The sequence below is a fragment of the Meles meles genome, chromosome 9 (assembly GCF_922984935.1).
Source record: "Meles meles chromosome 9, mMelMel3.1 paternal haplotype, whole genome shotgun sequence".
Classification (NCBI taxonomy): Eukaryota; Metazoa; Chordata; class Mammalia; order Carnivora; family Mustelidae; genus Meles; species Meles meles.
Window position 1 is genome coordinate 110,178,671 of NC_060074.1, and position 72,089 is coordinate 110,250,759.

Below are 72,089 nucleotides of genomic sequence, written 5' to 3' on the forward strand. Positions count from 1 at the left end.
TTCCAATTGTGATGCTTTTAAATTTTGAATTTTCTTAGTCACTTTAGTCTAGAATCAATACAGCCTTAATCTTGTATATCAGCCAACATGGAGTGACTCCCATAGCATGCATAAATATTTATTCAACAGCTATTTCTTGAGCTCCTTACTATGTATTTATCATTTGGTAGAATACACTGTCCTCACGGCAGTGGTTGGAAGACACACATGAGAAGTTGAGAAACATAAACAATTTATCAGAAGTCAGAGTATGATTTTTTCAGCAAATTTAGTGTAGTGGAAAAGGCAATACAGAGCTTGAGGGAAATAAGTATCAGCAAAGGATTATTAAATGTATCTACTGTATATTTTGAGTTCAGGCAAAGTTGCATACAACTCACAGTCCTAGAATCACAGAACTATGGGGCCAAAGAAGGCTTTAAAATTTCTTCATTGCCTCAGTTCCCTATACATTGAATTTATGCAACAGATCACTAATCTGACTTCACAGATTGTTGGCAGGTGTAAAGGATAAGAGAGACACTGTGAATATAGTGTATATTAAATATCAGATACCCAAATGTAACTTTGGTGATAAATATGTGACTTCATTAACATGAATACTAAAAAAGAAATGTAGTAAAAAAGAAAGTTAATAGTGTATTTGTACAGTCAAATGATCACCCATGAAATAGATGGACCTCACTTTGGTCTTGAGAGGGCAGACTGGTTAGTGAAATAAAGGTGAGTATGCCCAAGGGAGATGAAAAATCATAAGCGAAGGGTGGGAAGTAAGACAGAGTATAGTGTATGGGGGATCAAGTGTGAATGAGTTCATTGGAGATACCTGGTTATATGATAGAGTGGATTTATTCTAATAATGTCAGCTATCCCAAAATGAGGGGGGGTTCACTCAGTTTTACAGGTTGCCATTTTTTAAATTTGGACTCAGAACATGCTGGTGTATCAGCAGGTTTCAGATGAATTACAAACCCTTAGTTGCTAACAGTTAATATGCTGACATTTTTGATAATCCAGTTAAAAATGAGAGAATTAGGATCAAGACATAGGATTTTGTCATATAATCCTACTAAATTACCATTGGAATTATAGCAGAGGCAGCAAAAAGGAAGAAACCAGTAACAGGTATCTGAATGAAGTTGAATTTAGACACAGAGATTGGGAACATGGAGGTCTGGGAATAGGACAACTATCTTTTATTGTTAAATATTATGTTTCATTTGAATACCAGATGAATATACCATTTTTATAAAAAATTAACTAACAAAATAAGTTTTCTTCATAATAATATTAGATAGACTTTTCTTGAGGAAAAGTTATAGCCAGTTATGAAATGTAATGAGTAAGCCTGAATATGTTCATAGAAGAGGGTCTCATGATTGCCTATCTTTCTTTAAGTGTCACCAAAAAAAAAAGTTAAGACTTCGGTTTATAGAAACATCCCATACAGTCAGCATATATGCTGAAAGCATGAAAATGCTTTTTCTTCAATATACAAAGATATTTCCACTATAGTCATGAAGAGCATTATGTAATGATATTTTTGCTAGGGAAATTTCTAGACTTCATGGTTTCATCTTGCTTCTTAAGAACAGAATCATTTTCATGTCACTATTCTTAGGTTCTTACAAGATATTTTCCTTTCATATTCTTCTATATCCACAGCATGATATTAGGGAATATTGACACACACACAAACACACACACACACATACACATGCACATCATACACCCACACATATAGACGCACAGCTCTATTTTAAAGGGAAACCTAAACCTAAGTCCCTAAAATTATAGAGCTGTCTTTACTATTTTACCATACATTTTAGGCTATGGCTTCCCAAACCGTATAGCAATAATATCTGGTTCTTTATTAAACTAGTGAACCAATAAGCATGCCAAAAAATTTTAAGCAACTGCCTAAATGTGCAACAATTTTACCGTGTTTCTCATCTCTCTGAACAGATATGGTTGATAACTGACCATTAAGAACATTTCATAGTTCACAATCCAACCAAGATTATTTAGGGAACCATCATTATATTAACACACAAAAGTTAGTCTTTCCCTCCTTCCTAAATACCACTGACTATGTGCTGGTGTCCTAAATCTGACTCGGTCTCAGTCTATTCAAATTCATCCCTAAGCACAAAGCTTCTTACATGAAAATTTGGTCAGTTCCCTGCTCAAAACCATTTAATTGCTCAGAGTTCTTAGTTGCATGAATCTGTCTTGCTTAACTAACAAATAATTGTGTATAAGTATTAGATGAATAACAGAATAAGGCGAGGAGACTGAAAAAAGTTCGATAGGATAATAGGTGTGAGCCAAAGTAATTCTGTTCTGTAGACAGTGTTATATATACTTTTTTTTAAAGGTATGAAAATCTATATTCATGACATTGGCACGTATATTCCCCTGTCCCCTGCTGCAAATGGAGTAGAAGTGGTGAAAGTGCCACTTAGACCCCAGGCCTTCTGAGTTACAGCCCAGTTCTAGAGGGCACAGCCTTCCTGCCTGGTCTGTCGGTGGCAAAGTAACTCACCTATCCAACCTTTTCCCACCTATGGCCAAGGGGAGACATCCATCCTCCCAGGATGATTTGGGATACATGAGATAGACATGGTCATAGTAGATCCCTCAATAGAGATACTGGTATCTAAGAATTCCAGGATGATATTCCAAAAGCCGTAAATCAAATGCCTGTTGATGAGGGGTTACAGTAGAGATTCCAGAACTAGATTCCAGCTCAGCCAACATTTGTCCACTCCAGGGATTTCTACTATAAAATCTAGTAGGACTTCCATCAGGCTCTGCAAAGACTATTTCTCAGCAGCCACATTATGTTCTTTAGTCCATTCAGACTGTGGATACTCAGGCAAAATTCAACCATACCAGACAGACTCCTGAAGAAGCCAGAGGTACTGTACTCTAGACATGTTAGATCAGCTACTTAAACTTCTAGCCTCCTCTGAACTAGGGTACCAAAAATAAGATGAAAAACTTTCTGCATGTTTACCATACATAGTCATCTCCTCTATTAGCTGCAAAAGGAGCAGATCCTAGGTTATGTTAGCTAAATCTATCTCTGTGCCTGATCATCACTGCTGAGTTCTTGTGCTGATATAGCAGCATCTGACAAGTGGCCATCCACACATCCTTTGGGAATTCATTCAGGATGTTTTTTGATTTTTCTTCCTGGATGCATTTCTAGTAGCTAGTATGTTAGTATTCTAACTAGTATATATCATCACGGCTATTGTACTAACCAGCAGTCACCAACATTAGTAATACGGTGGCTGTGAATCCCAAACACCCCAAAATCTTTATGCTGTTATATTGACAATCAAAACCCCAGTTTGGTGGGTCCATTTGGTCAAGCCAAAAGGGATCTATCTCTCTCTTTATGCTGTTATATTGACAATCAAAACCCCAGTTTGGTGGGTCCATTTGGTCAAGCCAAAAGGGATCTCTCTACATGCATTGCTTCTATTGCATGACACGGGCAGTAGCTTCCTTCAATACTATACTATGCATAATGGAAAAGAGGTCCCCCAGGAGGAGGAGCAGCTAGATGATAGAAACCGGAATGCGTTAGTGAATCAATGAATTCTTTGACTCCAATGTTTCACTGCTATTTAAAAAAAAAAAAAAACGATTTCCTGACTCTCCAGTGCTTTCACAAAAAGGTGAAAACCCTTTGCCTAGACTTTAGGGCTCTTCCTACTATACGGGTTGCTTATCTCTCCAATCTGAAGGGCATTTGAACCACTAGATTCTTGGCATTTACCATTAGACTATAGAACTGCTTATATTTTTAAAATAATGTATTTGGTGAAAATTATTTGTCAGTGATGTGATGTATTTTTCAGCTTCAGACAATGTCTTTAATATTTTCCTGCTCATATCACTTAAGTTCCCTTTTAAGAATATTAGTTAACTCTCCATATGTGAGAAATTGGTAAACAGTTTAATACACATAAAACCAGGAAAAATGGAGATTTTTTCCAAAGTAGTAAGATGACTAGTAACAGCAGACAGAGATTCCTTACCGCGCAAAAAGTGCAGTGCAGTATGAGCATGATAAGGTCAAAGTGAAAGCGAAGACCTCATTAGCCTGGGAAAAAAGGTAAGGACAAAATAGACATGTAGGAAAGCTTGAGGACTAACATTCAATTCTTAATTGACTCTCAGTAAGATTAATTCAAAGAAGTTTTAGTAGGTAGAATGAGTCTTGACTGCTTAGGGTGATATTTTTAGTTCCACGGAAACATTTCAAGTTTGGAGCTAAATGAACAAAGATATTTAGAATGGGAATCAATTTCCTAATCCTTATTACTATATTCTTAGCTATTTCATTTCCAACCTCAAGTAAAGGGCTTTGAGAAGTTCTGGTGTTTGCGACCTAAACTTTCCGAGATTCACTAACATTTAAAAAAAAAAAATGTCTTCTGAGAAAGAGGTATCCATTCTTCTGTCATCTCAAAATTTCCTGTGTTCCTCTATTATCAAGCTATTTTATTCTGCTTTGTAGCATAGTTGTTAAAATTCTGACCCAGCCATATTTTCCAGCATTTTTTCCTCAATTAAAAGTAGATAGCAATCCTGATTTAATAGAGTTTTTGTGAGATCAATTTTGGAGATCTATGTAAAGTACCCAACACATGGCCTTGCACAAAGTAGAGGCCAATGATTTTATTTCCATTTGCTTCCTACTTTATTCTTTTTTAAAGATATTCTCTTAATGGAAGATACAAAATCATATGCTATACTTTGTCCACTGTATTAGTTGAAATAGTGTTTTGCTGATTGGAGGAATTCTAACATGTATGAATGTCGGAATTTGTTAAACAAGGAATTTGAGGCCCAAAGTAATAAACAAGCTGGCCTAAAATGTCTTGACAAACCAATGGCAGAACCAAATTCTGATTATGTTTTTTTCTGGCATCCAAGTAATTGTTTTTGTTAATGAATTAATTTATTAAAAATATTAATAACTGCTATTACAGTATCTCTTTTCTTTATTATCTTAAAAACATCTTGTAGGCATAGGAGTATTCTAGTTCCTTATCAAGAATTATTAGTTACTGGGGCGCCTGGGTGGCTCAGTGGGTTAAAGCCTCTGCCTTCAGCTCAGGTCATGATCTCAGGGTCCTGGGATCGAGCACCACATTGGGCTCTCTGCTCCACAGGGAGCATCTCTCTGCCTGCATCTCTGCCTAGTTGTGATTTCTCTCTGCCAAATACATAAAATATTTTAAAAAATAAAATTAAAAAGATTTAAAAAAAAAGAATTATTAGTTACTTTAGTAATACTCATAGGTCCTAGCATGTGCTGGAGTTCTCTTCCTGATTTCCACTGGTTGACTAGTGTAATGGTTATTTCTGTGATTTATAGCTAGTTAACCACAATAATATTCAAAGTAATGAGTAATTGTTGGTATTTAGTAGGAAAGCACAAAATTATCTAGTTCTGACATTGTTGCACAATTAGATATCAGTGTTTGTCTTGACACTTTCCAACTAATACCAAAAGCCGTATTTATATAATTATTTTTACCTGCCTTGGACAAGATTCATTTAAATATCTTGGTGTTTCAGTCTCTTCATCCGCACCCGAAAAACGGACATGATTCCATCATATAGTTGAAAGAAAAATTGTTAAATCATGTGTTTTACAACCCTACTACTGGTTAGAGAGCACTGTACATGGTCAGTGATGGTCATGCCCTTCTTCTTCCCAAATAAGCTTCATTAAGCTAGAGAGGTTTCCTGTCACTACAGAAAGGTTGGAGGAGTTAAGAGGTGAGCTTCAAAGTAATTGCAACTTGCGGATCCATTGCCTAAATGTCACAAAATCAAAATAAGTACTTTTCCGACTCGGTATTATCTGTAGCATATCTGCACACCTGATATAAACTAACGTCCTAGGGCACATGTGTGCTTCTTTTGTTCTCTCCTCAATGGTGCCACCACTGTTGTGTCAAAATAGATAGGTACAATAAATCTTTCTGGATGCAATTTCATCATAGATATTTTTCCTTGTCCATTATCAAAAAGAAAAGAAAAAAAAAAAGAATCACCATTAACTTTAGATTAATGTGTTAACTTTATAAAGCCAGGGAAAAAGTTTATTTAAATGATAAATGAATGAAGGGTGTGTAGAGAAAATCACAGGACTGAGATCAAAGGAGTAGAAAATCTCTTTATCTTAGGGTGGTCTTTCTCAATTCCACAGATAAGTCTCATGAACTGGCTTTGAAAGAGGGACAGACAGATGGGGTGCCTGACTCAGTCGGTTAAGCATCTAACTTCAGCTCAAGTCATGACGTCAAGGTCCTGGGGTCTTGGGATCCAGCCCTACATCAGGCTCCATGCTCAATAGGGAGTCTGCTTTTCTCTCTCCCCCTCTGCCCCCACTCATTCTCTATCTCTCTCAAATAAATAATAAAAATCTTTTTAAAAGATCAATAGGCAGATGAGTGAATAAAGATGATTCATTCTATTATTCATATATATGAATATATATATGAATACACATACATATGAATATATATGAATAATGTAATGAATATATATATATATGAATAATGGAATATTATTCAGCCATAAAGAAGATGAGATCTTGCCATTGGCAACAAATAGATGGAACTAGAGGCTATAATGCAAAGTGAAATAAATCAGTCAATGACAAACACTGTATGATTTCATTCATATGTGGAATTTAAGGAATATAACAAAGAACAAAGAAAAAAAGAGATAAACCAAAAAACAGACTTTTTACTACAGAGAACAACCTCTGATGGTTGCCAGAGGGGTGGTGGGTGAGGGGATGAGTAAAATAGATTATGGGAATTGAGGAGTACACTTGTGATGAGCACTGGGTAGAATTATTATGTCAATGTATTATATGCCCCTAACTAATATAGCACTCTATGTTAAATATAGTGGAATAATAATAAAAATTATAGAGCCCTGACTGAAACCATGCAATAACTTAATACTTCCATATTTACGTATAAAAGAATTCCATCTCGCAAAATAAAATGCCAAACATGCATCAGTGTCTGTTTCATGAATTAACATGGATTATCACTGAACTTGAAAGGTAAATGTGTCACAAACCTGTCTTGGATATCATACTGAAGTGTAACTTGACGTGGTCTGTAGGTTTGGCCAGTAGAGAATGATGATGAAATGTCTATAATATATTACACCCTGTAAAGACTCTCTGGTTACTCCTGAGGGACTTGGAGGTAAACAGGCTCATCTTTTACAACTGAGAGTCAAAGTAGAGCTACCCAATTTCTGCAACTTATTTATGAACCTCATGGTTTACTTGTAAAGGTAAAACTTATTATCACTTTTATTATTATTATTACTTTTTTTAAGATAAAAAGAATATGATCAGGGAGGGGCAGAGGTAGAGGGTGAGGGAGAGAGAAGTTTAAGCAGGCTCCATGCCCCAGCATGGAGCCCTATGTGGGGCTCAATCTCATGACCTTGGGATCATGACTTGAGCCAAAATCAAGAGTCAGAAGATGAACTGAGTGAGTCACCCAGGTGCCCCAAGACTGACCTTACTAATCTATGGGTTTATTTTCTCCACAAAGTGTTATTTTACCCTGCCAAATAATTAAAAGACATAATTATTTTTATAAGGTGTACATTGAAATATTGTGAAATAATTTAAATATCTTACAAAGATATGACAACTAACTAAAATGATGGCATGCCCACTTCAAGGATATTATAAACCACTGGAAAAGAGTTACATAAAGATAACAGCCTGCCATTACTAAGTGATTTTTTTGTATGCTAAATAAATGAATAAAGTTGTACATGAAAAAACTAATAAATTCATAGTAGCAACAAAAACTTTTTGAAATATATTTTCTTTATTCAAATTCTTCTTAAACATATTTTTCATATACGTGTGTATTTATTATATTAGAATTGAGAAATTATTGAGGTGCCTGGTTTGGCTCAGTGGGTTAAGCTTCTGAATCTTGGTTTCAGCTCAGGTCATGATCTCAGAGCCATGAGATGAGCCCCATGTTGGGGCTCTCTCTCTGCCCTTCCCCTACTCATCCGCTCTCTCTCTTTCTCTCTCTTTCTAAAATAAATAAAATATTTTAAAAATGTATAGAATTGAGAAATTTTTTATTTTTATCCAAAACATTGAAAGCATGGCTCTGAATTTTTAAAGAGAATCTACAATTAATTGTCCTTATAACTTACCCCACCTAATTCTTGAGTTCAAATTTCTTTATGTTTTTGAAAATTGTTTTTATTTTTTTTTATTTTTTTAGTTTGGTGTCCTTTTTAATTTTTTTTTTCTCTTCAGGTGTAGTTTTTTTTATTGTTTTGAGGTCAGGTGATGTAATTCATAATCACTGACTTCCATACATCACCAAGTAGTTCTTTTTTTCTTTTTTAAGGAATTTATTTATTTATTTATTTATTTGAGAGAGAGATAGAGCACAAGCAGGCAGAGTGGCAGGCAGAAGAAGGAGAAGCAGGCTCTCCATAGAGTAGAGAGCCCAACATGGGGCTTGATCCTGGAGCTCGATCCCAGGACCCCGGGATTGTGAACTGAGCTGAATGTAAATGCTTAATGGACTGAATAACCCAGGCTTCCCCCAAATGCTTCTTATGAGAAAGAATTTTAAGTTGCTTCTGAACATATTTAGATGTAAAATGAAGCTTTACCTATGATTGCCATACTGAAATTTCAATTTGAGTAACACTGATCCTAATTACATTTCTTCTTAGGCAACATCATTCTCTATGCAGCTCCCTAAATTTCCCTGCTTTTTTTTTTCCTCCTTAGTATAAAGCCATAATAACCCTCTGACATTTTAAATATTTATTTAATTTTTCTTTTTTACAACATAAATGACATAAGAGCAGCATGTTTTTTCTTTTTCTTGTTGTACCTCCTGTGCCTCGCATATAATTTACATACAATAAATGATTGGATGGCTGAATGAAGAGGAATGGAAGGAGAACAAAATAGTTAATTAGGAACAGGAAAATGAGGCATTAATGTCTATCTGCACACCTACTTGAAATTTCCAGAAGTGAGGTCAGAGACACATAGTTGGAGTTGTCTCTCAAGGTTTCTATGTTGTTTACCAGGTTTGCTGCTTGGATAAAAGAGAAAATTACACTTTTCCTTCAAATTAGGTATGATCATGGGACTCCATGGCTCAGAAGAAATGCATGGATGTGATATATATACCAATATTAAAGTGACACTTTGATAATGCATAGCTACCACACTCCCTTTCTCTTGTCTAAGCTGTCATGGAAACACAGAGATGGATAACCATCATCCAGGGCCCTAAGTGAAGATAACATAGAGCAGAGTCTACCCTGTTGACTTGAGATGGACATGTTACATGAATCTGACATAAAACTTCATGGCTTCATGCTCATTTGTTATAGGATCTGTACCTCAATCCAATCTTCACCATGGTCTGCATCTTCCATAACTAGAACCTATCATATAACAAACACAAAATAAGCATTCTTTGAATGAGAAAGAAGGATAGAAGAACGGAAGGGAGGAAAAAAGAAGGGGGGAAGGAAAGAAATAAAGATAGAAGTTGGAGCAAAAGAAAAGGATGAGTGAAATGTTTGACCCACATCAAGTTAATCCCTTGAAATTTTCCAGAGCAAAAGAAGTCAGAGGCACAATGCTTAGTATCATATATGTGACTCAGAACAAAGGTTGAAATTAAATGATGTATGTCCAATGGTGGATCTTAACTATCTTAGTTAAGAATGAAATACTTGATGGGGTGCCTGGGTGGCTCAGTGGGTTAAGGCCTCTGCCTTCGGCACAGGTCATGGTCTCAGGGTCCTGGGATCCAGTCCCACGTTGGACTCTCTGCTCAGCAGGGAGTCTGCTTCCCCTCTCTCTGTCTGCTTCTCTGCCTACTTGTGATCTCTCTCTCTCTCAAATAAATAAATAAAATCTTAAAAAAAAAAGAATGAAATACTTGTTAATTAACATAACTATATACTACTATGCACTGGGAACTATTCTGGGTTCTCTAAACAAATACATGTTACTTAATTTATTAATTTTTCTATGTAACTTTTTTATATTTAATTACTAAAACAGTACTTATAATATTTTATTAATTAATTTAAATAATTGAAATATTATTTTATTTAAATTTATTTTATTTAGATTCTCTGTCATGGATGAAATAGACTACAGAGGGGTAATGGCAGAATCTGAAACACCAGTGGCAACTGCTCGAGCTAAATAAAAATAAACGTGCTTCCTAAGAGAAGAAAACATAATAAATAAAATCTTTAAAAAAAAGTGGGGCACCTGGGTGGCTCATGGGGTTGAAGCCTCTTCCTTCGGCTCAGGTCATAATCCCAGGGTCCTGGGATTGAGCCCCACATTGGACTCTCTGCTCAGCAGGGAGCCTGCTTCCCCTTCTCTCTCTGCCTGCCTCTCTGCCTACTTGTAATCTCTGTCTGTCAAATAAATAAATAAAATCTCTAAGAGAAGAAAACATGGACTTCAGTCTAAGCTCTGTTACTTATAAGTTCTATACTTTAGGGGACATTGTTTGATTTAGGTGAGCTTTATTGATTCAATTAGAATAATAATTATTCCTATTTTATAGTTTTAATGACCCAAATCAATACGTCTATATGGACCTTAGTCAAAAGTTTAGCAGTTTTCATAGATGTTCTCTCCTTTGTTTTTGCTTTGTTTTATTTTTGTTTATTTTTACTTCTGGGGCCATCAAATTAAAACTATAAAGTGGTCACTTTCAGTTACTCCCTTACACTTATGTAAGGGAGTAACTGAAGCTTTGATAAACCATGTAACTTGCTCAAGGGGAAAAGGAAAGAGACGAAGCTGTGATAGATACTGGAAGCACAAGTTTTGCTCACTGTGATAAGCACTCCTGGATGCTCTCACATAAATCAATGAAGCAATAAATATTGGGAATGCATGCTTTCTGACATCACTATGTTAGAGATTCTATGACACGGTCCATGCAGGAGAGTACCCATCACATCATCTAGATACATGTGGAAGCACAGACAATGAGAACTAAGCCATGCAACTAGCACACAATTAATAAGCACAGAGATGGGCAAGTCACCTCAGAGACAAAATATTCCCTGGGTGCACAGTTGGGTGAACAAGACCATAGTCATCTTAGGAAAGGCTGTGCCAGTCATAAAGACTGTTCAGCAATAGAGATTTCTGAAAGAAGCAGAGAGACAAGTATCAACACTTTCTATCCAGAAATTTCCAGGAATCTTGGTCTTTCGACTAAAGCTCCATTCCTTCCAAGCCTTACAGCAACACATGAAGAGATAGAAATGGCAGGCTGACAGGTGTGCCAGGGCCTTCAGGGAGAAAAGGCTCTAGATCCTGCCCCAAGCTGTCTAGTTCACATACCTGACAGTTTTCATTACAACTTACAATTTATTTTACATTTAGATTTATATCCTATGTGCTTCTTTCACATGAGACAGCCTTCAAATTCCCTCCATTTTAAGACACTTATGAATCAAGTTCCTACACCTGCAAGGCAAAGGGCCAGACAGCTTCTCTGTGATACATAGTGGTGCTTGACCAACCAGCATGTTCCTAGTGACATTCTTCATTTGTTGAGAGTTTACTGCAAACTTTTTGGACTAGTAGCTAGACCTATTATCTGATGCTGTTCCTATCAGTGCAGTTAAAAAGTCCTGCAGTTAAGGAAGCATATATTTATATAAGCACAATTTTATGTTATATATTGCATAAATAGGTACATATATAATTATGGCGGTGTATCATCCACACACACGTATGCACATCTATATGAAGATGTGTATGTGCACATTTATGTATATATATGTGTGCATATACACATGTGTATATGTATTTAGTTTTTGTTTTTATTAATTACCTATTACTGCCTAACAGATCAAAAACTTAATGGCTTAAAACAGCACACATTCATCTTCTCACAGTTGTTTTCAGGTTCACTTTTCTGGTCATGGCTTAACTGGGTCCTCTACTTCAGGGTTACACAGTCAAGGTATCAGGGATATTATCTCAACTGGCAAAGGATCTCTTTTAAGTTCATTCACAGAGTCGTTGGCAAAACTCAATTTCTTGCAAGGTGTTGGACTGTAGACCTCAGGTGCCTGCTGGCTATTGGCTGAAAGCCATACTTCCTGCTTTCCCTACGTGACACTCTCCAACAGGACAGTCTACTTTTTCAAAGCTAACAACAGAAGGAAAGTTAGCTGGTGGGTAGATACAGTCTTGTTTAACCTAATCACAAAATAATCATTCTATTACTCTTTTTTCATATTCTATTAGCTGGACACAAGTTATTCAACACAAGGGTATTTTATATGTCTGTGAATACCATGACAATGGGAATGTTAGTGGGGGTATTTAGAAGTCTTCTCACTACAGGATATTCCTTCCATATCCATTATTTTATTATTTATATGTTTCTCATAATAACACTCTGAATCAATTACCATTACCCCTGTTTGCAAGATGGAGAAGGATAAGGTCTTTAGACTTAAGTGATTTATCCAGAGTCAGGTCACCAAATCAAACAAACAAACAAGCAAACAAAAAACAGAATTGGGCTTAGCCTTGAAAGCCTAGTTCAATTTCCTCTGCAAATATGCCTCATTTTCTGCGGTGGGTTGGGTGACTCTCTAAGAAACACTATCTGTTTAAGGGCCTTAACGAATACAGGCAAGTTTTTTTAAACTAAAGCTTGATCTGTGATATCCTTGGGTTTTTCTCCTTTTGATCTTTAAATGCCTTCAACTTTTCTTATTGGGGAATTAATGGAAGAAAGAGCCCTGGATAATTGAAAATGGTTCACTTCCACAGACATTATGGGTTACCAGAAAATAGATACTAAGAATACTTAGCAATGGTTATTTCAGCGTGTTTGACTGAAGGGTTATAAGCCAAAAAGAACTTATCATCTGGTCAGTGGAAATAAATTGTGAGGCATTCATAGATCTTCCTTGGACCTAATTAAAGAAGTCAATTCCACTAAGTTGAATCATAATTCACTCAGATACACTTTTTGCCAGGCACTATGGTGAGCACTAATAACACAAAATGAGTGAGAAAAATCAAATCTTATCTCTGAAATCAACATTATAGAGAAGAGTGTAAGGAAATTGGCTTGGTCATTCCTGAAGCAGTTCTCTGTGAATATCTGACTTTTCCCTAGGCAAACACTTGCCACTGGAAGCAGAAGTCTAGGAAAAAAATCTTATCTGTATGTTTGTGGCCCTTCTGAACAGATTTCAGAAGGTTCTGCTTAGGTCCTTCCAATCTACCTTCTTCCTCCCATTTCATCTTAGGGAGCAATTTACATTCTAGCCTTTCTTTGCACCCAAGTTCATAATGAGTATAGTGAAGAAATTTTAGCCCTTGCTTTGCCAAAGGCTTCTCAAAGAGATTAAAAAAAAAAAAAAAAAGTCCAATAAAACTTCTACAGAAACCCCAATGTTACATTCAAGGTTTCATATACTGGGCATTATTAAACCTCTTCTAACATGATTGTGGCATTATTGAATTGGATATGTTTGATGAAGGCCATTTTTTAATTGCAACTATTTATTTTAAGAAAAAAAATAAAAGACCATTTAGGTTGTTGCTGTAAACATGCTCTTATATAAACTGTATTTTTATTATATGTGAAATATATATAATGTTTATCATCTGAATTAGAAAATATAAAGACAGATAAATATAAGAAAATAAATAATTTAAAATATCACTGATTCAAAGACTTTTGAAGGTGAGTTGTGTCTTTTGATCTAAAAAAAAAAAAAAAACTTCCACAAATGACATATTTTTTTATAAAGGCACCCCTAATAGGGCATAAAAAGTTAATTTAATAATATTCAATGTCATTACACTGAGATGCCAAGATTAATTAGAAAAGGTGTTTGATCACAAAAACACTATGAACTTTCTCCCCCTTTTCCATGATGAATTTAAATATGCACTTGATAAAGGACAGCAAAGAGGGAGAAGAAAATTATGCATGCCACTTTTTGAGAGTGTTATAATGACAAGCATAATTAACTGCATATTTATTAAGAAATCCTTTATATTTTCTTATTTCTTCTTACGACCAATATGACTTTGTGTTTGTAAAACAAAGTCATTGTTAAATTTACATAATTGAGCAAGAGCATGTAATTCTATTTATTAAATTAAACAAGAAAGTTTATTCACCTTTTGATAGTTGCCTGTATCTAAATCCCACAATGTATAACCCAAAGTATATTAGTTTGGTCTGGGGAGAGATAGAGGTTTATGGGAAAAATGTATGAATATTGATATACACTACAAAGTCATCCATGCAGCCATCATCCACTGCAGAATTTTCAGTAGTCACTTCATCTGCTCTGATAGCTCCCAAGCACCGAACAAAATCCAAATAGTTCAACTGCACATACGTTTGGTGGAGATGATCTCGGTGCAGTCCTGCTACTATGTATTATGTGTTATCTGTCTATGGTGAGGTCATTCGTTGCCTACCATTGCCAAATTTCTGCCTTTGTCTCAAACAACTCAGACTGGCTTTGCCTAAGGCAGTGGCACCCTCTATCTTAGGGAAGGCAGGTGCTTATCCTAAACCCAGAAACATTACAGAACTATTACAGAACCATGAAAATTCCATTGCATTTTGATACCAGTTGATTTAGGAAGCTGCATGTAAGTCCTTCTGGGCAATAAATGTAAGTTAAAATCTTTGGATTGGGGGGCGTGGTGGGAAAAGTTCTGGGAAATATTTTCCTCTCAGGGAAAAACAAAACAAAACAAAACAAACAAAGAAACAAACAAACAAAAACCCTGAAGTCTTATAAAGAGAAAATCTACTGCTATTTTTCTTTTTGCCTCAAATTGGTATTGGTGTGGGAAGATGTTGCCTGGAGCATAGCAGACATATTATGACTAAGAGGTGACAAGTTAAAAGATTACGAATGGGAGGATAATAAAATAGAGACAATTGCTACACCAAACCTGGATCTTACATTCAGACTTTTATTTGAGATCTTCTAATTTTAAATCTACTATAGAATTTGTTGTAGGAGCCTACATCCTCTACACAATCAGAGAACAGAGAACAGAGATAATCGCATTGGAAGCCTCCACAGCTGGTCGGATCTCGTCTCAGCCACCAACCAGATGCAGCCACCTGGATCTTGAACCTGGAGTTGGCCCAAAAAAGCAGGGAGGGAAAATTTGTGGGTCTTTGGTGCTGGCAGCAGCTGTGTGTCCGTTTGGGAGCCCTGCCAGTTGCCAGCCGGATTCCCTGCTGCTGCCCTGGTTACCTTTCTGCTTTGCGTCATTGCATGCTTCCCAGATTGGGTTCTTCAGCAATCTAAGAGCGTCCCTGTATGTTTTCAACACTTTCCTTTTGCTAAAGTCAGCCCACGTCAGTTTGGGATGTCAATCACTTGGAATGAAGAACCATTGTTGATTCACAAATATTCTTATACTCAGCTCAAGAAGGTTTAGGGTAGAATTTAGGAACTTGTACTCTGAAAAACTCCCCTGGTGGTTTAGATTATCAGCTAAATTTGAATATTACTGGACAGATGACCCTTCATGTGATTTTTTTTTTCATTATTTTTCAGCATTGGAATTGTTTCAGTGTCTGTTTCCTGTTTCTTAGATGCGCTTTTTAAGCTCCTTATAAGCAGAATTACCCTTTGATGAAACTTTCCAGTTAGTTAAATTTCCTTTAAGAATCCCTTTATTCCACCTGCCTCTCATCCCATCCTCAGCTCCAGCTCACCAGCATCCTGCTTTCTCCCAGTACACAGAGGCACCCACTCTCCCTCCCTTACTAGAAACTTTCCTTAGGACAGATGGATCTGATAGCATTCATTCCTTTTTTCATGTGAATGCAAACCATTTTTCTTCTCTCAAAATTATTTACATTTTTCCTTCTGTCTCAATGTGGAAAAATATTTTCTCTAGAATATGAACATTATAAACATAATATCAGTGCCTTTTACTTATTAATATAAAGTTTCATTCAAGAATCCAGAAAGATAGGAAGACGCTTACTTACCCTACACATATACTTTTTTTTGACTCAAACAAAAAATAATGAAAACAGCTTTTGCTGAACGTTTCTACATGTGACACCAATAAATGTAAATATTCAGAGAAACCTGTGTTTCTCTTAACCACAAGATCTCATACTTGGAACTGGGCTGATATGTTCCACAGATTACCCTCTCACTTACTTAGATTTCCTTTTGTTTGTTTGGTTGTTTGTTTTTGATATGAAGAAGCTGCCAACTAGTGAATCTGGACTCTGCATATACAGTGCACACTTTATTATTTTACGCTGTCAAAATAATCTTGTGAAGTAAGTGGTAGCTATACATTCCTCAAATGAGAGCCTCATGGTTCAGAGAGTTTAATTAGTTTATGATTATACAACTTGTAGGTATCAGAGCTGGAATTCAAACCCATGCCCTGGAACCAAGTACTTCCTACTACCCACTGCAGTCACATTTTAAAAGCAGAAATGTCCAGGAGGCACCCATGGGAATGAGTTTCACAGAATAATAGATCGCATGTAGAGGCCCGTTTGTTTGTTTGTTTTTCCCTTATATTTAATGATCTATTTTCCTGCTGAGAAATTCATTATGTTCCTTGAGGACCAGGACTATGACTGCACTTTGTGAAGACACCCTGGTACTTGAGGCAGAGCCTTGGGAGATCCCCAGGTGCAAATAATATGTCCCTTGCTTCTTGCCTGGGATGAGCATGTAGAGGGATTTAGGATAAGACTGTGCATTAACATTCATTTGTCTCCCAACATAGAGTACATTGTCTGATCACAAGACACTGCTCGGTAAATATTTGTGGAGACTCTCATAGCCAAAGGCAGTGTTCCAAATAAGTAAGAAATATATATATGGTGATATCTTCCTGTTCTGTGCTTTTCCAGATCTGAAAGAATTTACATTAGCATGGATCTTTCATTTGCAGAATTTCCACCATGCTATATTTTCTAGTTCAACCTTTGGAGATCAGCAGAATTTTGCAGAAGGAGCACTACTTAAATAAAGCTGGAAATTAGGAGGAAATCATCTCATTCCCTTTACCCAGAACAGTAAGCTGACAATCCTTGAAGAGTTGAGATAGGCTTGAAACTCAATATACTGAAGTGAGATATTAGGAAATTATTCTACCTGGAATCCTTCTTAACTTAATGAACAATTAAATTTCATTCTTACTTTGAAATTGCAGAGGTAAGTGAGCCCAAGTGCTCTGAGCTTCCTTCTATAGAATATTTTCTAAAAGCAATAATTTAGTAGAAAACTGATTGCATCTTATTGTTGGAGAAATTCAGCCATTGTGGATTATCAGTATGTTTAGTGGAACACTAACCACTGAAGACAATAAAGGACATTTTGTGAAGACAATAAAGGTCATTTATAAAATGATTTCCCTCAAGAAATTAATAGAGTGAATTCAGGCTTTGCAGAGAAGTAAGGCTTGGTTCAAATCTTGTGTTGACACTTACAGGAGGGTTGTTCTTTTGGGGCAATTTCATCTTTCTGCTTTTTATATTCTGTTTCCGCAAAGCTACAAGGATGACGTTCATATCACCAGTAGGCTACAAAGATTAAATGAGATTATGCACATGTATAGCTGCTAGCATAATTCATAAGACATATGCAATGTTTGGCCAATGTTGCTTCTTCACATTGCTAAGTAAAATAATATCAGTTTCTTGATGCTACTTTTTGGTTAGATAGAGTAAGATGACTTGAAAGAAAGGGTGCAGACTGTACTGTGTGACCTTGAGAAGTTCATTGGTCTCTTAGAAACTCTAGTTTCTCATATGTTAATGACCAGAATAGCTACAAATTTTAATGGTTATCAGTAAAATAAAGTCGGTATGTATCATTAACACAGAACTTGATACACAGTAGGCATGTAAGGCAGACCTGCTCTTAGCTAAGTATTATTGTCAAAGACATCACTGGTGACATTGAGAAGCTCACTTTGATATGCATCACATGTTTCTGAGAAACCAGACTTGGTCTAACAGAAAGGTTCCTGGTCAGGAAGCCATCTTTTTTCCTAGTCATTTTGACACTGTTTCTTACTGGAGTTTTTGTGATCTGCCTGCATAGTCATTTTAGTCATTATGGTCATTTCACCACTCTTAGGTTTATGTGGCAAGGCTTACTAAAAATTTTAAAAGTGGACATTTGTCCCCCTTGGAAAAATAAAAATCTGAGTTTGTTTCACTGGTTATCTTGTGTCACATCCGGCCATCTGTGAAGGTAATGAATTAAGGAACTCTTCTTATTGCATAAATAAATACCCATTTTAATAATTACTGCAAAGGCAAATAGTATAGAAGGTGTGCTGAGTGGTGGCTGCACTATAATTCTCTACATTAAGAATGGGGAGTTGGGTTAAATGCCCTTCTTAAGGTAACATCTGCGTGAACTTCTACCATCTTTTTTTCAAGGTAGATAGAGTTTGCATTTAAGCATCTTGACCATAATTAATAGTCCCAAAGGATTATCATGAAACAAATATCTAATTTAAAAGTGTTGGGAGTTTATAAAAACAGTCACATAGAGCCTCGGTATTTTATAAATATAAAAATAAACGTGTCATAATTTGTGTTTTTAAGACTTGAAGAACTTTTTCAAAAGGCAATATGGTACCCCAAGCAAGCATTTTATCCTTCTAAACTCCCCAGTCCAGACAGACAGGTTTTTGTTGTTATTGTTGTTGCTGTTGTTTTTTTGTTTGTTTTTGTCTGTAAGGCTTTATCATGTTCTGATCTAACCATATCCTTAGCTCTGGAAGAGAAGCAGGAAGCATGGCAGTTGCAAGCCTAGGTTTTAGAGTCAAACAGATACACTCTGAAATCTTGATCTAACACCTGGAAATTAGGTAACCTTGAGCAAATTACTTACCCTTTGGGGCTTCAGTTTCTCTCTTCATAAAATCGTAACAACAGTGTTTATCGAAAAAGACTTCTGTGTGGATCAAATGAGATAATATATTTAATATTTCAGGGTCAGTGTGAGAATGTAATAACTGCCAAACAATTGTATTAAAAGTGTTGTTGTTGTTGTTACTATTATTATTATAATTATGAAGTAGGAATTGATAGGGAAGAAAAAGAAAAAGGAAGATAAGTATATAGGTAACCTCCCCAATCTATAGGTCATTCAATCTTCCAAAACAAATGTTAGTACCCGTAAAAGGTATATTAGGACACGGCCCCCTAAGGCGTTATGTAAATGAGACCCTATTGGCACTGTAACAGACAAACACAAATGGGCCAATTCCACTTAATCTGTGAAATGTAACCTGTGATAAGCATTTGGGAGGAAGCTACAGTTTACATTTCTACTGTGCAGCTATATTTCAGAACTGGTCATTCTGGCACTGATCTATTATATGCCCTGAAAGGAATCAGGGCTTTGGAGTCAAAACATTTTTTTGTAATCCAGTTTTTTCTTCATGTTAAGAAAGTTCTCATTTTCTGGGTGCCTGGGTGGCTCAGTGGGTTAAAGCCTCTGCCTTCGGCTCAGGTCATGATCCCAGGGTCCTGGGATTGAGCCCCACATTGGGCTCTCTGCTCAGCAGGGAGTCTGCTTCCCTTCTCTCTCTGCCTGCCTCTCTGCCCACCTGTGATCTCTGTCTGTAAAATAAATAAATAACATCTTTAAAAAAATGTTTGCAGTTTCTTCTCAAATATTTGATTCTTGTTGGTATTACCAACATCAGGAAACAATTGACAAGTGCATCTAAATGAACTTTGTAGAATAACTCCTCCTTCAAAGCTTCATTGTCATGCTCAAGAAAGGACTCTCTTCTCAGAATGTGGACTGCTGCACCAATCACAGGTGGGGATGCCTTGGGACACCATGTCCCACCTGCCTTGCTAAAATGAATAAACTCTTGAGCAAACTTTAAGAGAACAGATATATCCTCAACTTAAAAACAAAACAAAGCAAAACAAAACAGAAGAAAGAAAAATGTTTGAAGAGCTTGGGCTTAGCAAAATATAATTACTCAAGTTGGAAAAGGGTCAAACTGTCAAGTTTAATAATCATGACTGAAAAAGCTGTAAATGTCTTGGGACATTTTTTGCAGCATATTAACATCCACTTTCAATTCCCAAGCCCCCAAGGTGGGAAGCACTACATAGAAAGGGTACTTCCAACATCTTTTGGTGGGATCAGTAGCAAAACTTGCAGGTGGTTGAAATATTTCAAGGACAGAGATGCTATGTGTCCAAGGACCATGGTATCTGTAAGAAAGTGAAATCTCTAATCTCAGAGATGAGATAAGTTTCCTTCTGGAAACTTATTCTCAAGTGTCCAAAAATGTTATTGGCTATTTTCATCACCACAAATGTGTCCAGGCAAGATGATGTCTGATGTCTCCTTTGTGCCTCCCCTGGGCTGGACTGACTAGGGGAGGATGTTGAGGAAGAGTCAGTCTGTCAGGCTCTGCTGTGCATTCATGCAGATCCAGAGTGACCTCCCTACTGCACCCTGTCACCTTGTCATGGAGGTCATATAATGAGACTTTAAAAGGCCACCTTGAAGAATAAGGGATATTCGTTGTAAGCCATATGAGGAGAGTTCCATAGGACAGAATCAAAGTTCCTTAAGGACATCAGAAGCTGAACTGAAAGTTATAATTTATCAGGAAGGAGATTAGTAGATGCATTTCATCTGGCAAATTGTGCCTTGGGAGGATTATACTTTGGGAAGTCATGACAGGATCTGTGCAAGGCAAAGGGCTGCTGCTGTGTGATTTCAGGGGACTTTAGGTGTAAGTGCCAAAGGAAAATAATGAAACTCACCAACTGCTAAACAAAATGAAAAGAAAAAAGAAATATTTGTATTTACTATATATATAATCAATGTATTATTATATTATAAATATAATCATTATAAATGCAATCAATAAATATTGATCTACGTGGAGGATTCATAATATTTACTCCAAATCTTTGATGAATGGTATATGGTAGCTGGTGCAAGGATGGGGTCCTAAGAACTGAATGTTCTCAGAGAAACCTCCACTGAGACAAGGAAGGACATGATACTTGGGGAATAAAAACTCCCAAATACACAGATCTCTAGGGAGGGTAAAAATGATAACAAATCCAAAGTAGGCAAAGCATGAGTCACAGCCCACAATGGAGAGCCAAGAATCTGTACTTTGGAGACATGACAGTGGACAAATTGGGACCAAGTAGGAATAATACAGACTGGTCATGAGGGACTTATGTCTGAGAACCACAAGGTTGCGGAGGACTTATTTTTAGGAATGGTAGGAGTGCAAACTGTGGACACGTCAATTTGACTTAATGTTAGGGACCAATGATAAAATAAGGTAACTATCTCCTTGGCTCAGTGTAGTAGGTAAGTAGATAGGAATTACTTAGTAAGTATTTGCTAACATTTATTTTACTGCATTTTTTTAATTTTCCAATTTTATTTTATTTTATTTTATTTTTTTAAGATTTTATTCATTTATTTGACAGACAGAGATCACAAGTAGGCAGGGAGGCAGGCAGAGAGAGAGGAGGAAGCAGGCTCCCTGCTGAGCAGAGAGCCTGATATGGGGCTCGATCCCAGGACCCTGAGATCATGACCTGAGCCAAAGGCAGAGGCTTTAACCCACTGAGCCACCCAGGCACCCCTCCAATTTTATTTTTTTAACTTTCCAATTCTAGAAGAAATGAAAACTCTAGGGAGTATCAAAGAATATGAGCACCTTATTAGAAGTAAATTTAAAAATGTTTTAAAAAGCATTTTTCAGATAATTGTGCAGAAAGGAGATTAATTTAATTCCCCAACTTTCAAATTATTTCAAAACTTTCATGTTTTCATTTTCCTATAATAAATGTGTATCATTACATGTTTTAAAAATCATCATAATCATGATCATCTAAAATAAAAATCTCAAAAAAATAAAAATAAAAAATAAAATAAAATCTCAGACATCAATGAACTTTAGATATCCAATGTTTAGATTCATCATTTTTAAAAATTAACAATATTCATATAGTTTGTTAGAAAAAAATTGGGATCTTCCACTTATCCATTTTTTTTTCCATTCCTCCATTTCATTTTCATTTTATTTATTTTTTTCAGTGTAACAGTATTCATTCTTTTTGCACAACACCCAGTGCTCCATGCAAAACGTGCCCTCCCCATTACCCACCACCTGTTCCCCCAACCTCCCACCCCTGACCCTTCAAAACCCTCAGGTTGCCCCAACCTCCCACCCCTGACCCTTCAAAACCCTCAGGGATTGGGAGGGAGACAAACCATAAATGACTCTTAATCTCACAAAACAAACTGGGGGTTGCTGGGGGGAGGTGGGATTGGGAGAGGGGGAGCGGGCTATGGACATTGGGGAGGGGAGGCGAACCATAAGAGACTATGTACTCTGAAAAACCACTTATCCATTTTTATTACTATCCATCTTTTTCTCTAGTTTCTAAATATGGTTCATACAAAGATTTGTACTCTCTGTGTACCCCATTCAAGAGGAGAGATTCATTTGACAATAGATCCATCTATATTAATTATAATTAACTTGAAGAGAAATATTTTGGATCTTTCTTCTCAGCTCCATGTTCTGAAGATAAAGGACAAGTTGTATTTTAAGTTTCAACTGGATACCAGTTCTTGACCAAGAGTTAGGACAAACATATAGATTGATGTCATACATAATAATAATCATCCTGCATAAAATAATACTGGTGATGTAATGTTAATTATAAGTAGGATAGGAAATCATACATAGAGCATTGTGTTAATTATGTAAGTATTTTATGCATAGAATATATATACCAAAATATTTAAAAAGTTGTCTAAGGTCATTATCTAGGATAATGGTTGATGGCGTTTTCTTTCATTATTAATTTCTACATCAGCTTCTTTTTTATTATTATAGTAGACAAATCATAAAAATATAATTTAAAAAATAATAACTTATTAAAAAACTGGTTTGGACCATAAAGAACAAGACTTTGGATAAGATATATGTAAAGATATTAGATCTCAGATTTCTTAAATGGGAAAATTTATGATAAGGCCTTGACACATGATATGTAAACACCCATTTACTCTCTTATTTTATAGATGGCATACTCAAAAACTAGTAAAACATTTCAAAATACCAAAATGATAATTAGATTCTCAGAATTCTATTCAGATAAATCCAATCAAGAAGTGGGCAGAAGAAGACATGAACAGACATTTCTGCAAAGAAGACATCCAAATGGCCAACAGGCCCTTGAAAAAGTGTTCAATATCACTTGGCATCAGGAAAATACAAATCAAAACTGCAATGAGATGTCACTTCATACTTGTCAGAATGGCTAAGATTAACAACACAGGAAGCAACAGGTGTTGGTGAGAATGTAGAGAAAGAGGAACCCTCTTACATTGTTGATGAGAATGTAAAGTAGTGCATCCAGTATGGAAACTTTCCTCAGAATACTAAAAATAGAACTACTGTACAACCCAGCAATTGTGCTACTAGGGTATTTACTCAAAAGATACAAAAATACAGACCTGAAGGAATACATGAACCTTGATGTGTACAGAATCATTATCAACAACAGCTAAATTAAGGAAAGAGCCCAACTGTCCATTGATTGATGAATGGATAAAGAAAATGTGATATATATAATGGAATGTTACTCAAGCATCTTAAAGAATGAAATCTTCCAATAGCAGCAACGTGGATGGAGCCAGACGGAGGGAAGGAAAGAAGCAAACCAAGAAACATACTCTTGACTATAGAGGACAACCTGATGGTTATCAATGAAGAGGTGAGTGGAGGGATGGGAATGTGCACTTGTGATGAGCCCTGGGTGTTTTATGTAAGTGATGAATCACTAAATTCTATACCTGAAACTAAATTGCACTGTATGTTAACTAGCTGGAATTTAAATTAAAACTTGGAAAAAAAATAGATGGAGCTTTCTAAAAAAATAGGTGAATGTTTCTATGTATTTAAAATGTTTTGAACTCTGCTGTCATATATGGGCAAAAATCAATAATAGAAAATAATAATAGAAAAGGGCATTACATTCTTTACAATCTAATGGGAGTTGGCCCTGACAAGCAGGTGAGGAAGCACCAATGGAAAAGTGGGATACCTATGGAGGGGGAAGATATTGAGGGGTTTAAAACTGAAGAGATCAACATGAGTGTGTGAAGGAACCCAGCAGACTGCAAAGGTATAGATGATGTCTCTCAAGGACTGGGTTAAACAAACTCATGAGAAGAAAAATAAGCAATGAAAACAGGTCTGGGATTTCTTAGAATTTAGGATTTGTGATTAAATTCTTCATAAATGTTACTTCAGTTCTGTGTCTTTTAAAATCAAGAACTCCATCAAGGCAGCAGATGCTCTCTTCTAAAAATATTCTATACGAGGCTAAAGCTATCTCAATTAACTATCAATCTAGTATAGCTAGGATGTTAAAAAAGTAAAGAAGTCACAATCTGAAACTTTAACTTTAATCTGCCTTTAAGGACATCTGGGTGGTGGGAGGGGCACCTGCGTGGTTCAGTCAGTTAAGTGTCCTATTCTTAGTTTCAGTCAGTTAAGTGTCCTACTCTTGGTTCTAGCTCAGGGATTGATCTCAGAATCCTCAGAATCCTCAGGATTCTGAGATCAAGCCCCCCATCAGGTTCTGTACCCAGTATGAAGTCTACTGGAGATTCTCTCTCCCTCTACTTCTATCTCTCCTGCTTTTGTTTTCTCCCTCTCTCTCTTTAAAAACAAAACAAAACAAAACAAACAAACAAACAAACAAAAATCTAAATCTTAAAACAAAAAACATTTGGATATTCTAAGACCTCCTTCTGAACACTGTCATTAATTAAATAAATTAGACTATAATGAACAAGGAGCTACACATAAGTGTGATTGGAATTGCTTGACTCACAGAGCATCAACTGCAATACAGAAACAAGTCGGGCAAATATAAATGTTCTAATCTATTTATTGCAATGAACCAGGCTTCCCATCACCCAACCCGCTAGGAAAATATATTGAAGTTGTAGGAAGGGAATAATAAGAAACAGGTGACAGACAGGTTAAAGAAAGTAAGAGATGTGGTTAGAATCTTGTGAAAGTGAAAGTGAAAAGAGTTTAAGAGTTTAAGGAAGAAAAGCAGAGAATGAGGAGGTAAATAAAACAGGCTAGGATATTGCCCTGAATACTGTTAATACCGAAAAGATTTGATGAAATACAACAAAGCCATTTGTGGTAATTCACAGTGTGATTTTGTGAATTACTTAAAAGACACTGTCATAAAAATGACTTATAAGAATGAGAACATACCAAGAAAAACAATAGAAATTGTGAGGTTTTGTTGTTTTGTTATTAAATCACAGCTGTGGTATAAAGATGGATGCAGAATATAGTCTGTTTCTTTCTTTCCTTGGGAAACAATTTTTTAAAAATGATAGATAGATGGATAGATAGATGAGAGAGAATTAAAAATAACACCCATCTTATTTTTAGTGGCAAGTTGCAAAGTTAAAAAGCCCTGTAAAAGCTTTTACAGGGAAAGAAGATAGGAAGGGAAGGGAAGAAAGATAGGAAAAGTTTAAGAACCTGCCACTAAAATCCTAAAGGTAAGGTTCAAACTGAAATACAACAAAATGCCTTAAATAACTGAAACCAAAGCAGAAATTAGCCAGTTAGAAATGCACCAAAAGCCACAAGGGGCAAGTTTAGGGAAGGAGCCTAGAAGGGCCCTGCTGAAAGTGTCTAAAGGATCTAGCATTTATCAGAAGGTTTCAGTGGAAGTACATTCTGAGGGTGGGAAATTTCCCTGAAGTGTATTGGCTGTGTCTCCTATTTGTGATGGGCAGTGGCTGCACTAGAGAGGACATTGCTGTGGCAGAAATACTCGTGGACACAGCATGAGGTCACAGATTACTGAGGAAATCTCACTGAGGTGCTGTTTAGGGCTGTAAAACCCATGGGGTTGCCCAGACCCCCCTAAAACCCTAAAATGGGCTCCAGAGAGTTAATGGTACAAACTCTAAATAATTGAGAGTACTCACTGGAAAACATTTTGAAAGTATCAATACAAATATAATATATTAAAAGATGTAAAAATATACCAAAATTAACCAAAAGATGAACATTCGTGGGGAAAAATTTCTATAAACAAACACAGTCATTGAAACCATGATCTCGCAGAAGGATCATAAAGCATGTCTGAAGGAGAAAGTAGGGGTAATGGGGTCAGAGGTGGAATTGGACTTGAGGAAAATAATATAGGGGGGTAGCAGAAGGAAAAACAGTCACAGGAAATAAGACACAATGAAGATCCATAAAGAGACATACACTTGAAAACACAGCAAGGCATTTAAAGAATAGAGAAAAAGAATATTAACAAAATAATTAAATAAAAATGCAGTGACCCTTGAACAACACAGAGGTTAGTGATAAAGACTTTAATGGAGAGGCGCCTGGGTGGCTCAGTGGGTTAAAGCCTCTGCCTTCGGCTCAGGTCGTGATCCCAGAGTCCTGGGATCGAGCCCCACATCGGGTTCTCTGCTCAGTGGGGAGCCTGCTTCCTCCTCTCTCTCTCTCTCTCTGCTTGCCTCTCCACCTACTTGAGATTTCTGTCTATCAAATAAATAAATAAAATCTTTAAAAAAAAAAAAAGACTTTAATGGAGCCCCAAATCCACAGTTTTTAACTCTCCAAAAACTTAATTACTAACAGCCTACTGTTGACTGAAACGTTTACTGATAATAGGAGGTTGATTAACAAATATCTTGTATGGCCCATGTATTATATATTATATTCTCATAATTAAGCTAGAGAAAAGAAAACATTATTAAGAAAATCATAAGGAGAAGAAAATACATTTACAGTATTGTACTAGATATACAAATTAAAATTTGTATAGTAGACTAATGTAGTTCAACCTATGTTGCTCAAGTGTCTTCAGTAAGCAGAGAATATATGCTCTCTCTTTTTCTCTTTTTTTATGTCATGTGTGTGTGTGTGTATGTATACATATATGTATAATCAAGCAATGAAATACAGATGCAGTTGGAATGTCCAAAGAATATATATATTTCAAATAAAATGGATAAATGATAGATAGATAGATAGATGCTAGATAATGTTGGCAAGAAAAACCATTCTTAATTGCAGAATGTAGTAAGTCCACAGGAATAATGGTTAATTCTTAAAATTAATCAGATTTAGGAGTTTTAATAAAAATCAAAATGCAAAACTTAATTTTATACATTAGCCTTTACAAATTAGTTAATAAAGTTTTAGATATGTGTGTACATGTGCATGCATCACCTGTAATAGCATGGAAATGTCAAGTACTCAGTAATGTTTCACTAAAAATAGCAATACTACTGAGAGAAACATGAGTGAGAGTATCAAATATTAAATATAATCTAAATAAGGGAGAAATATGTTGTTGGTATATTGCATAAATCATTATTGAATAGGAGGCAATTATCTTCTCATGATTTATTGACTCAATGAAGTTCAAATAAAAAGCAATTGGAATTTATTATTTATATGGTTGTGCAGGTCTGCACAGTAGATCCTGCAATTTACATGGAAAAGCAAGGAACCAAAATAAATATAACATTCTTGAAAAATAATAAAATGGAATTACTCTACCAAATATTAACACCCCTAGCAAATCCATATTCTTTTAAATAAAATAATATTAGCACAGGAATAAATAAATTAGTCAATAGAACAGACTGAAGAGTCCTGAATAGAGAGATGCACACAAACACTGGATATATGCAGTGGTAGTGTACAACAGAAAGGAAAAGATTGATAAATTATGGATTCCAAAAAGTAAAAAATTTGACTTACATAAAACAAAAATGATTGTGAATATAGTTATGAAAGAAAAAATACAGGGATTTATTTGGACAAAAGACTTTAAATGGCATCAATAAACAGTCATTTGCTAAAGGGAGAATTCCTGTGAACTCCTGTAACATAGACAATAACTACATGAAAAAGTGTTCAGCCACATTTATAAAGAGAAATAATAATTAAAATTATAAGTAAATAACACTACAAACAGATTGGCAAAAATATTTTTAAATCATAAAAATAAATTCTGATAATGCCAATTATTGAGGAATTCATATGGCAATAGAAATTGCCAACACTTCTGGAGGGAGTTTAAATTGATTCAACCATTGTGGATTATAGTTTAGCATTATATGACTGAATATACATAAGCTTTATCCTAACAACTCAATTCTTGGGTAATATCCTAATGAAACTCATGACCTTGAACACCAAGACATATACACAAAAACGTTCATAAGGGTAGTGCCTAGATCCTGAGACTCCTCATCTGCATGTCCTTTAAGAACAAAAAGGATAAAATGTGGTATGCACACACAAAGAAAATGATGAAAAATAAAAGGAACCCAAGCTACTTGCAAAAACATGGATGGATCTTACGAATAAAATAAAAAAAAGCAAGACTTGAAAAATCACATAGAATATTTACATAAAGTTAAGGAACCTGTAAAACTAAATTACATTGTTTAGAGGTGGACAAGTGTATAAACAAGTGTAAAAACTATAAGGAAAGGTAAGAAAAATATCAAGTAAATAATATAAAATAATCTCTTTAGCATGGCTATGTTGTCATGTCTTAGAATAAAAGATTTATCTGTTAAAGATTTATTTTTTGTTTGTTTGGCGAACTTCTTAATTCTCTGTGAATTCCCCAGCCTACTCTGATGTTTTATAAGAAATATCTTCAGCCTTTTTCCAAGTTAATGATAAGTTATCATATTTTTAAGTGATAAGAGCATAAATAAACCAACAAAAATAATAGTTCTGGGATGAGTACATTATATCATAATATAAAACACTGTTCTATAATAATCTTCTATCATAATAATTTTATTTTAATTCCAAGAGTCAACAGTTATTTTCCAATGTTAAAAAGAGAGACATAAGCTTGTTAGAGCTACAGTGATTGCCACCAGAATTAAACACACACATGAACATACATATTCACACAGACATATATATTAACATATACACACACAAAAACAATCACAGTAATTTGCCTCTTTGGGCTGAATAACAATCTATTGTTTTTGTCAAAGGTTGTTTTGATTCTGTGACTTGATATTTATTTGTAGGACAAAATTTGATGATTTTTTTTATTGACAAGCTTCAAAAAGATAATTAAGTTCAGGAGATCCATTGTATACTTTAGTGACTAGAACAATACTACTGTGTACTTAGTTTGCTAAGAGAGTAGATTTTATGTTAAATGTTTTTCCTACACACACACACATAAAATAATGATTAAGGGAGGAAATTTTCAGAAGTGATGGATATTTATGACCTTGATTGTGGTGATGGTTTCATGGATGTATGCTTATTCCCAAACTCATTGAGTTGTGCACATTAAACATACACAGCTTTTTACAGGTCAATCATTTTCAATAAAGGAATTTAAAAAGGAAACAAAGCAGAAAAAACAAGTAACATCAAAATAATTTGGAGCATTTCATATATATGTGTGTGTGTGTGTGTGTGTGTATGTGTAAGAATGACATAAAGTCAGTTGCCATACCTCAGATAACAAGCTTACTGTTTCAGTCTGATATTATTATAACCAGCCTTATTTCTACTAGGAGTACAAATGCTCCATCAGTTTCATATCCTGGTATTTTTAGTATTCTGAAGATAAAGAGCATATATACCCAGAAATGTGGTGTAGTAACATTTTAGGGTCATGATAGCACTTTAAATACATGTGTAGATTGCTATCTTCGATTTCCCTTACATCTTCATGATACCAAGAAGAGTTGAATTAACTTTCAATTATTGTGTAACAAGTTATCTCAAAATGTCATGGCTTAAAATAATATGGATAAATTATCTCACAGATTCTATAGGTCAGGGATTGGGGCACAGATTAGCTGAATGGATCTGACTCAGGGTCTCTCACAAACCTGCAATCAGTGTGTTGGCTGGAGCTGAGGTTATCTCAAAACTAGATTCCAAGAAGCATCCTCTCTTCCTTGCTTACTTAGTCCTTGGAAGGATTCAGTTCTTCAAAGATTATTGGGTGAGAGCATCAGTTCATCATTGGCTGTTGACCAGAGGCCTCGCCATTGGGCAGCTCAAAACATGGCATCTGGCTTCCCTTGCAAAAAGTGCAATAATAAGCCCCCAAAATAAGAACTGATAAAGCATGAACAATTTTTTTAACTTTAATACTTTGCAAGGATAGTCTCAATACTTTGCATTGAGCATAATTCTTTCCCCTTCTAATCACAGACATGATCCTAAGATTAGAAAAGCCTAGCAGTTCTACCTCTCTCTTCTGTTCCTCACTGTTACATTTCCAGATGTTTTCCCATGGAAAGTCAAAAATCTGCTGATGGACAGGAAGATGTCAGCACATTGCTGTAGTATACAATTCTCAGATAAAAATATTAACATTTTTCTCTCTCTACTTATTTCTATACAAAATTTATTCTGTTTCTGGCCACATTTATGCAATCTGAATGAAGCCTTTCATGGGAGACTTTTATTGCTGTTGTATGTCTTCCTCCTGCCTGCTGTTCTTCCCCCTCTAGAAATAAATATTTTACTCACTTGGCCAACTGAACAAATATTTTATGTCTGACACAATATTTATACACGTTTTTTTTCAAAATCATCAGAAGTGTGAATTTCATGTACGGTAATATATTTGAGGTGCATTATGTCACCCCTTGAGGTGAACCAGATTTCTAGTAACAAATGAAGGAAAGGATGATTTCAAAAAAACTACTCAAAACTTGGAGGTGAAAGCTGTCTTGAAAGCAAATACCTGAGTTAGTAAATGAAGTACATTCCTTTATAAATATGACTTCTTTAAAAAGTCTGTGCACTTAAATTTATGAGTTAATGAGGGGCTTAAGGATGGATGTCTGGTTAATAATCACATCCTAGTGAACAATATTTTAGCATCTGGGGGCGTGTCTTTGGTGGAAATAGAGTCTGATCTTTGAAGGTCTATAAAACCTAAGAGGGAGTTCTGACACTGAAAGTTATAACTTATGAGAAGTTTGCTTAATATTTTCAAAACTCACATTCCTCAGTTGTATATATTTTTTTTATATTTTGTAATGACCTAATGCATGTGTGCCACTTATTATATTGGGTAGCATGTAGTAAATGTTTTATTTTAAAACATTATTAATGTTATTAATGTTGATTCTCATCGCCTCTTTATATTTTTGTTACTTTCCTCACACTATTCTCCAGCATTTGTTCTTTATATACTCACTTCTCATTTATTAAGGACTTGCTAACTGACAGGCACTCAGCTAGCCATCACTGATGTTGAATAATGCAGATACCCTACCATCTGAAGCTCCCAGACAAGTATGACAGAACCTTACATAGAAAAAAAAAATGGCTGTGCCCCATCCTCATCAACAGAAATTGACCTATTGAATTTTAACCCTTGAACATAATTATGAATAATTCAGAAGGAGCAAATGCAACAAATTGAAAACAGTCTTAAAGCAGTAGATATTATCTAACTACATAAGTAATCACAATAATCATAACAATCACAAATATCAATTGTCTAAACATATCAATTAAAAACTAAATTGTCACAGTGGTTTAAAAAGCAAGATCAACTACATGTTGTGTATAATAATTGTCCCCCATATAATAAAATGTCCACCATTTTAAATATAAAGAATCAGATAAGTTAAAAATAAAGGAAAAGGCAATATATACCATGGTAAAACCAATCGAAAGAAAGCTTAAGTAGTTATATTAACTTGATATGAAGCACATTTCAGCACAAGGACGATTGTAAGAGATACAGAGAGTGATTATATAATGACAAATAAATTAGGTCTCCAGAAACACATAAAAATTCTAACCATGTTCATACTTCACAATAGAATCTCAAAAACACATGGCAAAAACAGAACTAAGAGGAGAAACAAATTCATAATCTCTGTCAGTAATTAACAATTCAAGCAGAAAATCAGTGAAAAGGAAATAGATGATTTGAACAACACTATCAATCAACTGCATTAAATTGACATCTATGGAACTGACCATCCAAAAAAAGCATAAAGCACATTCTTCTCAAGTTCACATGGAACATCCATCAAGATAGACCATATTCTGGGACACAAAATACATTTTAACAAGTACAAAGAGTGGAAATGATGCAAAGTATGTTCTCAGACTACAGTGGAATTAAACTAGAAATCATAACAGAAATATAACTAGAAAAAAACCAACAATTTGAGAGTTAGACACACCTCCATAAAAACCACTTGTAAAGAAAGAATTTTAGGACAGATTTAAACAATATTTTGAATTAGATTTAAATAAAATATAATTTATTAATATTTGTGATATACATTTAAAGCAGTGCTTAAAGGGAGATTTATAGCATTAAGTATACAAAACAGAAATAAGGAAGATATAAAATTAAAATCCTTAGTTTTCACCTTACAATACTAAAAATGAAGAGCAAATAAAATATATAGCAAGCAGCCAAGGGGAATAAAAAAGATCAGAAATCATTAGAAATAAAAACAAGAAAACAATAGAGAAAATAAATGAAATGATATTTGGTTCTTTTAAAAGATCAGAAAGTTGATAAATCTCTAATAAGTCTATCCAAGAAAAAATGAGAAAAGACAAAAGGACTTGGGCAATTGACCTTACCAGAGTTTTTTCAAGTAAGAAGAGTAATCACTATCATGACAAGGTAATTGCCCCTGATAACCTGGAATGAGGTAGGACTGGTAATACAGAATGACTGCAGAAAGGAGTATGTGTGGAAATCAGGTTATCAATTTGAGTGACCCTTGCACTTCTGTTTCTGAAATGTGAAATAAACTAGTGTTGCAACCACAGCCTGAGAAGAAAATGGTTACAAGACTTGCACTGTCCCAAAATGAGGGCGTGGCTCACACCACTAGGCCAACATCCAATACCAACAGAGACAATATATGAGGGCAAGGGGAATTTAGAATGTAGTGCAGGGAGAGGAATGAGAGTTCAGGCCATGTGACCAAGAGCAGTATTAGAAAGGTTACTCATCCCACCAAACTTTCCTTTCAATATCATCCTCAGAAAAGAAGACTTGCTGATATGCTAGAGAATCTTGCTCCCCAAATGTGTTTGGAGATGTGGAATCACATAATAAAGGGTAGATAACAGAAGTCAAAAATCTTCCCAGCATTAACTCTCAAGCAAAACTCTCCTTGGGCAGCCCTTAAGTGAGGAGTATGGAGATAATAGTGTCTGGCCAGTTCTGTCCTAAGTAGGACTCTTTTTCTGCACACTGGGATGCCCACCACTCTGATGTCTTCTTTTCCTACCTTTCTTTTCTTTTACAGATATTAGCTCTGCATAACATTTTGGACACTTTACATACAAAATTGTGCTTCTTCTCGTTTTATTTTGTATCAATAAGCCTCTTGCAATCTTAATTCTGTCATAGCATCTGCTTTCCAGGGAAGTATGAACTAACACAACCTTTAAATATGTATCAATAATGAAACTAATACTGAAGGGATTAATAATGAGCAAGTATACTCTCTATCCTTACGAATGACTTTCCCTTTTTTCAGGACTTTCTAAAAAAGAATCTTTTTAAAAAGGAAAAAGGAGAAATATTTTAATAACTAAGACAAAAATAGCAAAGCTTCTGAAATTATGACTACCTTATACTATCGAGAAATGGTAAAACTTTAGACAAAAAGACACCTCCAGATTTAAAGTGCAGGGGTGGAAAACAATTTACCATGCTAATGGACATCAAGAGAAAACAGTGGTGGGGATCCTTATACCAGATCAATTAGATTTTAAGCCAAAGACTATAATAAGAGCTGAGAAAGAACACTATATCATATTTAAAGGGTCTCTCCAACAAGAATATCTAATAATTTTAAATATCTATGACCCTAACATGGGTCAGCCAACTCTATAAACCAATTAGCAACAAAGTCAAAGAAACACTTCAACAATAATACAATCATAGTAGGAGACTTTAACACACTCCTCACCGAAATGGACAGATCATCCAAGCAAAAGATAAGCAAGGAAATAAAGGTCTTAAATGATACACTGGACCAGTAGGACATCACAGATATATTCAGAACATTCCATCCCAAAGTAACAGAATATGCATTCTTCTCTAGTGCACATGGACCATTCTCCAGAATAGATCACATCCTGGGTCACAAATCAGGTCTCATCTGGTATCAAAACACTGAGATCATTCCCTGTATATTTTCAGACCACAATGCTCTGAAGATAGAACTCAATCACAAGAGAAAAGTTGGAAAGAACCCAAATACATAGAGGCTAAAGAGCATCCTGCTATAGAATAAATGGGTCAACCAGGAAATTAATGAATAATTTTAAAAATTCATGGAAACAAATGAAAATGAAAACACAACTGTTCAAAATCTGTGGGACACTGCAAAGGCAGTCCTGAGAGGAAAGTTTATAGCAATACAAGCTTTTCTCAAGAAACTGAAGAAAGGTGTAAAATATATAACCTAACCCTACACCTAAAGAAGCTGAAGAAAGAACAGCAAAGAAATCCTAAACCCAGCAGGAGAAGGGAAATAATAAAGATCAGAGCAGAAATCAATGACATAGAAACCAAAGAACAGTAGAACAAACCAACAAAACTAGGAGCTGGTACGTTGAAAGAATTATTAAGATTGATAAACCCCTGGCCAGACTTACCAAAAAGAAAAGAGAAAGGACCCAAATTAATAAAATCATGAATGAAAGTGGAGAGATCACAACCAACACTAACGAAATACAAACAATTATAAGAACATATTATGAGCAACTATGTGCCAGCACATTTGACAATTTGGAAGAAATGGATGCATTCCTAGAGAGGTATGAACTACCAAAACTGAACCAGGAATAAATAGAAAACCTGAATAGACCCATAACCAGTAAGAAGATTGAAGCAGTCATCAAAAATCTCCCAAAAAACAAGGACCCAAGACCAGAGGGCTTCTCAGGGGAATTCTACCAAACATTTAAAGAACAATTAATACCTATTCTCCTAAAACCGCTCCAAAAAATAGAAATGGAAAGAAAACTTTGAAACTCATTCTATTAGGCCAGCATTACCTTGATCCCAAAACCTGACAAAGACCCCATCAAAAAAGAGAATTACAGACCAATATCCTTGATGAACACAGATGAGAAAATTCTCACCAAAATACTAGCCAATAGGATCCAACAGTACATTAAAAGGATTATTCACCACGACCAAGTGGGATTTATTCCTGGGCTCCAAGTTTGGTTCACAAATCAATCAAATCAATCAATGTGATACATTACATTAATAAAAGAAAGAACAAGAACCATATGATACTCTCAATAGATGTTAAAGTATTTGACAAAGTACATCATCCTATCTTGATAAAAACTCTTCAAAGTGTAGGCGATAGAGGGTATATACCTCAATATCATCAAAGCCACCTACAAAAAACCCACAGTGAATACCATTTTCAATGGGGAAAAACTGAGAGCTATTATCCTGAGGTCAGGAGCAGGCCGGGATATCCACTATTATCACTGCTGTTTAACATAGCACTAGAAGTCTTAGCTACAGCAATCAGACAATAAAAAGAAATAAAAGGCATCCAAATCAGCAAAGAAGATGTCAAACTCTCACTTTTTGCAGATGATATGATACTTTATGTGGAAACCTAAAAGACTGCACTCCAAAACTGCTATAACTCATACAGGGATTCAGTAAAGTGTCAGGATATAAAATCAATGCACAGAAATCAGTTACATTTCTATACACCAACAACAAGACAGAAAAAAGAGAAATTAAGGAGTCAATCCCATTTAAAATTACACCCAAAACCAAAACATACCTAGGAATAAACCTAACCAAAGAGGCAAAGAATCTGTACTCAGAAAACTATAAAGTGCTCTTGAAAGAAATTGAGGAAGACACAAAAAATGGAAAAACATTCCATATTTATGGCTTGGAAGAACAAATATTGTGAAAATGTCTATGCTACCTATAGCAATCTACACATTTAATGCAGTCCCTATCAAAATGCCATCATTTTTTTTCAAAGAAATGGAACAAATAATCCTAAAATTTACATGGAACTAGAAAAGACCCCAAATAGCCAGAAGAATGTTGAAAAAGAAAGCCGAAGTTGGTGGCATCATAATTCTAGACTTCAAGCTCTATCACAAAGCTTTAGTCATCAAGACAGTTTGGTACTGACACAAAAACAAATAGATCAATGGAAAGTAATAGAGAGCACAGAAATAGACCCTCAACTCTTTGGTCAACTAATTTTCGACAGAGCAGGAAGGAACGTCCAATGGAAAAAAAGACAGTCTGTTCAATGAATGGTGTTGGGAAAATTGGACAGCTACATGCAGAACAATGAAACTGGACCATTTCTTTATACCACACACAAAAATAGACTCAAATGGATGAAAGACCTCAATGTGAGACAGGAATCCATTAAAATCCTTGAGAAGAACAGAGGCAACAACCTCTTTGACCCCACCTGCAGCAACTTCTTCCTAGGAACATGGCCAAAGGCAAGGGAAGCGAGTGCAAAAATGGACTATTCAGACTTCATCAAGATCAAAAAGCTTTTGCACAGCAAAAGAAACAGTCAACAAAACCAAAAGACAATTGACAGAATGGGAGAAGATATTTGCAAATGACATATCAGATAAAGGGCTAGTATCCAAAATCTATAGAGAACTTATCAAAATCAACACCCAAAGAACAAATAATCCAATCAAGAAATGGGCAAAAGACATCAACAGACATTTCTGCAAAGAAGACATCCAGATGGCCAATGGACACATGAAAAAGTGCTCTACATCACTGCATCAGGGAAATACAAATCAAAACCATAATGAGATACCACCTCATACTAGTCAGAATGGCTAAAATTAACAAGTCAGAAAATGACAGATACTGGTGAGGATGCGGAGAAAGGGGAACCCTCCTACACTGTTGGTGAGAAAATGACAGATACTGGTGAGGATGCGGAGAAAGGGGAACCCTCCTACACTGTTGGTGAGAATACAAGCTGGTACAGCCATTTTGGGAAATAGCATAGAGGTTCTTCAAAAAGTTGAAAATAGAGCTACCCTATGACCTAGCAATTGCAGTAATGGATATATACCCTAAAGATACAAACGTAGTGATCTGTAGGGGCATGTGCACCTGAATGTTTATATCAGTAATGTCCACAATAGCCAAACTATGGAAGGAAACTATATGTCCATCAACATATGAATGGATAAAGAAGATGTGATACACACACACACACACACACACACACACACACACACACAGGAATATTATGCAGCCATCAAAAGAAATGAAATCCTGCCATTTGCAATGATGTGGATGGATCTAGAAGGTATTACGCTGAGTGGAATAAGTCAATCAGAGAAAGACAATTATCATATGATGTCCCTGGTTGGGGGGTTTGTGGGGTAGGGAAGGAAAAAATGAAACAAGATGGAATCAGGAGGGAGACAAACCATAAGAGACTCTTAATCTCACAAAATAAACTGAGGGTTGCTGGGGGAGGGGTGTATGGAGAGGGTTGTTGGGTTATGGGCATTGAGGAGGGTATGTGATATTGTGAGTGCTGTGATATGTGTAAGCTTGAAATTCACAGACCTGTACCCCAGGGACAAATAATATATTATATGTTAATAAAAATAATTAATAAAATAACTGATAACAAGGTTCTTAGAATTTTGTTCCACAAGTAAGTGAAACCTTATGATAGTTGACTTTCTCTACTTGACTTATTTCACTCAGCATAAACTCTTCCAGTCCCATCCATGTTGATGGAAAAGTTGGGTATACATCTTTTCTGATGGCTGAGCAATATTTCATTGTATATATGGACCACATCTTCTTTATCCAGTCTTCTGTTGAAGGACATTTTGGCTCTTTCCACATTTTGGTTATTGTGGTCATTGCTGCTACGAACATTAGGGTGCACATAGCCCTTCTTTTCACTACATCTGCATCTTTGGGGTCTAAGAAACATACTGAGGGTTTTAGAGGAGAGGGAGTTTGGGGGATGTGTTGGACAGGAGATGGATATTAAGGAGGGCACGTATTGCATGGGACACTGGGTGTTATATGTAAACAAAGAATCATGGAACACTACATCAAAAACTAATGATGTACTGTGTAGTGACTAACATAACATAAAATAATAATAATAATAAAATTTGCATTTTTGTTTGAGGGACAATAACATAAAGCTTTAAATCAAAGAAGGCAGAGATAGAAATAGAGAAATAGATGCTAGAGAGATGATAGATGATAGATAGATGGTTATAGGAGTGGGGAGAGAGTAGAGGGAGGAAAAGAGAAGTACAGAGATATATGAAGAGAGAGAGTTTAAAGTCATAGATATACATACATATATGGATTTTTTTGGCTACAGAGGATGAGAGAAACACAGCACCTTTACAATCATGCTCTATAGGTAGAATTAATTTTTAAAGCAAGGAAGTAATGTTATCATTCTGCTAAATTACTGCCATGTGAAATCATCAAGTTGGGTAGGCCATAAACTTTTGCCTTCCACAACAATAAAGGCATCCTATCATTTTATCATCAAAATATTTATTGGACCTGCTCTTCCTCTCAATTGCTTCTACTTCTTTCTTAACCAGGTCTTCATTACCTCTCACCAGGATCTCTAAAATAGCCTTCTATCTACTGTCCTCTCTCAAATACTATTCCTTTCAAAACAAATTTCATATAACGAGTGTATTTTTTTTTGAAACACTAAGGTGACTGTGTCCTTCAACAGCCAATAACCTATCAATCCCTCATTCCTCCAGCCCTGTGTATACCATAGAGCATCTTTTTCTTTATCCCCTGCAAGATTATATTTCTCCTGTCTGAAATGTTTTCTTTACAACCACCATACCCTCCCACCTTTTTTCCCTTCCAAACACCCCCATTTGTTTTCCGCAGGCTAAATCCTATTACGTAATTAGTACCCAGCTCAACTACCATCCTCTCAGAAGCTCCTCTGACCACCATTCTGTATGATCTCTCAGGTCAAGGAGTTTAAGGACTAAAGTTAAGGAGTCCCTGAGCACATTACGCTATTCATTGTCAGAGCATTGCTACATTGTATTGAAACCTTCCTCCTATGTGCTTATATCCCCTTCCATTCTATAATTTTCAGGGGGTCTTGCACTGCGCTTTTATTTATAACGCTTGGCATAACATGGGGGTAGGCTTTAGTACATGTTTATTGAGTTGTAACTTTCATTAAACTTCAATGAGTTATGAAACAGAAAAGTTATCAATATCCATTGCTTATAAAGATTCCAAAACATTAAATGCCATTTTGAAGTAATGTTATCCCGAGAAAATGTTGTTCCTCACTCTGACAGAGTGACTGTCATTTCCTACTACATTACCTCTATAACTTATACCTCAGTCATCAGAAACATTAATATTCCATTTTAATCTATATGTTTGCATTACTAGCTCCCTATTGGATATAATGAAATATACTATTTCTTGTGTGTTTTTTTTTCCCTTGAGATGAACTGTTTCTTCCTCATTTCTACATATCATGATTTTAGCACAGTGTCTTACATATACTAGACTCTTAATAAATGATTTATTTAAATTGATAAATCTCAGTCCTTTTAGCTGTTTTTGAGAAGACATAAGAGGTAGCATAATCCACTGGATGCCTTACTACTCTTGGATTCCAGAGACTTAATTTCTTATCTTCATAAATGGATTTTTTTCTAGAATAATTTGTTTGGAGATTTCCTCCAAATATAGTTGTTATAAAATGAAATAAAATAATAATTTAAAATCTGTCTTGAATGCCAAAAGTTCTGTTAAAATGAAAAATTTTGAGTGGTACCACACTAATTTTTATCATCATAATTGTCTCCATAGTTAGTATCACATTTGTTTTAAATATCTAGCTGAACTGTAGTCCTAGTGCTTCTGTGAAAAGCTTTTGAAAATGTGAGTAGAGTATTGTATAGCAGCACAAGCAGAAACTGATTGGAATTCAATCATCTGGAAGGATATCTGTTATTTTCCTCCATTGCTTTGCTTTATCCTCTGAGTGCTTGCCCAATTTCCTCTTCAGTCCAGGAGCATAACTTTTGTGACCTCAAAGATTCCTCTGAATGGGAAATTCATCTGGGGAGAACCTACACCTGCACCTACCCTGCAGGGTAGGGGCAGACCAGAAATTAATTGCACTCCAGTCAGTGCTGTGAATCTGAAGAGTCAATTTCCCAGCCATCTGAATTACAGATTAGGCACTAGGATGGCTGGGACTTTGTATCTAGTCTGTTATGGTGTTTCTCTTTCCTTTCATATCATCAATTTGAAGCCAATCAAACCTTGAGATTAAATTTATGATTTTTCATCTTGGAATGCACACTTCTTGAATTTTTACTGTGAAGTTTATATGCCTTTATTCAGTTCACAGGTCTGTGACTGTAGGTTTTTCTTGCCTCTGTGATTCACCCTATTACTGTTAATATTTCTATCCTCAAACAAAAATCTAGAAGTGCCCAAAAAACCCTCTCTTGGCATTTATAGCTTCCAAATAAACAAATCTATTAAGACTCTCATCATATTTATTTTTATTTATAAACATAACTTATTCTATTCTGTATTTTCTCCTGGCAGCTGCTATATCTTCACTCTTTCCCTGGGGCGGCTGATTATACACACACACACACACACACACACACACACACACACACACACACATATTTCTTTGACCACTTTAAGTTCCTCCCACTTTAGAAATAATTTTTTTTGTTGGTATGCCCATCAGATAAAATATTTCCTACCAGACATATATTTACTCAAGTTGTATTATAAAAGTAAATTTGTGTCATTGCAGACCATAAGAGATGCCAGCTGCAGTAAGTCCCTGTCAAGAATCTTGCAGCTTTTGTGTTAAATGGTAAAATATATGATACAGTATGTTCTTCTTACTAGTTAGTGGATAGCCCTTTGAAATAACTCAGAATTATTTTCTTAAGGGAAGATGTCATACATAAAAGCAATGTAGTCTTTGATTGGCACCTCCTCCCCTGGCCCTTTTAAATGAAGATGCCTATGGGGAACACACAAAAGTCAGTTATGGCTAGGTGGTTTTCATTCACCCTGACATTTCCTTCTAGCCCCTTTGCTCTTATGCTTCCTATGACACTGTTTAAGTATGAACTATCAAACATTTTTTAGTCTATGTGACTTTATAGTTTTGTATGAAAATAGATAATAATTGTTTTCATTACATTTTTTAAAAAAAGATTTATTTATTTGACAGAAAGAGATCACAAGTAGGCAGAGAAGTAGGCAGAGATAGAGAGGGAGAGGCAGGCTCCCCGCTAAGCAGAGAGCCCAATGTGGGACTCAATCCCAGGACCCTGGGATCATGACCTGAGCCGAAGGCAGAGACTTTAAACCACTGAGCCACCCAGGTGCCCCTGTTTTCATTACATTTTTATGTAACAATATAACTCAACTGACTATGGTCTGCTTAGAGTCATATGATGTTTAATAATGAATTATGACAGTGAACTATTGATTGTTTGGAAATTGCTGTCTGAAATTAATGTAATTTTCCTTGAGATCTCTAAACATTGATTTCTTTTTTCTTTAAGTGCTGTAATCCTCTGGTGTGAGTCATTCTTGAAATAGTTTTATGTATAAAATTAAAGGTCTCTGAACTTTCTGGTTGCCAGGATAGATCCTGGGGCATTCTATTCCTTTTCTTGATCACTGTTTTTGAATTTCTTGCAATTTTTGTGCACTCTACTTTCAGATTTCCAGATCTATAAGGAGAGTTGGAAAGCACTGGTTTCCCTGAAGATAAGATTAAACCAGGAATCCAGTAACATTTTTTGGAATGCAATGCGAATAATAACATCCCAAATAATTTACAAAATTTAAAAATCAGAGAAGTCTACTTATTATGTGATGTAATTAAAGTATTGGTCAGCTCAAGTAATTCAGATTTTTAAATTTTATTTTATTATTTTTAAGATTTATTTGTTTATTTTTAGAAAGAAAGCAAGAACAGTGGGAGGGGCAGAAGGAGAGAGAGAATCTCAAGCAGACTCCTTGCTGAGCACAAATCCCAGTGCCAGGACCGTGGACTCATGAACTGATCTGAAATCAAGAGTCAGCCATATAACCGACTGAGCCATCCGGGGGTTCTGATTTAGGTTTTTGTTTTAGATTCAATATTTATAGATTATGTTTATAAAGGGAAACATATGATAAATCTATAGTATCTCAGTTTCTAAGGGTTTAGCAAAATGTTGATAAAGACATTATTTCCCTAGACAAATGTTTCTTCTGCCTTTCAGAAATAAATTCTCTGTATTTGAAGACAAATCTCAAAACCATTGGGCACGACAGAGATCTTTACCACACAGTCAACATTACCTTAGGTCAAGCATTGATTGTGTTATTGTCTCCATTAGCTGTGTGACTGGACAAAAAGCAAATCATACAAACATAATTTTTGAAACTGTAATGAATGTATTGTAGGCACTACAACTTCAGTTTGTGGCCGTTCTCTTGCCTCCATGGAAGCCATTAGGTTTGTCCATCTAGAAATGTCCCATAAAGTAGTAGCATTCCCTGTAAATAAATACGCAATAGCCAATAATAGAATTTCATCCTCATAAGTTTTGCTTCTGAAACACATTAATACCCAAACCACTCATCTCTCAATCTTTTCTCTGTGATTACACATGGAATGCTATCTGGAAGGAGGACACCAATTGTTAATAACAGTTACTCCTGAATGGGGGAATTTAGATTGTATTTTTCGATGCTCTTATTCAAAGTTTCTTGTTTTTATTTACTTTTTCTAAAATAAATACATTTCCTCTTTGCATGGCCAAAAGAAGGGAGGAAGCTCCTTCAGATGCAAAAGGATTATGTTCTTATTATTTATTTTTAGAAAGATGTATTCTGTCTGCTGCTTTCAGATCTGAATTCTGTCTCACACTCTCATCTCACTGATGCAACAGTTAACCGAATTCTGTGCATGTGTTGATTGTGTGTGTTTGGATATTGTTGATTTTTTTTTTTCCATGAGACAAAGAAATAGAAAACCTGGGTATTTGTGGATGGACTTCAGTAACTGAATTACTCCTATGGGAAGCTTATAGATGCTAATTCATTGCAAAGATTCAATCATGTATCTACCTCTCTACTCTCCCATGATGGACTTTATAAATTAAGCATAAACACAGTCTGAATCCATTTTAGCACAGAGTTTCAGGGATATGCTGCAATCTGTTATAGATGAAAGACAAGGTAAAACCTGTGTGCCAACTTGGATCTACAGATCCAAAACCCAATTCCATGGAATGACACTAATCCCTCTATGATCTGGCCCTTACCTCTTGTTCTGACTTCATCGTTAATGATTGTCCTTAATTTACCATGCCAGAAAAATTTTGCTAATATATGCTGTTTTTTTACACTGTGCCACTTCACATGCTATTTTCTTTCCATGCTTTGTCCCCAGCCAGCTTTTGTTCAACAGGTGAGTTCAGGTTCATCCTTTTTCTCAGCTCAAATGTCAACTCTTATAAAGGTACATTGACATTCCATGCAGTGTTAAATCTCTTCTTGGTTCATCCAAGGAGCTGAGTACATGCCTTATTTTTAGCATCTATCTCTCTGTTATACTTTTGTTTGTTTTCTGGACCAAACTGTGAAGTACTACAGGTCAATGTTGGGTTCTATTCATTTCAAGATTCCTAGTACTCAGCAAACTTCTTGGAATCAAATAGAGATCATAAATGAGTGTGACTAAATAAATGAATCATCAAACTTCACTCTTATAAATGTAAATATTAAAAGAATCTTAGGAGAAGTTTAAATATTCTGACTCATGCCAATTAGCCAGGATAAGCTAAATAATGCTGTATAAACAAAGAACCTCCTATCTCAAAGCTTTACTTCCTACCCACGCAAAATCTGCCATAGATAGTAACAGCCCTCTAGACCATCCATCTTCTCAGGGATCCAGGAAGATAGTAGCTCCATTACACCAAGGCTTCACCATCTGGAACCTGTGTGGTCTCCTGGTTGACATGACAAAGAAAAATAGTGTAGAAGGGTAACATATAATCCATGAAATGTTTGAATCCAGAAATGATATAGTACATGCATGCTCAGCCTCCTAAACTGGAATTAGTCACATGGCTGCACCAAACCAAAAGTGGGAGGGGAAGTGTAATATTCCTTCTGCCCAGAAGAAGAGGGTAATCACCTGTGAGTGAGTATTGCTAGTCCTTATCTTTACTATGAATGCAATAAGGGTGTGACTTTCTTAATTTGGAAGGTAAAATACAAATGGATTATGAGTATAAACAAAAAATATACTACTATTAATCCATTGTTATAAATAGAATCTGCCCTCAGGATACCAACTGCATTGAACAAAGGGAGAGACTGTTTTAGGATCCTGTAAAATAATAGGACACCCAAGTTTGCATGGGATTAAAAAAAAAAAGAAGAAGAAATACAGCTACTGCCTATGGCAATGATTTATTGGGGTGACTTAGCTCTGAGAAGAGGTGAGTGAATAAGGAACTGTAACTATCTTCAAATTACTAATGCTGTTTCAGATGAGTGGACTTGTTGCCTCAGAAAGGACTAAGCATAGGCGATGTGAAAAAGTTCATCATTTCTGCAGGTGTTGCAGAATATCCTAACAAGGGAGAAATAAAATCTATTTAGTGGTTCATCAATTCTCTGATTCAGGTGTAGTATAGTATTGTGGAAAGCATGCTTATTAAGCCCTCAACGTTCTAGATGTGGTTCTGTCAGAAAATGCGTGAATAATCTTTTATAAGTTATCCCAAGCACTCTGTGCCTTGACTTATTAACCTATAAAATACAGGAAAATCAAAGACATGAGTTCTCAGATATCTTCCAGTTCCAAAAGCTTTTAAGTCCTATAAGTCATGCATTCATTCATATAGCCTTCCATAAAATCAGGTGCAATAATTTAGTTCCAAATACTTAACAAAATCACTTCTTGGTGTCACTCCAACATCACCTTTCACCTCCTCTCTGTTTTCACACTGCCTTTTTCTTGGTGTACCTTCTTCTTTTGAAAGGTTACCAGGTGTTGAACACTCTTGTTAAAATTGTTAGCGCCCAATTGAAATATTTTCCTTGATGCAATCAGAATAAATGAAAGGCATGAACAACGAACTTATCCATAGGATTCTCCAGAGCTACAGCCAATGAAAGAAAAAGGTCTCCCTTAGTCATGTCTTGGTAATAAAACTCAAAATAATTCAAGATAGAAATTATTTAGCTCTGATTCTATCTGTCCTCAAAATACCAAGTTGACTTATTTCATATGAAACCATCTGAAAAAGCAATGATATTAACACAACTTTTTCATATATTCCAATAGTCTATGTAATTTAATTTATGAAGACAAGATTTGATATCTTTATGTTGCCATAGAACACTGTAGAGGTTTTTCTAGTTTCTTCTTCCAAACTATAGATTTTTCTTTACCATATATATTGGTCCCTGAAAAGAAGACAAAAATCCAAAATACAAGAAAACCATGTAAATTTTGTTGTCACCTAAGGTCTAGAATTTGTTTCTATGGCTTTATCTTATGCAAGCTTAATTGCTGAAACTGGAATTTGTGGTTTTTGAAGTCTAATCAGGAAGTAAGGGACAGCCAGATACAATCCTCCGAGATACAATTGATTTAACAATTTAACAATTTATTTACAATTGAATTAAATCAAAATCAATTGATTTAACAATTGATTACTATGAACTAAAAGTCATATTGGGGGTATGGGGGGGGTGACATTTGTGCTTCTTAGGACATGGAGGTACTATCTAACCTTCCTTCTGGCTGTTCTGCTCATGTATCTTAGTTTGAGCTATTACCATAAAAAATCATAGACTTGGTGGCTTAAACAGCAATCATTATTTTGCACAGTTCATAAGTCCAAGATCAAGATGCCAGTCAATTTTGTTTCTGTTAAGAACCAGCATCATGTCTACCAGATGATCGCTTTTACACTAGGTACTTAGATGGCCTGTCTTTTTTTAATAACTGTATGAATCCTTACCAGGAGGTCTTCGCCTCATGACCTAATCACCTCCCAAAGGCCCCACTTTCTAATATCATCAAATTGGGCTCAGATTTCAATGTGTGAATCTGGAGAGCAAACAGTCTGTAACATTATGTCTATCAACAACAAAACTCTGTTCTCTCTCAAACAGTCCAGAAAACCAAGGTATCAATCCAAAGGATTCTCTTGGAGGCTCGATTTTTCATGCCCTATGCATCAAAAAGTATGCTCACCTGTTTTTTGGTTTCATAGTCCTGGGGCTCAGAGGTGACTGCAGAGATCTATTTCATGACTCAGAGAGGTAACCAAGTTTTTAGCTCTGTAATTATGTAGAAGACAGTGTCACGTAGCATAAAGAGAAAGAACTTTGCAAAAAGAAATATAAGTTTTCAAAATGTGCATTTCTATGTAGGAGTTGTATAAACTTAGACGGTAAAGTTTCTGAGCCCCCTTTGCTCATTTTGTAAGGTTATTGCAAAGATGTATTGTTTTCAAAAAAAAAAAAAAAAAGATGTGTTGTTTTCATCTTTAGTGTGACTGATTCCAGCCCACCCAAAGCTATTAGAAAACTCCTGAGGCAGATATTGGCAGCAAACCACTTTGAAGAAATGAGGCAGACAGTAAAGAAACAAAGAATAGGCATTCTCTGAAGGCTCGGCTAAAACAAGGGGGATCCTAGTTTCCTGATGACAGCTGCTGAGCTGTTCTGGAGGAAGCCAACTTTGGAAGTTGTATTAAGTACCCAGACAGGACTTTAAGAAACAGCTATTTTGCTGCTTCTTTTTCCAAGGTGTACTCATATTAATGCATCTACTCATTCCAGTTTTTACCTCATTCCCTCATTTCATCATTTTAACCTGGATAGTTATGCACAGATCTGGAGCCTACACCTCTTAATATTGAAGAGACAACTCAATCTTCTTCCAATAGGTTTGGTTTTGGAGGATGGGGAGGAAAGGGAGGGGAACTCTGTGGCCAGGATAGCCTGCTGAGTTTCCTTCTTCATTTCTAGGAGACACAGGACCATTTCTCTCTAATAATATCTTTCTCTGATAAGTACTCAAATTCAATAGAGAGTCTGCACTCTATTTAATTAACTCACAAATCAAAACTGATCCCAAACAAAGCCATCATATTCACAAGGTGATTTTTCAAAACCTCTTATATATCTTCATCTAATTATTAATCTAAGTAATATCAGTAAATTTCTAACACAGATGGTAGTATAAGAACAACATATTCCATCTGGACCAACCAGATGGGCAAATGGGATTAAAGTTATGCAGATAGAAATTATGAGCTTTAAGAAAAAAATTCCTGACTCTTTTTTTTAAATGACAGCATAGTTCCCATCAATGATAATGTCTGTCTTCTAATAAAAGAACACTACAATACAGACTCTCAGTTCCTATTACTGAATTTGTTCCCAAATTTAGAGTTGTAAAAATTAATGTTCTATTAGAAAAAATGTTAACATAAGTTTAGGGACATGGGTGTCTACATAAATGAGATATATAGACATTTATTTAAGTTTAGGGGTATAAATATCTATGAAATTTGAAAGGTGTAGATAAATTAAATTAGATATATTGATTTTTATATGTTTAAGAGCATTGATATTTATTTAAATTAGGAGCATAGCTATCCATATGAATTTAGAGGTGTAGCTACCTATATAAGCTTAGGACTGTGGATAGTTATATAGGGCTGGAGACATAGAAACTATTTAAGTTAAGAGTACAAATATCTATCAAAGTTACAGGTACAAATTCTGTATAAGCTTGGGAAATAGATAATGATGTAAGTTAGAAACAGATATTTATGTAAATGTTGGAATGCAGATATCTGTGTAAGTTTAGAGTTAGATGTAGGTATCTATGAAAGAGTATGTATACACAGTATGAGCTGTGTAAAAATCTATTTAGAATGTAGATGTCTATATAATTTCCATTCTATCTCTATAATTCATGAATGACATCTTTGACCACTGACTAAAAAGGTATAAGTTATTTTTATGTTTATTATCTAATTATATTAGGATCTCTGATAACAGACTTTCTTATGGGCAATGAACTAATTATCATTTCTCAAAAATTAATAGTTGGTCTTTCCAGCACAGACTTAATTTAGTGACAGTTATGGTCTATTATTATGGACTTTATAATTAGACAGATATAAGGTCAAGATTTTTTCTGCATCACAGTAGGTATGTAACTTGCTTAACTAATCAATCAATGAAAAATAGTTGGTTGAGGGTGCCTGGGTGACTCATTTTGTTGACGATCTGACTCATTGATTTTGGCTCAGGTCATGGGATCAAGCCCTATGATAGGCTCCACGCTCAGTGGGGAGTCTGCTTCAGATTCTCTCTTTCTCTCCCTCTTCCTTTGCCCCTCCCCCCACCCCTGCACTCCCACTTTCTCTCTCTCCAAAATAAATAAATCTTTTTCTTTAAAGGAAAAAATGATTGATTTTAAAGATGAAATAGCATGATGTGAGAATTTCTTGTGAATTTTGCCACTAGAATTATCTCACAGCCTCTTAAATTGATTTGGGATAAACATAGCCCTGGTAGAACCTATGATGCTCTGAGTTTCTCTTATGAAATTCACATATATATTTTGAAGATGGAGAGATATTCAGGTACCACCAGAGACAGAACATAAATAATTCCTAATAAGGAAGAACTAACAGAAGTTCCTTCAGTTCTTAGTAGGCAGGAGGCTAAGATGGCAAAAAGAGTGGGTCAAAAAGATGAGAAGTAAAAGTCATTCTTCTAATGAATTCAAATTCTTTTATCTCAAGTAGTGCCCCTGAGTTTTTAAGTCATCTACAAGGTGATAGTAAAGATTATAGCAACTTACTGAGTTAAGACTTTACTAGACTTCTACAAAAAACAAAACAACAACAACAAAGAAACTTTAAAAAGCCAATACCACTATGGAGTGGGGGGACAGACTTTAGCCAGATATTTGGTGGTCTGGAGGTGGGCATAGGGGGAGAGGGCACAATACCAATGCATTCATTGTGTCACCCTTGTAAAAGTGAATCTCTACATACAGTATCTTCTTTCATCTGCTGTGATGAGACACAGCACATATTAATTTACCCATTTTGTGAATGATAAATTAAGAATCACAGGAATTAAGTAACCAACCCTAGATTACACACCTAGTAAGTAGGAAAAGCAGAGAAGTAAAGCCAGCCAGTATGCCTCCAACTCCCACGTTCTATATATAATATTTCAAAATCTGCTGAGCAATATTTGCCTCCATGAAAAACTGTTCAAATATTTTCTTCACTATATTGATTATTTTTTCTTTGTTGGATACTTCAACTTGAAGCCAAGTTCCCTCAGATATCCTAACAGATAGGCGAGGGTAAATTTTCATAGGACTGTCTTTTCCTATGGTATCTTTCTGTTTCTTAGATATATCTAGTTCTGTAGTCCACTGGAATAGATGCAATAGACTTGTAACTCTCAGACTCATAATCCCAAACAGGACTTTGTGGCCAAGAACGCATAGTCTTACTTTCCTCTTATTCTGCCCATGTACCCATGTTACGATTTTCTAGAGTATGCTATCTTGCCAAGGCTCAATAAATATTCCTCATAAAAAAATTCTTAAGTCCATTCTATTGGTTTGGGGACATTATTAAATCCATCAGGAATTTATGTGAATATAAGAATCATATAGGACTAAGTAATGTAATTTGTTTCATCAATGAAGGATCATGTAAGTTTTTAACCAACATAAATGATTTACATAAGTCATCCTTTAACATTGCTTAAATATTGAATTCTATTCTCTCTTTTTCATTTCCAATCTTGCTTTTGGCTCTCAAGCTTTCTCTCATATTTTTAATGAAGCATTTCCTTATTTTATTAAATAAATTTGACATGTAACATTGTGTAAGTTTAAGGCATACAGTATGTTACTTTTATTCATTATTTTATTATAATATAATGCGTTTCACTCACATTTTTATAATAAATATCTTGCTTTCAGTTCTACACCTTCCAAACTATACTCTAAATGGCTTTAATGGTGAGATTTTTGAAAGGCAAGTGTTACATATAAGTTTCTCAGGCAATTCTTGAACATGTTTTGATTCCCTGACAAGGTAAAATTGATATTATGTGCATGACATTTATGCAGCATCTCTGACTGGCTTCTTCCCACTGTCCCCAAACATATTGTACTGAGGCTGGCTGTAGTTAATCACTACATGATTTCTCAAGTTTCCTTTCATTTGGACACTAACCCTAATGAATTTGGACACTCTTCCCTTCTTTTTTTAATGAGAATAATTCTAGCCCATGCCTTACACCAGCTGTAATATTAATGGTAAAACCTGTTGACCCATAGAATTTGGGTTCTTTAGTTCTATATTGACTTAGTTCTATATCCTAGGGATTTTTGCTCAGTTTTCCTTAGGCCTGTTGGGTGAACTCTGGGAGAAGCACATACATTAACTGAAAATTATTGAGAGAATACCATACCACTTGGTACATAGTTATTTTCCCCAAGCCCTACAAGTGACTCACCATGACAACCTAGACCTATGCAGCCAAGTGAGAAAGAATATCATCTACTGTCCCAGGATATGTCACATTGCCCTCAAATTCAACTAAATGAAGCCTCCATGTCCTTCTTTTATGATACAACTGGTAGGAATTCTGTATGGTCCATACCTGTGCCATATTGTTAATTATTTATCAACCCTGTCTCTACCATAGCACTCAAGATACTTCAAGAAAAAAAAACTGGACTTATTTGTTAATCTTCTCAACGTAGCTTTAAGTACTCTGAAGAAAGTATCTTTATATCATATTCATTTTATGACCAGCATCTAGAGACATGTATAGCAAAATTTGGTAATTAATGAATATTTTATTAGTGATTAAATGAATGAAAGAAAGAATGAATAAAATTTATGTGCAGTATAGCTATCAAAGTGCTGGCTCCACTGAAAAGCCCTTTGCCAAATGCAATCATACAAAGCTGTACAGAGCAAATCCTAAAGCAGACATCTTGTCATTTTTTTTATTGTTGGGAAAAAAAATACACACACACACACATACATAATAGACAGATAAAATCTGAATTCCTAATTAGGTAAAATGGAAAAAACAGTGCCTTGTATCAGTCCTTCAAGTAGCCCCAGACAGATTGGAACAAACATTGAAATAATTTCCAAGTGAGGTCTTTCTTCTCTGCTTTCTCTGCAACCAGAGAAGAGGGTCGCACACTGGGAGTACAGGCTGCCATTGATTTAAGGAAGACTATGTAAACTGGAGTGAGGCAAGGAAGTAAAATATCACCAGACTTTCCATGCATTTTCAAGTTGTCGTTTTTTTGATGCAACATTCACATGGATGCTCTAAACCTTCATTTATTTTCCAATGCTCTGACAGAATTGATTCAATTTCTATTGCTTTTTAGTGTTTCTGCAGGAGATGAGAGCTTGGAGCTGCCTGTTCTGCCATTTTGCTGACATCACTCCAGACACCATAGTTACTATTTATGAAGTACACCACCACTGCTTTACACATCAGGGCTCCTTCATTATTATCATTATTATGGTTTGGCAGTTGTATTATACTTTGTATTTACTAAGAAAATCAAAATCACTGGGAGACATTATTTCATATTATACACTGGTATCTATACACAATCTATTAAGATAGTGTTTCAGAGAATTTGTGAAGAAATCTTCTGATAAGGAGTGATGACAATATGAAACATGGCCAGTCATCTCAATTACCATAAGCCATTGATTTTTAGGTGAGTAACCATGTATGGTGCACACTAAGAAATACCTCCATGGAATTAAATCCTGCCAATTTTCAAAAGCAAAGCACAAAAATATTATACTATCATGAAATAATACACAAGTCCTTAAGAATAAGTAAATATAAGCCAAATTAAATATTTACCCATATGCAAAAATATATTTAAATTATTCAGTGTATGACTACATACAAAATGATCTATGAATATTTATTTATTGCCCATTTTTGGAAACAAGTTGTTGTAGACACAGCTATGCATAAGGAATTTCAGGATATTAATTTCTATCTTATTTCACTATTCCTTAAATGTTGTCATGAAGGAAGTGCTAAATTGGAAGCTGTTATTCCCCAATTTTCTTTAAGCCTCAAGAGGCAAGGGTTATTTCTATCTTGCACATTGCTAAATCACCAGAGTCATGCTGAGGCAAATCAAAGACATTTAAGGAATATTTGTTGCATGAATTGATGGATGAATGAATAAAATAAAGACACTAAAGAGCTAAATTTTTGTCAACTTTTAACAATCACCTGTTTGCTGCAGTGACAGATTAGGATCCAGAAGAGTCTCATCCTCAGAGCAAGCTTGCACGTGTCATCCAATCTCAATGACTGCATTGACAGAAGGTAGTCATAGTGTGTGAGTTGCAAGAAGAGTTCAGAGACATCTCCCCTGAAGCAGGTACAACCTCACCCAAGTGTGAAGACCCACTTAAAAATGGAAGACATCAGGAGAACAAGAAGAAATCCATCAGAGGCACTGTCACTTCTACCTTAAGAAAACTGAAGGCTGGACAGGAGAACTGCATGACCTCACCCACTCTCCTGCCCCTACTGGCATTGCGGTATTTCAATCACTGAAAAATGAATGTGGGGTAGGAAAGAAAATAAGAATCCCCCAAGACCTTCAAGAAGCCTATGACATCCTCCACATGCATTTCAAAGTCTACAGAGGCAGGGAAAATAGTGGATGAGGCTGTACAACAAATATCTCAATGATAGAAGAGCCTGGAAACCATATATAAAAATATATGTGTTTGTACAATATTATTGAAACACAAGCTATATATATCAATTCTCTAAAATAATTATGAGAAAAAATAATAAAATATATAGTTAAAAATTTGGGTAACATGTTTGAAGAAATGGGACATTTCAGTAGAGACACAAAAATGAGAAGGGTCCAAATAGAAATGTTAAAAATGAAAATATAATATCATGAATAAATTATTTATGCTTAATGGCAAACTGAAGACAGCAGAGGGAAGAAGTAGTGACTATGAAGAGGGATAAAAAAATATTACAATAATACCCAACTGAAACAAAAAAATACACACTGTGGAGCAAAATGGAACAGAAGATCTGAGATTTATGTTTTAATAACAAGTAATGTAAATGTGTGAATAGTTGGAGTCTCCTCTCAAAAGAGAAGGGAAATAATGCACAGTAACAAAATTTGAAGAGCTGTACTTTCCAAGAATGATTAAAGGAAATCCACACACAGATTCAAGTAGTTCTATGAACCTGAAAGGAATAAATGCAATAGAAAACCACATATAACCACACCATTATAAAAATGTTGTAAAACAAAGAACACATATTAAAAGATTTTAGAGAAATAATACCAACTGCTTACAAGGAAACAATCACTTCTTATAAGAAAAAAATGTGGTTAGAAGGTATCCAAATAAAATACTGAAAGAATTTTATTTTCAAGGCATTGAAAAAACCTTAAAACAGAATTTTGTATTTGCTTAAAATATTATTCAAAATTAAAGATAAAATCATTATCATATAGTTAAAAAGTAAGAGAATAATTTTCAAGCTGACTTATACAACATAAAATGTTAACAAAAAAAATTTTATGCAAAAAAATGATACCACGAAAAAAATCCAGATATTCAGGAAGAAATAAGGAACAAGAGAAACAATGAGTATATTGATAAATATGAAATGTCCTTTAATAATTGTGGCTATATATTTGAAAAACACTATTGAGTAAGTAAAGTAAAAATAAGGTAAAAATAATAAAAAATATACTAGATATGTTTATAGTGTAGATTTAGAAATAATATTTAAGACAATGAAAGTAAGACCTTGAAGGAGGTTAACAAGGTTACATTCACATCAGCATTTACATTGTCCATAAGGACAATGTTATTTAAAATCATACTTTCATAATTAGAAGGTAAGAATTATAATTTCTAGAGCAAACCATAAAACAATAAGGCAAAAAGAGTAAAAAACTCATTAGAAAATATTAAAGTAGAATCATAAAATGCATCTTTTACCCAAAGCATGACAGGAAAAGAGGAAAAAAGAAACAGAAAACAAGATGCAAATATAAAATAAATGCAAATAGGAGAAATGTAAATACAACTGCACCAATAATTACATTAAGTGTGACTAGATCAAACACAAATTAAAAAGGCAGAGATTAACTGGATTAAAATAAAGAAGAAAATCAAAATAAAAAAAGCTAAAGATCAAACTATGTGCTCTTGACAAGCACAGTTTAAAGACACAGGTATATGGAAATAAAAAAGATGATTAAAGTTCTATCATGTAAACACACACACACACAATAAATGACAAAGAAAGATTTCAAGAAAACATGAGTTAAAAATGATTTTGTATTCCCACTAACAGTGTAAGAGGGTCCCCCTTTCTCCACATCCTCTCCAATACTTGTTTCCTGTCCTGTTGATTTTGGCCATTCTAACTGGTGTAAGGTGGTATCTCAATGTGGTTTTGATTTTAATCTCCCTGATGGCTAGTGATGATGAACATTTTCTCATGTGTCTGTTAGCCATTTGTATGTCTTCTTTAGAGACACGTCTGTTGGTGTCTTCTGCCCATTTTTTGACATGGTTATCTCTTTTGTGTGTGTTGAGTTTGATGAGTTCTTTACAGATCTTGGATATCAGCCCTTTGTCTGTAGTGTCAATTGCAAATATCTTCTCCCATTCTGTGGATTGCCTCTTTGTTTTGTTGACTGTTTCCTTTGCTGTGCAGAAGCTTTTGATCTTGATGAAGTCCTAACAGTTCATTTTTGGTTTTGTTTCTTTTGCCTTTGGAGAGATATCTTGAAAGAAGTTGCTGTGGCTGATATCGAAAAGTTTGCTGCCTATGTTCTCCTCTAGGATTTTGATAGATTCCTGCCTCACATTGAGGTCTTTCATCCATTTCCAGTTTATCTTTGTGTACGGTGTGGGAGAATGATCAAATTTCATTCTTCTACACATAGCTGTCCAATTTTCCCCACACCTTATTGAAGAGACTTTTATCCACTATATTTTTTTTCCTTCTTTGTTGAAGATTATTTGTCCATAGTGTTGTGGGTCCATATCTGGTCTCTCTACTCTGTTCCATTGGTCTATGTGTCTGTTTTTGTGGGTATGTTGCATAGGGCACTGAGTGTGGTGCATAAACTTGGACACTGCCATAACAACAACTATATATATAATATTATATATATTATAAATAAATAATAAATTATGTATAAAAATATATATGCAAAATAAATCACACACACATATAATAATTTAGCCTAAAACATAAAATTGGACTTTATTTGAAATTATATATCATTCTGATTATTTTTGTCATTCAGATGCTCTTATTAAAATAAAACAACTGCCTTCTCAGTGGTTCAGTAAGTTAAGCTGCAGCCGTCTGCTCAGGTCATGATTGAAGGTCCTGGGCTTGACCCCCTCATCCAGGTTCTCTGCTCAGCAGGGAGTCTGCTTCTCCCTCTCCCTCTACCCCGCACCTTTGCTTGTGCACAAGCTCTCTCTCCCTCAAATAAATAAACCAAATCTTAAAAAAAAAAATTAAATAAAACAACTTTCTCACTAGTTACTAGTGGCTACCAATAGTAATTAATAATAGAACTAATTAAACAAATAATACATGTTTAATATGAAAAACATAAAAATGTATGTTTAATATGAAAACAAAAAAGTGTCACATATTATTCTTTTGTCCTTCAACACTTAACACTTATTTAATTTATGTTATTAACCCTCATCAGGTATTTAAATTTTATATGCTATATTATTATACATTCTTAGGCTACAAAAACGTTTGGATTTTTAAAGGGGAATATAATTATTAATAGGACTAAGTAAACTAATAAAAAAGAACTAAAAATTGAACTATTTTATGTATGTCCTATGATAAGATTATTTATTCTGTCTTCCTTTCTTGTAATACTTTTTTGAATTCTCAGCAGAATTTAAGAAATTCTTTTCTTACATGTGATGGTAAAATTGAATATAGTTAAACATAAACTCTAATTTCCAGCTCTTGCCCTGTGAAGCCTACATTATGAGAATTCCTGCTGTCAGGTCACCTATGGTATCATGTTCAGTATGTTCTTGATAAGTGTTTGGGCACAGACCACTTCAGAAATTAGTACCAACGGCAGACTTTAGGCTTATGGAATTTGTTTCCAGCTTTGCAAATGTGACCAATACACTCTATACCTATGGCCATGTTTTGGTATGTCAGCTGGTTATTATTCAAGTCCTTTGAACCTGTACATTCACCATATACTTTATCCACATCTAAGATATACATCATTTTTAACACACTGAAAAACATTAGATGGTATGCGTTGAACTTTTCTTTTTCAGGTGAAGTCTTTTTAAAAAGAAGAGATTGTTTGAAATTCTGAAATTACATTCCAAAACTAGATAAGTTGCAGTTTAATAAAGTGACTTGGACAATCTTTTTAACTTGGCTCTCCTTTTCCTGAGACATATTTTTAAGCTCAGAAACAGTTTTGTTTCCAAAAAATGAAGTTGGTTTTTTTTTTTCTTTTCTGTTGTTTATTTGTTTGTTTGTTTGTTTTTTAACAACCTACATGGAACACTGAACAGCTCAGGTGCAGTCAATTCATCCATTTTTAGAACCCTTATGGTTTCTTCAAAGATCATCACACAGTTTTGGAAAAAAGAGCATAGAAATTTCTGATTTTACTCTAATCTTTTTTATCCATTCACATCCTCAATGTATTAAAGAAGGACATTCTTCTTCTTCCACATGTTTAAATATAGTTTTATGGCAAGCCAGCATTTCAACCTCTTTTCTATGATTAGCAGAAATGATATCTATCATATATGCTAAGAAAGTTATCTTCTTTTGTTATAAAGTCAAAAATCTCATTAAGTGCTTCTACTCATTTTGGAGCTATCAAAAAGTGACCAACATGATATTTCTATATAGATATTATGTTCTATTTTGGTAATTTGGTAATTTATCACTTTGATCCACTTGATGTGTCCCTCTAACTGCCACTGACTAGCACAGTTGTTTAGCTTTCTTTTATTGTGATATCTGAGGTACTGTTATAATTTCTCCCATTTTAATTATTTGAACTCATAGCAGATATGATCATAATACTTAAAAGATTAAAAAATTGTACTATTTCAGTACAAAGCACAATAGTTATACTGTAAAATTAAAGACAGACTATTCCTACTCACAATTACAATGCATTTAGTTGCACTCTCAAGTTGTTTCATTCAGATTTTTGTGCATACTTGGAAAAAAGAAATAATTACAGGGACTACTGGGATATACCATATAATTTTGATACAAGAAAAAGTATATCATTAGCCCTTAATTTAAAAAAAATAGCTGGTGTGTTATGAACATCTGCATCCATCACAAACACCTTTTGACATCTCAGGGAGGGGTTTCCACTTAAAACTGAGAAATTCTCAGACAAGCCATTATACTTGGTCAGCTAATAAGCCCAACAGGGCTACCAACAACTGAGAATACATTTGAAAAAAAGTACCACTGAGATTCATCTCCATAGAAACAAAAATTCTTAATTATATAATAATCATATCCAGTCATTTTAAATGTGACACTATACAGTGAACCAGCAGGGTACATTCCAGAGAGGTAATGTTTTCATATTCAAATATAAATCAATAGATTTCACCATATTAAAAAAATAACAAAACAAACAATTTCACCTTTGACATGCAAAGATTTTAGAAAGTATCACTGCAGTCCTTTCAACAAGAAAAAGCTGGAGAAGCTAAACATTAAGTAACTTGTAATGACCTCTCAGACATCTGGTGTCACAAAGAAAATCACCATGCAGCAATTTGAATGGATGAATTCATCCAAAGAGATGCACTATCTAGTACTTGCTTCCCAGAAGCAGAAGAAGCCGGAGGCAAAAACTGATGGGAACAATCAATGGGTTTTACCATGACTGAAGGGAGTTGAAAGTGGACTAGTTTGAGAGTGTAAAATCCATGAGGGCTAAAGTCTCAGAGTATTCTCACACTTATATGAGCTGTCTGTCCTGTTTCAAAAACTCTCTTGTGACAAGAACATGGAAAACATGTCGTCATGGCCTCAGCAGGAAAAGGGACGAGTTGCCACCTTAATATACATCAAGACATCCCTCTGAAGGACTGGGCACTAGGAGGAAAGAATTCACAAAAGATCTGAAAATCTGTTCTAGCTGGGGGAAAGAAATGTAGTCTCAGCTTCTGCCTTCCTCTCCTGCTTCAGGAAAAGAAAATAAATAAAGAAATATCAACAGAAACAGAACTTCAAAGAAAGAGATTTGGAATAGCTAGAACGCTGCATTCTGGGAAAAAAGTAAGGGACAGAAGGAGAAAGGTATGGGCCTAGAAAGAAAAATATCTCTAAATCCATAGTCTCAGGCACAGGTTCCTTACAAGACTGAAGTTGAAACAAAAGATTATGGAACATTTCCAGTCCCCCATGCTCAGCAACCACAGAGACAAGCTTCTTATGCAATAACAGTAAATTAAATTTGGAAAGCTGGGGGTACCTAAGTGGCTCAGAATCTGTCTTTGGCTCAGGTCATGATCCTGGGGTCTTTGGATTGAGCTCCATCTGGCTCCCTGCTCAGTGGGGAGTCCGCTTCTTCTCCCTTTACCCTTGTTGCTCACGCATGCACATGCTCTCTTTCTCTCTTTCCTTCTCTCAAAATAAATAAATGAAATCTTTAAGATAAATAAATAAATTTGAAAATCTCCAAAACATGGAATATCTCTGAAGAGATACCCAATGCCCAATGGCACTAAATAGAATAATTAAAAGTACTGATAACTAGAGATAGAATAAGTTACATACCAACCAATTCAATATACAGTTAGAAAATCCCTCATATTTAAGACCTCTTTAATTCAGTAACTGTTATTCAGTGACATATGTATGGCCTTCAACAAAAAAATAACAGAGCATACTAAAAGACAAGAAAAAAGCATAGTTTTAAAAAAAAAGCAAAAATTACAACAGGATTCAGATCAACCCACATTTAGAATTATCAGACAAGGAATTTAAAACAACTATGATTAATACATTAGGGACTCTAAAGGAAAAAAATAGAATGAAAAACCAGATGATTAATATCATCAGAGAGAAAGAGAAACTCTAGAAAGAATCAAAAGAAAATGCTTCCACTACAATCAGAAACAAGGAAAGGATGTCACCTGTCATTATTCCCTTTCAATATGGAGAGGCAAAAAAGCTAGAACAGCAAACCGAATAATGAATACAAGCAAATTTTGTCATGTATATTAAACAAAAATATTTACTTAAGTAAGTTTAAATAAATAAAAAATTAGAAAAAAAGTGTTTTAAAGTTTTATTGGAAAAGCAAAGGACATAGAAAATTCAACACAATTCTGAAAAAGAACACATTTAGGGAACACACTTTATTCCATTCATGAATTTCCATAAAGCTGCTGTATCAATAAAATATAGTATTGGACAAAGAAAGGACACATTAACTAATGAACACACTAGACAGTCACACAAATGTAATCAACAATTTTTACAAAGATTCAAAGACAATTCAATGAAAAAACAATCACCGTTTTTACAATGATGCCAGGACAATTTTATGCCCGTGTGTGGAAACAAAATAATAACTTAGGCACAGATCTTTTATTGTAAACAAAGAGTAACTCAAAATTGATCATAGTTGCTAAAACTTCTCATCACAAGGAAAAAAAAAAACTGTAGTTAGGTTAGATGATGAATATTAATTAAATATGTGATAATCACGCTGCTGTGTATACTTATATTAAATCATTGTTTACACCTAAAATTAGTATGAGGTTATGTGCCAAGTATATATCAATAAAAAGTGGATACTAGATAAAATGTAAATGCTAAAACCAGAAACTTAACAGAGGCATAGTGAGATTCTTTTATAACATTGAATTAGATATAAATTTCTACCCAAAAGAAAAAAATAAAGGGACAATTGAAACCTGGGACATTAGAAATTAAGATTTCTACTTATCAAAGTCATCACACAAAAATTAAGAGACAAGCCATAGAATGGGAAAATAATACATGTCAGCCTTTTATCTAATAAAGAATTTGTGTCAAGAATGGATAAAAAAACCTCCTACGACTCAATAGGAAAATACAAAACAAATAAAAAATGAGTAAAACTTTTGCATATACATGCCACAGGGGAAGCCTTATAAAAAGTCAATAAGGATATGAAAAAGTATTCAATCATTATTTACTAATAAAATTCAAGTTAAAACCACAATGAGATAGCACTACGCATGCATCAGGATGTCTAAAATTTAAAAGACTGGCAAAAATAGTAAAAAGCATGTAGATGAACTGAACTGAAACGTTCATTCATTGAATTGGGGAAGATAAAATGTTACCATCTCTGAATAACAGTTTGAAAAATAGCTTCTTATAAATTTAGGTATATTATTATTATAATACTTAGCAATCCCACACTTAAGTATTTACCCCAGAGAAATGAAAACATATTTCCAAAAAAGACTTGCATATTAATGATGCTTATATCAGCTTTACTTTAGGTGCCAAAAACTCAAAGCAACTTAACTGTTCACAAATAGGTAAGTCAGTAAACAAATTGAGATACAGTCATACAATGGAATACTACTTAGCAATAAACAGAAAAAAAAATCCACTGATTAATGTAACAATGTGGATGGATCTCAAAAACATTATACTGAGAAAAAAAATTACACTGGAAAATAAGGCATTAATAAAATAATACATAATACATAATTCTGTTTATGTAAGATTCTAGGGGCAAAGTACAATTCAATTACAGTATCAAAAAGCAGATTGGTGACTGCCTGATACAGGGGTTGAGCATGGTGCTCTTCTGCAAAGAGACATAAGAGTGGACTCGGGATGATATGGGAAATTTTCACTCGATTTTCATGGTGGTCCCATAGCTTTCTATATTCGTCAAAAGTCATTAAACCCAACACAAGTATATCTTTTTTTTTCATTTTATGCTAAATATGCTCAATTAAAAATGACTAAATGGCTGGGGGAGTTCATATTACAGAATAGAATGCAAATATTAGGAACCTCCATAAAATCCCAATTATATAACATAATCAAGAAAATTCAAGAGGTTTAGTTAAAAATGTAGGTTCTTATTTCATCTTTGATAACATGAAGCTAGTGTACACCAACTATGAATAAAACATGAAATTTACTCCCAAAATGACTTTAGTCTCTTCAAGTTATTTATAACCATTTTACTCTCACTTCTACCTTCAAAATATCTTCTAGAAATCTTGTGCTTCTGTGGTAAAGAAACAATGATCTTAAATTTTGCATTATTTTTTACTTTATTTTAATTATTCTTCTCTAAGTTTCAAGTGAAATTAACTTTAATAAGCTTATTAGAAATAAAATGCATGCTTTACTTCTATTTTACTAATTATCCGTATCCATCTGCCTGTCTATTTATTCACCTACCAATATCTCATAACATATCCATTCATCCACCCACTCACCTATATGTTTATACTGATGACCAGTGTATTGGCTGATTAACAACAATTGCAGTTCTCTGCCAGTCAAAAGAAATGAGAGAGATAAAATTCTCTCTACTACCCACTTGCTTTCATACAGGGTTCTAAATGTGATTTAGAATAAAACATATGAAGAGTTAGGCGGGTGGACAAGATTTTCCTTTGGAACTGTTAGGAGAGAGAGGTAGGTTCAAGCCCTTTGTTTTGTTGATACCCATGTTGTCACAAGGGGCAGGGCTATGATGGAAGTAGCTGTAGTGACGCCTCCTGACTTACTCTCTTCTTGCTGCTGGCAAATGTAAGTTTCATTGGCCACCCAGTTCTATTGTGTGCCTGGATATTTAGTCCAGAGTTTTTCCTTCAGCCTTCTCAATGGTTCTTAATAAATTATCTTTTGCTCAAATGCTCTGAAGTAGATTCACTTTCCACTATGATATAATTACCACATTTTAATGCTGGGTATTTCTAAGTGGTGGCATTTGAAGTGATTTGTTCCTTCCATCTTCATATTCTTTATTTTTTTTTTAAGACTTTATTTATTCATTGAGAGAAAGAGTGAGAGAAAGCCGACGAGCAGGAGGATGGAGGTGGAGGAAGGCAGATGTAGAAGGAGAGAGAGAAACTCAAGTAAACTCCACACTGAGTGCAAAGCCGGATGCAGAGCTTGATTACATGACCTTGAGATCACAACCTGAGCTGAACTCAAGAGTCAGATGCTTAGTCAACTAAGCCACACAAGCATCTCCTGTTCATATTCTTATGCACAACTTTACTTTTTTTAAGAATCAGACATCAATATCAAATATTTGATTAGATCATTTAGAAATAATGGGTAGGACAGTAACTAAACATTTCTTCTCCAGTCATCTGTTCTACTATTACATATACTATATTTGACATATTATGTATACTATATTTGACATCTTACATATATGCTTATCAATGTATATGGATATGTACACAAATGTGTGTGTGTGCATACATGAATTTCTTCTATATTGTAATAAATTTCTGGAGGTCAAGGCAATTTAACATCATCATTTCCATTTCCACTAACTACGAATCATGGTCTGGAACATGATGAGTACTTAATATATTATTAATTGAACAATCATAATTATACAGTGATTTTAGGATACTCAAAAATTCATTATCAAATTTCCTTTTGTCCAAAATCATTCTAAAAATCAGAATACGTTAACTTAGTAAAAGTTTGTAAAAAGCAGTGCAAATTAACATACGTCCAAGTTTAAAGTAAGAGGTGCAATAGTCTGTTTTCAGGGTTAAACACGCAAAGAAGTGAGCAGTTCAATATTATTTTTACCAAATGTATGAAGACAAACTCTTCAACATTTCCAGTTTGCAGTAACTTCCCTCTTTTGCAATCCCATTTGTTAATTAAAAAATACTCACCAAGCTCATTGTAGATATTAATTTGATTCCAAATTGAAGGAAAGTTTCAGAATCACAGAATCTAGGAATTTCAATATTACAAATAGGCAAACACTCTCTAACATGCCATCAGAAAGTTGCATGGCATTGAGAATTGGCCATTTCACAAAGATAACGTAATGGAATTCATTCCTGGGTAATCAGTGTGAGTCATATGTTAGCACTTGATTCCCTTAGTGGCAAATGAATGGCTTGAAAACAAACCGGTTACTATTCTTGGTGCTTTTCCAAGTCAGCTACATCATTTCCTTCATTTCCATCATTTCTTCAGACACAGATGTCTGAGCACCTTAATAATTGATCAATGACTGAATCATTAATTTACAGAAGAGATTCCCTTTCTTTTATTGTATACTTTGCTTTATTTTACTATGGCTATTATTATACTTTGGGACAAATACCTGGTTAGAAATTCAGAATTAAGTCTTCTCCAGAAGAAACATAATTCTAGGAAAACAAAAATTAATCTAGTTAGTTTCAGGGTTAAGAATAATTTTTAAAGCACAATTGTGAATTAAGAACAGAACAAAAGGAAAATCAATCCCAACAACAAAGCAGTTAGAGATGAGCCAAAATAGTCAAAATATGCAATAAAAGTATTTATTTAAATCAGTTTGTTGGCATGACAACTATATGTTAGAATATCCTTCATTAGAATGGTTCATGCAGTTTATACCATCTGTTAGATCTCCAAATTCTATCACACTGCTGTGATATTTATGTGACTGTTGACATTCATTTCAGTGCTTATTTACTTAATACCACATCTATTACAGAATCTTAGTGTATTTATCAATAATCAACATTTAAAAATACACTAATCGAAATACAGCACACTAACAGAAAAATGTACATGTCCTAAGTGTAGAGAGCTATGGATTGCCGTAAGGTAAGTACACACAGGTAACTCCCATCTAGGACATGCCCGCTTTGCCAAAGTCCCCCTTACTTCCCCACCAGTCCCTATGCCCCACTATTTTCCCAGTGTCACATGTCATCCTCACTTTTAAGACTCTAGAATAATTCTGCCTATTATTTAACTTTACAGAAATGAAATCCTACAACATGTACTGTTTGGTTTCTGGCTTCCCTCACTCAAAATTATGTTGCATTAGTCATCCATTTGAGTTAGCATAACAAATTTATTTTCAATATTGTATAACATTCAAGTTATCAATAGTCACAAATTCCTTATTCATTCTACTATGGATGGATATTCAATTTACTGCTAGTTTCTGGCCGAAATAAATAGCACAGCTATGAGCATCCTTGCACACATCTTTATTTACTTCCATTTTCATTGTCTTTTTTTCACTCTTAATCCTTTAATGGGCAGATTTCCTAATCTCTATTCAGTCTAATTTCTTTATATTTTTGGACTCGGATTTAAGATGTGTTTCCCTACTTTATAGTCGGGGAGATATAACTTTTAAAAGTTTCATTGTTTGGCCTTTCATATTTGGATTCAAATTCACCTAGAGTTGAATTTTACATGTGCTGTGAAATAAGGTAAAATTCCATTTTTCATTTTTCCTTCAATGCAGACCTCAAATGGACCCAAACTATTAATCGAATAGCTCAGGATTCCCCAATGCTCTTGATTACATATGTGAGTTCTGTTTCTAGACAATTCTATGTCACTGGTTTATTTTTTTAACTTTTGTGTTGATACCACACTTCTCAGTATTTATTTAGCTTTGTAATAAAGTGATAGTGTTTATCTTTCAAGTTAGTTCTAATTTTTCTAGATTAGCTTGATTATTCCTCAACTTGGCTGATCTGCATAATTTAAAAAAGTGTCGAGGTAAAATTCATATAACAACTGTTTTAATTGAATGATTCAGTAATATTTAGTGCCATAGGAAAGTTGTGCAACTGCATTTTATAACTTCACAATAAACACTGCACATATTAAGTAGTCCCTTTTCATTCTCCCATCTCTTAGTCCCTGTAATCACCAATCTATGTTCTACCTTTATTGATTTATCTACTCTGCATATTTCATAAAAATGTGCAATCACTATCAAAATTCTAATGGCCATTTGGCAAAACAGAACAGCTAATCCTCAAATTCATAGGAAGTTTGAAGAAGCCCTGATTAGTCAAAACAATACTGACAAAGAAGAAAACATAGGAGTAAATATTCATGACCTTGGATTTGGCAATGGATTCTTTTTTCTTTTTTTTTTTAATTTGTTTATTTTCAGCATAACAGTGTTCATTGTTTTTGCACCACACCCAGTGCTCCATGCAGTACGTGCCTTCCCTGTTACCCACTACCTGGTTCCTCAACCTCCCACCCCCCCACCCCTTCAAAACCCTCTGGTTGTTTTTTCAGAGTCCACAGTCTCTCATGGTTCATCTCCCCCTCCAGTTTCCCTCAACTCCCTCTCCTCTCCATCTCCCCATGTCCTCCGTGTTCTTTGTTATGCTCCACAAATAAGTGAGACCATATGATACTTGACTCTCTCTGCTTGACTTATTTCGCTCAGCATAATCTCTTCCAGTCCCGTCCATGTTGCTACAAAAGTTGGGTATTCATCCTTTCTGATGGAGGCATAATACTCCATTGTGTATATGGACCACATCTTCCTTATCCATTCATCCGTTGAAGGGCATCTTGGTTCTTTCCACAGTATGGTGACTGTGGCCATTGCTGCAATAAACATTGGGGTACAGATGGCCCTTCTTTTCACTACATCTGTATCTTTGGGGTTCTTATATATGATGCCAAAAACATGGCAACAAAGGGAAAAATAGATAAAATCGACATCATCCAAATTAAAACAAAAAAAAAAGCTTTGATTTATCAAGTAATGTTATCAAGAAAGTAAGAAGACAGCCTACAGAATGGGAAAAACATTTTTAAATATTATACATATTTATTTTAAATATTATATATATGTAAATATATATATGGTTTAATATCCAAAACTCATAAAGAACTTCTAAAATTCAGCAAGATGAGGAAAATAGGCCAATTAAAAATGGTCAAAGAACTTGAATAGACATTTCTTCTAAGATATACAAATGGCCACAGCACTTCACATCAAGTAGGATGGCTAATAATTAAAAGAGATAAAGAGAGAGTAGAATCCCTGTACATTGCTGGAAGGAATCACCTGGTGGGGAAATAATTCAGTGATTCCTCAAAAAGTTAAATGTAGAATTACCATATGACCCATCAATTTCCCTTATTTGTGTGTCCAAGTGAATGTAAAGCTCGCATCCAATAAAACACGGCACATGCACATTCATAGAGGCACTATTTATGATAGACAAAGATGAAAATAGTCCAAATGTATATCAATCTATGAATGGATAAACAATATATATGTACATAAATGGAATATTATTCAACTATAAAAAGGATGATGTACTGATATATGCTCCTACTTCGATGAACCTTAAAAAATTACACTAACTGAAAGAAGCCAGACACAAAAGGTTATACATTCCACACACAAATTTTAACACTAGTTCATCCATAGTATTTTTAAAATTTTATTTATTTGATAGAGAGAAAGTAAGAGAGATATGTGAATTATCATTTTAAAACATGATAAATGTATCTGTATATTGAATTACTAGCTTGATTTTTTCTACTACTTTTTTTTTTACTATTAAGTTCCTTGATGCATAAACATTGAACTTACTAGGTTTTTAATATCTTTCACTTATGTTGTATGCTTTGGTGTGCAGAAATTTAAACATCTATTTTTAGATTTATTTTCAGTATAAATTTTTTGATGTTATAGCAAAGGATAACTTTTTTTTTCATTTGCAGTTGCTTACATACAAAAGGTGAAAATTTTTATATTAAACTTTTATTAATAATTGTGCTACATTAATTTATTAGTTTCAAGTTATTATCTGAATATTATTTTGCCTTTTATGTATGTACTGTTATGCATTGTGTTAATAGTTGCAGTTATTTTTAAGAGAAAAATATTAACTAATGTTTTTAAATATCATTGGCAAATTATTTCTAAATATATCAAAAGAGGATTGCAATTAATGATGATAAAAAGGTCATTACAAAAATCAACACATTTAAAAAATAATAAAAGTATGAATGAATTGTGAGCAAAATAGCATTTACATCAGGCATGTGCAAATATTTCTACTACTGACATCTAAGAAACAGCACTATTAAACAACTATGTAAATGAGGAAAGAAATTTTAAAAATGAAGGAAGGAAATTTGAGTGTAATCAGGAAATTAACTTGATTATATTTCCAACATGACATTCTGCTACCATGTAATTTTTAAATCTGATGAGTTCAGGAAGTCCTCTGCATGTTACTTAAAGCAACTTAAAAATCATTTTATCTATTTTTTTGAAGGAAATCCTAAATTGCAAAAATAAGCATCTTGCTCTAGTCAACAACAAGTTTTTTGTTTTGTTCTTTTTTGTTTGTTTTCCCTGGAAGCTTATTTATTTTCTGAAAAATAAATGACTCCATAGTATAAATTAAGGTAAAAATTTCCTCCAACCTTTGCTTTGCAATCACTTTCATTGATAACACCACAAGAGATCAGCCTTATTTAGAATTTTAGACAATTCAGAAGAATTTTTATCAATGTTTTAGGTCTTTCTCTCTTTCTCCATATCCACTGGTATTCTTGACAAATGAGAAAACAGAAAGAAGTTGAGCCCATGTTTATTGTACCTTAATGATTTATTTTATTTTATTTTATTTATTTGACAGAGAGAGATAGAGAGAGTGAGAGAGAGAGAGCATGAGAGCAGAGAAGGTCAGAGGGAAAAGCTGGAGCTGGGAGCCCGATGCAGGATTCTCATGGGACTCTGGGATTATGACCTCTGCTGAAGTTAGGTCTCTTAACCAGCTCAACCACCCACGTGCCCTGTATCATAATATTTTTTATAAAATTGGTTTAATATAAGATAGAAATAATCTTATATTTTAGAAAGCCAGATATTCCTGATAGGTTGAGCTTCCTGAGTGGAAATATCACATCCATTGTGAATTATCCTGAAGGGTGTGGAATCTTCAATCTGAAACCTTCATTGGAATGACTAATCCTCATCTGAACCAGTATATGTAGCCATGGCCCCCTTGGTATAGCCCCCACACTTGGCACTTACTTGTATTTACATGCCTATCATATCATAAATCTGTTTACTTGTGTGTCAGGTAAAAGCAGGGAAAAGGTTGTCTTCTGAATTCGTATCCCAACATATCTCATAGAACCTGTGGCCTACCTCAACATTGGTTGATTTGAATGGGACAGAACAGAGACCAATTTTTCAGTGGAGTGAATAGTTAAATTTTAAATTATGAAAAGGAAAGGAATATTCTGCTGATGTGACCTCAGAGGGTGGTAAAGCATGTGCGGAATACTGCAGGTCAAGATATTTCTACTTGTTGAGTTACATAATTTATAAAATCAAAAGAAGAAAGTTATGTCCTCAGAGGGACAAAGAGAATGTCTATTTTATGAATATCTTATATTTTAGATGTGAATGCATTTTTGAAAAGACTCTTTAGTCAAAGAGCTTTTTGCCTCAATCATCGGAAATAGAAACTTAACAGTAGTTCTTGTTTTTATGAATTAAGGCCATAAAAGTAGCAACTAGACATAGCCTTGGCTCTTAGAATGCTTTGGGGTACAGTTGACAACAAGTTAGACTCACTCCCAATTTTAATAGCTGAAGTCCACAGGTAAATACAGAAGAAACCTGATTGACTCAGGACAGAGTTTCACTCACCCTCTCTCTCAATGTTTTGTTTGTTTTTCCTGAGTGGCTCAAGTCTGAGGTGGAAACTCTTCCTGTTAATTCCAATCTGGCACTAACAATTTTAGACTTGCACTAGCTCAGTGGAAAAGAAATTCTCCCAGACAAATATCCTCCAGTGGGGTCTTGCTTCTTCCAGTTGTGCTCTTCCACTCTGACCTGTGAGCTGTAGCCAAGGTTATGGGGCACTTTGAATGGCTAGCCCTCATCACATGACAATCCCTGGTGCTGGGAAGTCACAGAGATTAACAGTGGAGTTCCTTCAAAAATTAGAAACCTGTTACTAGAAAAATGGATAACTAATGCTTTGAAATTATTTTCGAAGCATTAGTTATCCATTTTTCTAGTAACAGGTTTCAACCAGTAATCCTTCTTATAGTAGAGTGCTGTTGCTAAAGAGTCTCTGTTCTTTAATGAAGATGTTAGCTTGTTCAAATAACAGATAATCATCCACCCTCCCTCTTAAGTACCTCATGAAACAGTACCTCCAGTCATATAATTACCATGGAGAGGGATCTTCGTATTTGAATATATTTACACATACCCTTTCCTCTCTAGAGAATACCTTTCTGTATCTCTGTTTCTAGAACTCATGATTTCTAGCCTCTCCCTATGAGGTTTCTGTTGACTTTCAAGGTTGTGTTAAGTATCTCTCCATTGTATTATTATAATCCTTAAGTATACATACCTCAACTGTAGTACTTAATATATAGCACTTGACATAAACTTTTTTGGCTTATTCTACTAAACTGCACATTCTTTGGCTACAAACACTGAGCTTTTTTTTTTTTTTTTTTAATTTATTTGACAGAGAGAGTGAGAGAGCACAATCAGGGAGAGCAGCAGAGGGAGAGGCAGAAGCAGACTGTCTGATCTAAGACTCGATTCCAGGACCTTGAGATCATGACCTGAGCTGAAGGTAGATGCTTAACCATCTGAGCCACCCAGGTGCCCCACCACTGAGCCTTTTTCCTCTATACATATTACAAATCCAAAAATTATTGCAAATGCAAAATATACCTTTTTCATTTGTAGACTAAGGGTAATAGTATTTCACTTAAAAAAAAGAATATTGAGAAAATTAAGACTATACAAGCTGATCTAACATGTTTTTATTTCTCCTAGCCTTTTAAAATGTAATCTTCAAATTCCTGTCATTACACTGTATCATTTTAATTAATTCTGGGCCTGCAGAAATTGAGAGAGTAGAAGGTGTTAGGCATTACATACAATCACTTACTACTATGTTCCAGAGCTGTTGTAGAAAGTCTAGAACATATAACTTCACTTAAAGCTCAAAATAGAATTGTTAAAGAAGCATCATTCCCCACATGTGAGATGTTTACTTACACAGAGTTTTAAATTCCAGTTTCATCCTTATCAGTTGTGTGACTACATGCAAGTTTTTAAATATCTCTGAGTATTACATCCCCCTATCTGTGAGACAGACATTACAATTGTACTTATTCAACAGGTTGTTACAGGAATTGCAAAGATTCCTCTAAAGTGCTTAACACAGTGGGTGTCACATAGTGAATCCTCAATAAATTTAGCAATTCTTATGAATAGATAAATGAAGTGACCACAGGACACAACTTATAAATTATTTAATTATATTAATTAATTCAATTAATTAATTGATATTAATTAATATTCAAAGTCCAACCTTTCTGGTTGTAAACTTCTGTTCCTAATTAGTAGGCTACAATTTTTTTCTTACTTACAATGCAGAAACTACAAGCAAGAGTCATGCAGGAAATTTTATGCAACAACAAATAAAATGTCATGGTATATAACGTATTGGCCAACACCTAGTTAACACTGAATACCTTAATTATCAGTAAATTCCTTTCCAGTTCAAGCTCATAACTAACTGGGAATAAAAAGAGTAAATAGAACAGCCTCTTGAATAACGAGTTAAAAAAAAAAGAAAAAAGAAACTCAGGATTTAAGCATGAGGAAAGATGAAGAGAGAGGTAAGAGAAAAAAGAAGTTTTGCTAAACAAAGCTTATTTTCTCTATAATTTTTATTATTGTGTCAATGGCTTTACAATTTTGGAATGTGGATCCTCATTAGGAAAGATCCTAACATGCTGCTTTGGATAGAATATTCTGAATATCTAGCTGTTTCTTCATTTGCCACCTGAATATGCACAAAACCTTTCACTAAGGATTCAGATGCTACTTGCCAAAGACCTTGCATTTCTCACAGGTATTTACTCCCTGATAGGAGTTAAAGTCTCTTAAAGCCACAGCACTGAAGAGTCTGGAAATTCTGGCCCCTCTCTTTTGTGCAGAAGCAGTGCTAAATGATGGCCTTTGCCAGGTTGTTTTTCATCTCCCTTACCAACTGTAACACAAGATGCATATGAGGCACTCGAGGTTGTTGAAAATGTGATCAATGTCCTCTTGCCCCGGCCTCCCGCAGGAACAGAGCACAGCAACCCTACCCTGGGGAGACACAAATACAACTCAAGGAAAGGCTTAAAAACAGTTTTATTTATGTAAAGTTATTATAGCTCATTTCATCTGCTCCTGCAACATCATCCGTTTCATATCTTCCTCACTTCTAGTTTCTCAGAGTACAAATTAATTCCCTGTGGATAAGGGCTGATGTTATTTAATCCTGAGCACCTATTAATAAATCACATTAAGATATATAATTAATTATCCAACTCATTTGGGGGGGTAATAAAATAATCTACATTTAAATGTCCTTTGGGGAAATATGAATATAACCCAACCACGTTTTTAATGGTCTTTTGCATTAGCTGAGATCATTTAAAAGTTCTGATCTTTTTTCCTATATCCTACAAGTGAAAGATTTTTTTTAATCTTAATATTTTATGAAGATAATATTTAGGGCTTTAGCTGAGTTATCAAAAGAAACGAAAGACTTGACTAGGTAGGGAAGTTGGAATGAGAAATAGAGGCATACCTCAGAGATACTGTGAATATTA

At 34.7% G+C, this 72,089-nt stretch overlaps 1 pseudogene; it reads right to left on the reverse strand.

Annotated features, from left to right (window-relative positions):
• Nucleotides 1–2,564: 2,564 nt before the first annotated feature.
• Nucleotides 2,565–43,588, reverse strand: LOC123950454 (annotated as a pseudogene).
• Nucleotides 43,589–72,089: the final 28,501 nt, after the last annotated feature.